Source organism: Arachis hypogaea, chromosome 15, assembly GCF_003086295.3.
Source record: "Arachis hypogaea cultivar Tifrunner chromosome 15, arahy.Tifrunner.gnm2.J5K5, whole genome shotgun sequence".
Taxonomy (NCBI): domain Eukaryota; kingdom Viridiplantae; phylum Streptophyta; class Magnoliopsida; order Fabales; family Fabaceae; genus Arachis; species Arachis hypogaea.
In genome coordinates, this window is record NC_092050.1 from 153,087,353 (window position 1) to 153,159,441 (window position 72,089).

General features: G+C 27.6%; 6 protein-coding genes, 2 long non-coding RNA genes and 1 pseudogene across 8 annotated transcripts in view; 6 read left to right on the forward strand and 3 right to left on the reverse strand.

Moving 5' to 3' along the window:
- Positions 1–1,780: 1,780 nt before the first annotated feature.
- LOC112749287 (toll/interleukin-1 receptor-like protein) lies at positions 1,781–2,600 on the reverse strand (annotated as a pseudogene).
- Positions 2,601–2,952: 352 nt separating this feature from the next.
- On the reverse strand, positions 2,953–10,036 carry LOC112749288 (disease resistance protein RPV1-like). The gene is made up of 4 exons (XM_025797548.1): positions 9,844–10,036; positions 9,023–9,144; positions 3,490–3,821; positions 2,953–3,397 (listed from the first exon to the last, which is right to left on the reverse strand). The coding sequence occupies exons 1-4, from the start codon at positions 10,034–10,036 to the stop codon at positions 2,953–2,955; spliced, it is 1,092 nt and encodes a 363-aa protein (XP_025653333.1).
- Positions 10,037–10,877: 841 nt separating this feature from the next.
- Positions 10,878–11,306, forward strand: LOC140179435 (S-protein homolog 5-like). The gene has a single exon (XM_072218317.1). It carries the CDS (start codon positions 10,878–10,880, stop codon positions 11,304–11,306), a length of 429 nt encoding a protein of 142 aa, XP_072074418.1.
- Positions 11,307–18,141: 6,835 nt separating this feature from the next.
- On the forward strand, positions 18,142–19,383 carry LOC112749289 (S-protein homolog 5-like). The gene is made up of 2 exons (XM_025797549.1): positions 18,142–18,526; positions 19,313–19,383. The coding sequence occupies exons 1-2, from the start codon at positions 18,142–18,144 to the stop codon at positions 19,381–19,383; spliced, it is 456 nt and encodes a 151-aa protein (XP_025653334.1).
- Positions 19,384–21,450: 2,067 nt separating this feature from the next.
- Positions 21,451–21,894, reverse strand: LOC112749290 (S-protein homolog 5). Its single transcript, XM_025797550.1, has one exon. It carries the CDS (start codon positions 21,892–21,894, stop codon positions 21,451–21,453), a length of 444 nt encoding a protein of 147 aa, XP_025653335.1.
- A 28,363-nt stretch (positions 21,895–50,257) lies between these two features.
- On the forward strand, positions 50,258–50,701 carry LOC140179436 (S-protein homolog 5-like). The gene has a single exon (XM_072218318.1). It carries the CDS (start codon positions 50,258–50,260, stop codon positions 50,699–50,701), a length of 444 nt encoding a protein of 147 aa, XP_072074419.1.
- Positions 50,702–59,624: 8,923 nt separating this feature from the next.
- LOC112749291 (S-protein homolog 2) lies at positions 59,625–60,062 on the forward strand. The gene has a single exon (XM_025797551.1). It carries the CDS (start codon positions 59,625–59,627, stop codon positions 60,060–60,062), a length of 438 nt encoding a protein of 145 aa, XP_025653336.1.
- A 1,945-nt stretch (positions 60,063–62,007) lies between these two features.
- Positions 62,008–63,840, forward strand: LOC140179027 (uncharacterized). The gene is made up of 2 exons (XR_011872562.1): positions 62,008–62,132; positions 63,372–63,840. It is a non-coding gene; the product is annotated as an uncharacterized lncRNA (long non-coding RNA).
- A 7,277-nt stretch (positions 63,841–71,117) lies between these two features.
- LOC112751438 (uncharacterized) overlaps positions 71,118–72,089 on the forward strand; it is a 2,988-nt gene continuing 2,016 nt past the window's right edge. The window contains exon 1 of the long non-coding RNA XR_011872561.1: positions 71,118–72,089. This exon is cut by the window's right edge and continues 1,166 nt beyond it. This is a non-coding gene — a long non-coding RNA (uncharacterized lncRNA).

Genomic DNA, 72,089 nt, shown 5'->3' on the forward strand with positions numbered 1-72,089 from the left:
CGGCTAGAGGTAAGGCTTAGGGTAACGTGGTGTTACAGTTGTTCTCTGCATCTATATATCAAATAAGTTGTTGCTGCACATTGTACTAATAAGTGCCAAATTTAACGACAGTATCTACCTCATATTATAAAAATTCAGCAATTTGAACAAAATGAGCAAAGGCCAAGTTAGGATGCATGCTAAAAATAACAACTAAAATCCTCTAAGTTGTTTACGTATAACACAATAATGTAGAGAGAATTCCAACGAATGACATGCATGCTTGCTATCACAACTACTAATATTAAAGATGAATTTTAATTTCAACCTTCCTATCTTGAAATTGGTAGCACATCAAGATCCATTCAAGGGAAGAAAAAAATTTCATTCATGAATGGATTTTATAATAACCAACATCTCAATGACCAGTCCACATCCACATTCTTCACATCAACCATGCTTCTCATACATTTGAAAAGCATAGGTCAGATAAAAAAACCCGGCACATGCCAGGTTCAAAATAATAAGGATGGAGGCACACATCAAGTATCCACTTTCTTTCATTTCAACCAAAAAGAATGGAATATGTTTGCAATTGTCCTTTGTTTTTACTCCTAGTCTTCTGTTAAATTCGGAATGAATCAGTATCATATAAATTGTTGCTTAATGTCCCAAAATGAATGCTCATTCTCTTAGAAATGGGAATGCAACAAGCTTGGCCTATATTGATTGATGCAACATAATGTGTTTCTCTGGTGCCACAAAAATCAGGATTCAAAAACATTCATCTTCTTATCTATAAATCAATGAGTTAAGATAAAGCAAAGAATAAAGTTTCAAATTGACTGTGGGTAATAGGGTTATCTATTTGCTTTGCAATTGCATTATGTTACGAATTCATAATCATTCAATATATAAATGTATGATACAAAATAGTTGCTCAAAGTAGTAAGTAACATATTGAATGGTCATCTCTATTTCATATTGAATCAAACAAGCATAAGCAAGGGAAGCATCACACTTACCTTAATAAAAAACACAAGTGGTGACAACCATATAACTGGGCGAATGCTAATATCAAATCCTCCCTACCCTCCTTCCTAACTGACAGTTATCATCTAGAAAGTGTGTTAGAAACACCAACGTCCACAAACCAATGCATGTTTGGGGGAGCAAGGGCTGGTTCTTATGGTTGGGGAATGCTATTGAGAGCATGATCATCATTATAATTAGTTGTGTAATTTTGTATGGATCAGTGAATCAAATATCTTCCATTATACTACTACTCTCTTACTTCCATACTACTACTCACTTGGGATGATAATCAAAACCAGAGAAAAAAAAGTAGAAAATATATATAAAGAGAGAGAGTGAGAGACAATAATAGTGGGTGTAAGTCCAACTCAGTCAACTTTACAACCATGCAGAAACTAAATGCATTCATTATTCACTATTAAGTTATGTTCAAAAGAATACATAGTTGTAATTACTACTAGTGAATGACCGTGAAATGCACAAAAATGCTCAACACGATAAAAAAATATATTAATCGCACCGAAAATGCACAATAGCTGTCAACTGTTTATGATCATCAACATCATCAAAAACCAAAAGAACTTTTATTTGACTGAGTCTACGTTGTATCTGTGAAATTCCTTGTTTATCACCTATTATCTGGACTCCCTTCTTTCCTAATATCTTATAAAGAAGATTGTTTTGAAGATGCACCAACCCATATTTTTGTGAAATTTCTCTCACGCTTTCAAGAAAACACATACCTTAAAAATTGTTAACAATCAAGTTATAAAGAGCAAGAGCTTATTTTTCCTTTTCCACCAATTCCATGTATCCCTACCATGTGAATTCGATCAGTAGAATCCATTTCCAAAAGGGAAATTATTTTTGACATTGGAAACTCAAGTCCAACAGGGAAGTTAGCCACTGGCAAAGGTAGCCGAACAATCTTTCCTGAAATGTCTTCCATGATGTTTTTAATAAACTCATGTTCATATCGATGCCTGTCCAACAAATATACACATAGATACTTTTACAATTCAAAATTGTAATAATGAGAAAAAATCACAGAAAGAAGTATACGAAGTGAAGTTACCCGTCTTTGAAATGATGACCAGACAAACCAGCTACTTCTTTCAAAGCCTTCTTCCATCTGTCTGCCTTGTTCCTAACATTATTGTATGTGTTCTCAAGCTTAGCCATTGCTTCTCCAAAACTATGTTTCAGATGATACACATCAGAAGGATACACATTAAAGAAAACTGGCAAAACAAACCGATTGTTTCTCTTGATGCAGTGAAGGATATGGACCTTTTCCTCTAAACAAAAAAAGAAGAAGCATAGTTAGAAGAAAGCACAATGATGGCAATCCTGGACTCTTGAATTGCCTTGAGAAGTACAAGTGTGATTTCCTCTCCACATTGAAGCTTGCCATCATCAAAGAAGGTGTGAATTCCTTTGCGATAGAGAGCATTGTAGAGGTTGCTAGCGAAATCGTAGCGAGTATCTTGACCTCTGAAACTAATGAACACATCATATTTCCATGCATATCTGATGGAAGAAGAGGAAAAGGGATGGGCAGAGGAGGAGGGGGATTGGAGAGCCATGAGATAGAAGCAAAATGTTAGGTTGTATATATGTTGGAGTGTTGGATGATCATCAAATTAGAGAAACAAGGTAAAAAAATACATATAAAGAGAGAGAGTGTGTGTGAGAGTGAAAGACAATAATAGTGGGTGTAAGTCTAAGTCAGTCAACTTTGCAACCATGCAGAAATTGCATGCATTCATTATTGATTCCTATGGTCCACCTCTGACCTATGCGTCATCACTATTAAGTTATATTTAAAAGAATCCATAGTTATAATGACTACTAGCGAATGACCGTGCAATGCATAGAAAATACTCAGCACGGTCAAAAAATACATTAATCGCACGAAAAACGCACAATAGCTGTCAACTATTCATGCTCATCAATATCATCCAGAATTAAAAGAACTTTTATTTGACTGAGTCTACGTTGTATCTGTGAAATTCCTTCCTTAACACCTATTATCTTGACTCCCTCCTTTCCTAACATCTTACAAAAAAGATTGTTTTGAAGATGCACCAACCCATATTTTTGTGAAGTTTCTCTCAAGTTTTCAAGAAAACACACACCTTCAAAATTGTCAGCAATCAAGTTATAAAGAGCAAGAGCAAGTGTTATTTTTCCTATGCCACCAATTCCATGTATCCTTTCCATGTGAACTTGATCAGTAGAATCCATTTCTAAAAGGGAAATTACTTTTGACACTGGAAACTCAAGTCCAACAGGGAAGTCAGCCACTGGCAAAGGTAGACGTCCAATCTTTATTGAAATGTCTTCTACGATGTTTTTAATAATCTCATGTTCATATCGATGCCTGTCCAACAAACATACACATAAATACTTTTACAATTCAAAATTGTAATAATGAGAAACAATTACAGAAAGATGTATACGAAGTGAAGTTACCCATCCTTGAAATGATGACCAGACAAACTAGCTACTTCTTTCAGAGCCTTCTTCCATGTGTCCACCTTGTTCATAACATTCTTGTATTTATTCTCAAGCTTAGTCATTACCTCTCCAAAACTATTTTTCAGATGGCGAATATCAGAAGGATCCACATTAAAGGAAACCGGCAAAACAAATCGATTGTTTCTCTTGATGCAGTGAAGAATATGGACCAATTCCTCTAAGAAAAAAGAAAAAGAAGCATAGTTAGGAGCAAGCACAATGATGGCAATCCTGGACTCTTGAATTGCCTTGAAAAGTGCATGTGTGATTTCCTCTCCACTTTGAAGCTAGCCATCATCAAAGAAGTTGTGAATTCCTTTGTGACAGAGAGCATTAGAGAGGTTGCCAGTGAAACTGTAGCGAGTATCTTGGCCTCTAAAACTAATGAACACATCGTATTTTCAGGCATAGCTGACAGAAGAAAACGAAAAGGGATGGGCAGAGGAGGGGGATTGGAGAGCCATGAGATGGAAGCAAGCTGCTATCTGTTAGGTTGTATATATGTTGGAGTGTTAGATGATCATCAAAACTAGAGAAACAAAGTAGAAAATATATATAAAGAGAAAGAGTCAGAGTGAGAGACAATAATAGTGGTTGTAAGTCTAAGTCAGTCAACTTTGTAACCACGCAGAAACTGCATGCATTCATTATTCATTCCTGTGGTCCACCTCTGACCCACGTATAACAATCCGCAATTTTAAAAATATAAATATAAATAAGTTACAAATTATTTTTTAAATTAGAATTCTTTATTTTAGAAAATTATTTTTTAAGTAATTAGATTCATTTTATAAATATTTGAGTTCAATTAAATTTTGATTCTTACATATATTTTTATTATAATGAAATATTTTACATAATTAAAACTATAATTTTATTAATTTATAAATTGAATATATATATATATATATATATATATATATATTTAATTATTTGATATTTTTTAATTTAAAAATAGAATTTAGTTAATAATATTATCGAGCTCAATATCCGCCGGTATAAGTAAATATCGGTATTCTCCGGTGAACTTAGCTTGTTAATGCTTGACCGTATATTTTTTATTGTCATGTTGCTAATGCCATTTATATTAGTAACTCGTATATATTATTACTTGTGTTTTAATATATCCAACTTTTATAGTTATCCATTTAAGATATTTATAACTTGAACCGCTGACTCAGCAACTTGAGGAAGTGACATCCAACCTCTTGTGACACCTAACCATTCATTAATCATCATCACCAATGTCTCATAATCTCTCCTTCACGTTACAAGAAGAAAGAAAAGTGACTGTGAGTGAGAAAGAGAATCCATGGCACCTTTGAGAGCTTCCGACTTCGATTTCTTATGATCTGTAACTCCAATAAAAAATCTAATCCAATAAAAGTATTCGTATCCTCCTCCTCTACACGTTGGCATTACTTTTGATCAGTGAAAGTTGACGGTGACGTAGCTCTCCTACTTCTTGAGTTCGGCCAACTAGTATTCTAGGAGGCACAGACGATTGCTGACGTTTTTCTCTTTAGCAGCTCGGTCAGAAAGCTTCTCTGGAGGTCCCATTGGTTTGATTTCGTACGGAGGTAGGTTTTGGTAATTTATCGTTGGTTAAATTGGTGTTGGATAAGTGAATTAATGTTGTAATTGATTGTTGATTGAATTTGACTGAATTTATGTTGAATTTTTGTGATATATTGATATTTGTGATTAGTTTGGGGTTTGGTCGGTTTAAATGCCGCCAAGAACCGAGTTATTTTGATGAATTCGGGGCTGGAATGTTGTTGGTGATCAAGTAGAATTAGTAAAATTTGAGGATGGCATTGAGATTTAATAAAAAATAAATTGATGAATTGATAATATGATTAAGATATGAAAATGGTTTGATTTTGGAGGCGGTTTGATTTTTAATTGGTTTGATTTTATAAATATTTTGATATTAGAAATGGTTTTGATTTATTGGAAATGATTTGAAAGAGTTTGAGAAATAGTTAGGAGGGACCCAAGAAGGGTGGCAAAGTCCAAATTTTAGAGGAGATATTGCCGAGGTTTTGTTTTAAAATTTAAGACTTTGTTTGAAATGTTATTTAGAAAAAGATTGGATTTGAGAAGCTATATTGTTTGATTTATTAAGAAAATACTTATGTTTCGAGTTTAATTCATTTAAGAAAAGTATATGTTTTGAGTTCGATTTATTTTGAAAAGAATTATTTTACGACTTTAAATTATTTAGAAAAAAGAGTATTATGTTTTAAAGTTAATTTAAATATGAAAAGAGCTTATATTTTGAATTTGACTTAAGAATTTCATTCGGAGGATTTTTAGTGAACTTTAAAAGTAATTGAATTTCAATTGAATGGTTTCGTTTTGCGACGTCTTGGAAAAAGTTAAAGAATTAGTTTTAAGGATGAGATTGGGATTGGTTTTGCTTTTGAAATTGGTTCGGAACTTCTAATTTGTATGATTTGATTTTGAAACTTTATTTGATTAAATTTAGTTTAAGAAAATAATGATTGTTAAGCATTTATAATGAACTCAAGAAAATGAGATTGGTTGCCACTCTCCTAAAGTCTAGAGGCCTTGCTGATGGGTTTAACTAATAAATAATTTTCCTTTGTCTTTTAAAAGAAGAATTGGTTTAAGTGAAATTGTTTTAAAAGGTTTTGGAGAATGTCACAAAGAGCTGATTTTGGTTTTAAAAGAAAGAAAGAACGAAAAGAAAAGGAGAGAAGCAGAGATGATTGTTTACCTGCTGAAAATTATAGTGGTGAGTCCACCAAGATTTGCTTTCCAGAGATACATCGGCCAATCCAGGAGATGGTCGCACCTGTAAGACAGAGGTTGCTTACAGAGGTTATCGCTACATACATTGGCTAGAGAGAGCCTCACCTGTAAGACAGAGGTTGCTTACAGAGGTTATGTTTGCATTCATCGGCTTAATAGAGTCGTACCTGTAAGACAAAGATTGCTTATAGAGGTTATGACACTGGAAACCAAACTCAGACAAAGGTTGCTGAGTTACGTCGGGAGCGGGTCGAAACCGAAAGATGACCTCATTACCTGCACTAGGGATATACATGCATCATACTTGTTTGCGCATATTTGTTTGTGATTGTGTTTTCTATGATTGTGTGTACTTGTGATTGGATTCTATGTTCTATAATTGCTGAGTTGGATTATACTTTGTTGACTATTGTTATTGATTGTGAACATAATGAAACGAACTTAACTTCTAACCTTGACCCTACTAAGAACTCCCCAGTTCTTACCCCCTATCTCCACCCCTTTCAGCTACAGGTGCGAAGGCTTAGTGCGGAACTACAAGAGCATAGAAGATTCTTTTTACAAGTTGAGTTGTTAGATTTTATTTTCCTCTCGTCATTTATTGTTTTAGTTTTTAGAAGGGTAGGAATTGTATTTGAGGGTCTTTGAGTAAGTCTATGTACATCATGCTACGTGGATATATATAATTTTGTGATTAAATGATTTAAAGTACCGACTCTTTGTTTTCTTGGTGAAAGTTTCGGTTCGTATTCGCGAAGACTCAATATTAAATAAAAATAATATAGAATAAAAAGGTTTAGAGGTAAGTAATGCCTGAGTTTTTAGTACGATCATTAGGTGCTAAAAGTTAGGGTGTTACACCATGCATCATCACTATTAAGTTATGTTCAAAAGAACTCCAAGTGTCCACAACTCAATTCCGATGCATATATATATACTTAATTCACACCTATTACACATGTATACCTCAAATTCAGAATTCACATAATAAAACCAAGAATTGGCTAAGGTTTAGGTGATTCTTATCACACCCATGCACATAGCAACTCAAACTCGATAAGCTCTGCAAGCTAAATCGAACCTACAATACCGAATTCGGAAAAATCTCATTACAAGGGCTCAATTTCAAGAATCAGAAAGGGGGTAGAGAATCTGAGATAGGATTGTGGCTTGCCCGTAAAATTGATCCGATAGAAACGTAGAGCTCGACACGCTGGACACGTGGCCGCAAACAGTGCAGCGATCGGAGCTCGAATGGAGAAGTTATGGCAGATGGAAGTAATGGTGAGGGTTTGGAGCTCTTCTCTCCCCCTTGCTGTCTTCAGCGTTTTTTGTTGCTGAGTGGGGAAGGAGATGCTTCTGCCCATTTTAAGTTATGGGCCCGGTTTTGGTTCGATTCAATCGGTTCGGTTTATCCGGTCTAATTTTGGGCCAAATTTTTTGAAATTGATGTCAAAATTTTCGTTTTGAAGAGTTCTATCCTATTTTGATATTAGATTTACATTTTTTATTTTTCTAATTAAAATTCAATTTATTGACTAATTATTTACTAATTTAGCGGAATTTACATGTGACGCATTCTAATACTAGTATGCTTGTCTCTCTTTTCTGCTTTTTTATTTTTGAAAATATTAATTTTAAATAATTATATTTCTTATCATTTAATAATTAATAATAGTAAAATTTGTTAATAATCATTATATTTTATATCATATCTTATTAATATATGATTACGAGAAAAAAAATATTTATATATTATTAAAATTAGAATACGTGTAATAATACCTTAAATCAATTAATGTTAAGAACGGATATGATTATATTATTAGGAAAACGTAATATTATAATTTAATTTATTATTGACTACACTAAATATAAATTATATAAACTACGATTATACATAATTATTTGTTATTAAATTAAAAAATTAATTCATTATATCATTAATTAATAATTTTTTTCTAGTCTTAAAAATATTATAATTAAATGTATAGACCTACCTTATGGAATGAATATGTTAATCTATTAAATAGAATTTTTAAATTAAATTTTGATAATTAAATAATATAGTCTATTTTTTCTTGGTTGAAAATATCGACTATGTGATTAGTTAATTTTACGTTATTTTGAGATTTTATTTCCTAACGTATTGGGTATAATTTTATTTTGATATTTTTTTTTGGCTATCCATGGATGTTTTGGAAGTGTACAATTATTAAGAAAAAAATATTTTTAATAATATTAAATATTTTTAAAATTTATTTTATATAAAATTACAAATAGAATAACTTCTCATTTTGACTATAAATAGTAAAAAAACAAAATAGAATAATCACCGAATAGAATGTATATTAGTTGAATTGTTAAATTAGAATAATTTTTTGTAACACATATAATATATTAAAAATACGATGATGATTCTTATTATTATTATTATTATTATTATTATTATTATTATTATTATTATTATTATTATATAAATGATAAAATTATTTTTTTAAATTAATAACATTATTTTTTTATATTAAATATGTTCATGATATTTTTTTAGAAATATATTTTAAATATAAATATAAGAAAGTAAACATTTCTCGCGTATTACACGGGTAAATATACTAGTGTATATATATATATATATGGAATAGTCTTCATTCTACGAACTGATATTATCATGAACCCATCATTAATTATATTGTGCAAAAATGAGTACATCATTAATATCACCGTCCAAATCCAAAATGACGAGAGTATCATCATCACTTTTTATGATACTGGCAATAGTTCTTTCTTTCAATTTCAATGTCGGTATGAGTGTTGATTCCATTCTCCCTCCTAAAGAAATAACAGTCACCATTAACAACAAACTGAACATGAAACTTGGTCTCCATTGCAAGGACAAGCATTCGGATTTTGGGTTCGTAGAACTTCAAGTTGGTGAGAGTTGGAGCTTCGAGTTTTATAACCCTTTTCGCATTTGGTTCTCGCCATTGTATTGGTGCATGTTTACATGGTATAATGGGCAAGAAGTAGTGCACTACTTTGATATTTATGTTGGTAAACGTGATTGGCCAAATAGATGCTCTTACCTTTGTGTTTGGGATATATTTGAAGCACATCCATGTAGAGTTACCGGTGGAGAACCTGAGTGTTTTCCTTGGAAGAATAATTAATGGACTTGCTATATATATGTTTTCCCTATCAATGTAATAATCATTTCATGTAATAAATAATATAATGTAATATATATATAATTCAAAATATTTTATTTTATGTAGCATTATTATTCTTTTGGTTCAAACTATATATTTGTCGTACTTAATTATTGTCATGAAACTAATTATATCAATCTTCGTGCAAGAGTTTTTTTTTGGATTATTTGAAATGTGAATTTTTGCATGCGTCTTTTTTTTTTTTTTAATTTTATCCTATATATGTTAAAATTCTTTGTTTTGGATAATAATATATAACTGGATTTTTAAAACTTTTTTTTTTCTCGTAAAGATTTTATTACCATGAATCAAGTCATGCTACGGATTGGAGAAGGAACCTGTCTTCCACTGTCTCTTGTCTTGTCCGAATGCCGGCGAGTTTTGGAAGGTGAATCAACTCCCATTCCCTCACCGTCGAGAAGAGCCATGGCGGTGGTGGCTCCAATTGATCGAATCATTTTAGAAAAGTGGAGGAACTCAGCGATCGAAGAGCTTTGGAGGAACAACAACACCATCTCATCTAATTTTCTTCCTTTTGATTGGTTGTAATATATTATATATGTTGGAATTTCCGTTTTTATCCTATGCCAAAATTAAAGCTTAAGTAGTTGTTTGGTAGAGGTTAGGATATATAAACATTTATATAATTTTATCTAAGATTTTTTTTTTTTTGAAATAAATGGTTTTATGAGATATATGATCGATTTTACATGACCAAAAGATATAGAGTTTGATATTTATTGTTTTTAATTTTTTTTAAAGTAAAGAAATAAATAAAGTATAAGACAAATAGAAAATCTTGAGGCTACAGTAGATTTTATTAATTTGATAATATTAAAAAATAAAAAAAATTAGTTAGAATTTATTTTATTTAATATTTATTAATTATTATCATAATTAATAAATATTAACTAAGATAAATTTTAATTATCTTTAATTAATTTATTTTTATTATCAAATATTTTTGTTATTCATTGTTTTGGTCAGTAACTCATTAATACTAACACTAAATTATTTTTAATAAAAAAATTTTATTGATTTTGATAAATATAAATGTAACTTATATTGTGTTGATTTATGTGTATAAATTTTTATAAATATGAGTATAAATTATTAAGGTTTAAGTATTAGTCTAAAATAATAATATTTATTAGATACCTCACATTACTATTAATAATTTATTGTCTATTTTATCATAAGAGCCAAACATGGAAATAATTAAATATTAATATAATTGCCAGCTCATTGATACCAAGGCAGTAAAAAAAAGAAAAAAGAAAGAAGCCTTAGCTTCTTCTATATGTATAGATTGATTGATCTCATCATCAAAATTCATCAACATAGTGCAAAATAAAGATGACGCTCTCATCATCGTCACTCTCTAAGGTTGTAGTAACAATTTCCATGATAATGCTCATACTTGTTTCTTTCAATCTCAACGTTGCTGCTATTCCTTGGACCATTCGTGTGACCATGAACAACAAACTGAACAATATGCAGCTTGGTATTGAATGCAAGGATAAACACTGGGATTCAGGGTTCAAAGTAGTTCCAGTTGGTCAAAGTTGGAGTTTTTATTTCCATCCAAACCCTTTTTGGTTCAGATCATTGTTCTTCTGTACCTTTAATTGGTATGAGGGGGGAGGAGTACATCACTTTGATATTTATGATGCTAAACGTGATGTTAATGTATGCAAAGAATGTATTTGGGACATCTCCAAAACTGGTCCATGTAGGGTTTCGGGTTTTGCTGCTCCTATATGTTATCCCTGGAAAAGTACTTAATTTATAATTATACATAAGGCGTAATAATAATTATTTCGGTACTTTTTATTATCTTTTTTATTAATTTTTACGTATTAATAATGTGAAATACCTTACATAATTCAATTATATTCTATATATTTTTGAATGATTGTTTAAAGAAAAAGTATGAGGAGCTAATGTATATTTACAATGTCTACAATGGGATTAAATTGAAATTAGAATTAAATTAGAGACAATTAATCAATTTTGAGTAGTTTTCAATTTAAAATTTGAATTAAATCATGATTCCTATTAGTTATGGCAATTAATTAATTTTGAGTAGTTTTCCATTTAAAATTTGAATAAAATCATGATTTCTGTCATAATCAAATTAGGATTATCTCCCTCTCTCAATACGGTGTAAACTCTTCTCTCACTTTCTCCTCGAAGCAAAAACTGGTACAGTGCCGCCACGGTTACCAGTCCCGTCGGACATCGCACCGACACTCTTCCGACTGGCACCGTCGTCCGCACAAGCCACCGTACGTAAAGAGGACGCGCATATTGTGCGAGTCGAGCTCGCAGCACCACAGCAACCAGGACGTCCAGCGCCTCCATCACAGCCGGTTTGTACCTTCTTCCTGTCACCGGATGTTCACTTTCTCTGTGAACGTGGATGGTTATTCTTGGGTGCTTAGTTGTAGACGATGATTGCTGGTTATGATTTATACACGTTCACATTAGATGTTCATTTTTGTATTATTTTGGATGTTCACTTTCTCAATTTTCGTGGATGTTTATTCTTCGAGTAATTCAACAAGACCCAGGCAGTAGCGCTGGGATGATGTGAGCGCGGGGTTCGGGGTTGCAACTCACGTCGACGACACTGACAGTTGCAGGTTACAGATGTTCGGCCGTGTGAGAAGTGACGTAGGTTCTTCCAGTGAGAGCGTTGACGTAAGGAGGCGGAGCGCGACAGTTCCGTTCGGCAGGAACGGAAGCTACACGTCACGCAGAAACAAAGCGGTAGAACGCAGGTTGCTGCGTACACGATGGGACAGCGAAGAAAGGGGATTTTTCTGCGGAACAAACAATGGATTTTTTTGGAGGATAGGTAATGGTGGGTGATGAAGGGTTAATGTAAAAGAATTTGGAGTAAATTGAGGGTAAAAATCACAAAAAAGCAACTAAAAATTAGGGATAATAATGTTTAATTTACATTATTAATTTATATTGGAACAAATAAACAGTTCATTATTGTACATATTATATAAATAACTCATTGTGTTCTTAGCGAAACTCTTATTTAAATAGTATACTTTTATCAATATAGTGATACGTAATTGAATGTATCAAAAGTTCGCATGAACCTTAGCATGTGAAATGGGTTTATGGGATCGGAGAGAGATGAAAGAAGAGTATATGTTAAAATGAATATTATTGTGATTGCCTATGATTCAATACACCTTACGCAGTATTGTATATATACTTTAATTAGAGTAGGTTTAACACATTCTGTTGTTTTTTATATAAATAAAAAAAAAATTATTAATTAGTTAAATAAATCGAATTATGCAGATTTACCATTTTAAACATTTAATTTTATTTTTACATGAGTTATGCTAGGTAATTGATGATTTTTTTGAATAATATGAACAATGGACTCTAAAATTGACTTAATTTAAGTAAAATACACTACATCTCCAAATTATTTACTTAAATCTTAATATTAGAATAACCATCCGCATATCTAATGAATTGAACATCTGATAGATTTATTGTTCATATTGTTTAATATTTTCATTGACTACCTATGCTTCTACTTTCTACATTGCATGGCTGCGAAAATATAAATTACAAAGTTTTCGCAGTAAATCTCAGCAAAATTCTCTCTATTTTTACTATTGCTAGCTGCAAAAGCATGATTGCATTTTTGCAATCCCTGACAGCAAAAATAGACAATTAATTTGGCGCCTGTAGCTAGCGAAAATATGGGGAAATTTTCTCTTATTTTCGAAGACCATGGCAGTAAAAACGAGTTTCAGTTTATGGATTTGGTGTCTGTGAAAATAGGAATACTAACTAGAAAAATTAAAGAAAATAATGCAATGTTAACCTGCTCATTTAGATTTTTCGCAATGTGTTTATCTACATTCATTCGATTAATGTCATTACTGTCTTTTTGGTTTTTGCTGTCATGCTCTACGCAAACCGTATAATTATTGTTTTCACATTTTAAGCCTTCGAAAATGGAACCAAATGTTCAAAACAGTAAACTTGTGTAGTTAGATTTATTTGAGTAAATAATAATTTTTTCTTTAAATTAAAAAAGTCCACATACATTTTGTATATAAAAGAATTGGTTGCTTTGCTAACAGCTTTACACACTAACTACTCTTAACTGTTTTTCTCTTTTAGTTTTGGTATTTTTATAAAAATATCTTTATACGAAAATGATATTATGAATTCAACTAAATATATTCAATTAAACATATTAAATTATTTAACAATTCATAATATCATCTTTATATGAAAATATTTTCGTAAAAGTAACCACCTTTAACTTTTGATACTATTATGTTATCTTGTTTCAATATAATTCATGCAAATACATGTGAAACATACATAACTACTATACTTATCTTTTTAGCATTAATCTATGAAGCACGGACACTTCGCTGAGTTGTTGTGTCCGCGTATTGGACACATTTTGAACACGACACTCACCGACACTCGTTCGACACGCGTGTCTGCTGTGTCTAAACCGTGTCTTAATAAAAAATAAAAAATTCTTAACTAGACACGCTTGGATACAGCTAAATACCATCACATGTCAGCGTGTTCAATCTTATTCTTAACATATATTTTTGAAATAAATTTAGATATAGTATATATTATTATTTATTAAAACAAAAAATATTTTAAATATTTTGATATAATTAAAATAAGATATTAAAAATAATTAAAAAATTAATTTATATTTTAGTATCAATAAAATATCAAAATACCATTATGATTTATCTAAAAAATACTTTATATTTTATATGTATACGTGTCCTCGTGTCTTATAAGATTTTAAAATTCGCGTACCGGTGTATCTCGTGTGGTGTCGTGTTCCGTATCGCTGTAAGTGGCTCTGCATCATAGGTATTAATCATATTTTAAGGTATATTTGCGAATAAATGTGGTAACAAAAAATCTGTTGATAAAATCTAGCGATAAATTCGTTAGTAATATAATTTTTTTTCAGTAGTGGACTTTGGTTTACAAGGACAAGGGAGAGAAGAGAAAGCCTTATGAGTTATGACGGAGAATTTGAGATGCTATACATGAATTTTGTTATTCAAAGCTAAAACGTATATTAGAGATGTTTATTATATCTTTAAATATCTTCAATTAAAACTCTATTTTTAAGCTCTTCCAAATTGAAAAGTTGTAGTCAGATTTAATGTAATTTATCGTTTTATTCCTATAAATTATTATAATATTATTATAAATGATATTATTTTATTTTTACTTTTGTAGTATTAAATACTAAAAACAATTTGTTATTATTTCTCTTTAATGAAAACTACTCATGTGAATATTAATTGCATTTTGATACAAATATTTAGCGTTTTACATACATTTCGTCTTATTATTCTTTGGGGGTAGGATCGAATAGAAGCCAAGTTTCTCTCTCTCAACAATTATTTCTCTTATCCAAATCCTTATTTTACTGAAATTGTCAACGCTGCTTTTGAAATTGGAAGGTTGGAAGCATGAGCAAATTTGTCTCGAGGTGATGGAGGTTGATGTTGAAGATGATAAATTTATTGCATGATTTTGTTTGTTTATTACCATGGAGTTATTATACCCTTTATTGAAAATGGTAACTAATTTTTAATTGGTTTGTTGGCACTTCGATATATAATAAGTGGGATAATTGACTTCGGTAGCACTTGAAATCATGTACACAAATATACATGTGTAAATTGCTTTAATTACACACACTATTTATATAAACTAAATTCTAAATTAAAAACTTGAATAAATACCTAAATTAATCTATAAAAAAATTTAGATAAGATATTTTAGTTTTTAATAAATTTTTATTTTTTATAAATTTTTGAGTATTATTTTTGTTGATAATTGTCTTATAATAAAATTTATTAAAAATTATTTACTCAACGTGTATATTATCAAATTTGTTAGCGATTGAGAGATTAATCTATCCTATAAAAATAATTTTCAAAAATTTTTACGGAATAAAAATTTGTTTCAAACCAATTATCTAAAATTATCTAATATAGTCACAAAAAAAAAAAAAAACCAATTATCTAATATGAAAATTTTTGAAAATCAATTTAAGTGTTTACTAACGAACTTAAATAAATGTGTTATACTTTTATAGTGTTATATAAATATAATAATAAAAAATTTATTTTATCAGACACATAATTATACGGTGAACTTTAGTATGATTATGCTAAGGTGGTTACATGATTATATGCAAGTGTTGTTAAAATTAAAATAATATTTTTTAATATTTTGGTAATACTTTTTTAAGTAATATTTTTTGAAAAGCGTTATTTAACAATAAAAGGCGTTATTTTAATTTTAGCAATACTTTTTAAAATATCATAGTCACTGTAGTATAGTTATACTAAAATAATTTTTATATAATATGTATTTTAATATTAGAAATATAATTATTTATATACTTTATAGTCATTTTATCAGGTTAAATTTTTGAAAAAAAATAATTTTATAATATAGTATATATTAAAATTTTTATGACTAAAAAATTTAGAATTTGATTTTTCTTATCTCTACCAGAAGAGGAAAAAAATAGCATGAGATAAATAAAAAAAAATTCTACGTAAAGAATCATATAAATCTAAATTTAGAAGATAATCTTATATAGAAAAATATATTAGAAATATAATCATTAGGTAGTTGATTTTATCAAATTAAACTATTAAAAAAGAATTAAATTTTGATGCATTGATAGTGTAAAATATTTTACATAATCATGCAATCATAACCGTTCTCTCAAATCATCATTTACGCAGTCAATATAAAAGATAATTATTTTTATAATATGAAATTATGTGATTATATTAGATATACGTATAAAACAATTTTATACTGATAATACATTAAAATTAAATTCTTAAAAAAAATTGATTTCGTCACATTTAATTTAACTTTTTCCCATATACACATTTGACTTACCATTCTCAACGTCCTCTTCCTTGTTGAAGCTTTGCAAATACATACATTGACGTAGCGTTATGTGTGTGAACATTTGAGATATTAATTGCAGTTGGATAGAAATATATTTACTCCATCTACTTTTCCTTTTCATCTGCATATTTTTTATCTTTTTTTAAGGCACGTAATCTGTCACTTTTATTTTTTTTATGCAATATTTATTATTGAAATATTGCTTATATATATATATATTAGAATTAATTTTGATTTACTGTATATCAATATAAAATAATTATATATATATATATATTTAATTACATAATATTATATCAGTAAAAATAATTATTTTTTTATTTATCGATAAATGATCATCTCAAATGAATATATTTAGGTGATTCTATAAAACTTTTTATACTATCAGTACATTAAAATTAAATTTATATTTATTTAAGTGTATTCGTACTTCATTAATTAAGTATTTTTTATTAGTAATATTATCACTAGATTATGGTTAATTTTAAGACATGTTTAATAATTATATATTAAAAAAAATGACAAATAAAAAGGAAACGAAAAAGTATAAAATAATCATATATAAATGAACACACATAGAATTTAAATTAAAGTTTTATGAAATAAGTAATGTAAATAATTATTCATGTATCATCTACTACATGTTATCTTACATATATAATGATAATTATTCTCCTTCGTTGGTGTTCAATTTTTTTCTTCGTAAAATAATATCCGTTATTCTCTTAAAGAAAATACCATAAATACATTTTTCCCCGTAAAATTTAACTCAAGGTCACCAATTAAATAGGTACTTGCTATCTTGACGACCAATAATCTCATTAAGCTATTATTATTACACACATTGATAATTTTTAAACAAATAATTTTTTAAGAAAATAAATATATAAACACATTAATTAGTAGCAATTGCGATGCCACGATCAACTACTCCAATTTATGGCGACTCCTCCACTCGTGATGTGTGGTCTCTATAACTTTCTCCTCACAACGCGCCACCGCGAGTCCCCCTCCGTCCACGCAACGCCGTCTAAGACATCGTCGCCGGCCGACTTGCGGCTCTTCTTCCCCTCCTTCTATTTGATTTTGAATAGTTCTTTAATTTTAACTAGTTTTTTATGTTTTTTTTTTCTAAATTTCGGATGATTCTTTTTATTAATTTTGAATGATTCTTTTTCTATATTTTGTATGTTTTTTTTTTTAAATTTGGATGATTCTTTTTATTAATTTTGGACGATTCTTTTCTCTATGTTTTGTATGTTTTTTATTTAGGATTGGATGATTCTTTATCTTATGTTTTGGTGTTTTTATTTTTTATTTTTTATTTTTGAATTTTCAAGATTTTTTTAGAAAGAGGAATTAGGATTTACGTAATAAATAGTAAAAGATAAATTAGAGTAAAAGAGATAATTAATAATCTAATTGTATCTTTTAAATAAAATTAAATAATTATTAATTAATAACAATTAATTAATAAAGAGTGCAAAAATGCTTGTTGGCTGGCTAGACCCTATTATGAATTGATGATTGAATAAAAAGATGACATTTCATTTAAGCCGACTTATATATATATGTATAAAAGAAGAAGAGTCTCTCATCATCAACACATACATTAATATAACAATAATAATATTGTGCAAAAATAATGAGTATATCAGTCTCCAAAGTTGTAGTATCACTTTGTACGATATTGGGCCTACTTATTTGTTTCAAGTTCAATGCTTGTGTGATAGATGATGGAATTTTTCCACCTCTGAAAGTAACAGTCACAATTATTAACAATTTGAGCGGCGGCAAGCAGCTTACGGTTCATTGCAAGGACAAGAAGAATGATTTTGGATTCAAAGAACTTCAAGTTGGTCAGAATTGGAGTTTCATCTTTCCTCCTTGGTTCACATCATTGTACTTCTGCTCCTTTGCATGGTCAACAGGATTTCACTACTTTGATATTTATGTTCATAATCGTGACATATATAGATGCAAACATTGTATTTGGGATATTTATGAATTAGGTCCATGTAGGGAAACAGGTGATGTTCCCATATGTTATCCTTGGAAAAGTTAATAAAAATAATAATCATGGCATGTGAGGTATTAGGAGTGTTTAAAACTGATCTGGACCGAACTAAATCGACTAACTAAACTGAAATAATCGAAAATCGAACAAACTAAAAACCGAAAAAACTTGTTTTGTTGTTTTTCGGTTCGGTTCGATTGTTAATTCTGACCATGAAAACTCCAATCGAACTGAACCGGTTTGACAAAAATTCTAAAAAAACCAACCCCACCCTAGGCCCCCACCCCCGATCCCCAAATGTGATGCGCGTCACCTAACTCAGGAAGGCCCCCCACCCCCAATCGAAACCTAGCCCTCTCTTCTCACAATCTCACCCTCAGCACCGGTGCACCCACCACCCAGCCACTCACGTTCTTGAGTCTCGAGGCCGGCGGCACCCACTTTCCTCCCACCACCTCGAAGCCTTCCTCCCAAGTCCCAACGCCGAAGCCTTCCTCTTCGCGGACAGAGCAGAGATCCTCAGTAGTGCACCACGAACACGAAGCCCCAGCCACGGCAGCCAGACAGCCACAACCAGCTCGCACAAAATCCCTCACAGGCCAGCACCACGCCACCACTCAGCAGCGTTTCTGGTCACAATCAACACAGCACCTCCCAGTCTTCCACCTAGCCACCGATTTAAGTTAATATGGAGCCCGAACAAACGAGTCTGGTAATGTTTACCAATTGCTGTTTATTGATTCATTGTTGTTACTTGCTGTTTGTCATGTAATGTTGGTAACTTGTTGTTTGAAATCAGATTTGAAATTAGACAAACTAGTTCTAGATCTTGATAGGAAGATATTGAAATCAGATTTGAAGCAGATTTAAAGAATTAAAATTGGAGCAGATTTGAAATCAGTGTATTGTTGCTGATTGTTGGTATTGTTGTTAATTGCTGGTTGAATTACTTTTGTTGAATTACTTTATTATTGGTATTGTTGCTGGTTGCTGGTATTGTTGCTGAGACATGTAATTAAGTAATTAGGTAATTTGACGAATCAAGTGAGATATGAAGCCTAAACCTCCGAATCAGGTATGTAATTAAGTAATTTGACTAATTTCTGTCAATAATCATTTGTTAGATGATTTATTATATTTCTATTGATTTTTGAATTGTAGGGCTCATGTTTGGGGACAATTTTACTTATGTTACGAAGGACATAAGCTTGTCATTGAAACAACTTATTTTAGAGATTATGGCATGCCAAGGATGATGACTAGGTTAGTAAATTTTAAGGCTTACAATTTCAGTGAGGGGAGCTAGAATGTTGAATTGATAGAAACATGAACGGTTAATTTATAATTTATGTTATTGAAAAAAAATTTGATTAAAGTTGTACATGAATGTCCCTATGATTTTATTCAATTCTAATACTGTTACCCTGCTATTAATCCATTCATCTCAATGGCTGTTGTACTTACTCCATTCTTCTTCACTCATGATATTTATATATTCAATTCTGATATATTGTTACCCTGCTATTAATCCATTCATCTCAATGGCTGTTGTACTTACTCCATTCCTCTTGACTCATGATATTTATATATTCAATTCTGATATATTGTTAATTACCCTGCTATTAATTCATTCATCTCAAGTCTCTTTATTATTAGAATGTATAACTAGATTAGAATGCTTTTCTATTAGTGCGTGTTATTATTATTATTATTATTATTATTATTATTATTATTATTATTATTATTATTATTATTATTATTATTATTATTATTATTATTATTATGTAACTGCTTTTTTATTTAAGGTAGGTTGGTTTGCGTAAAGAAATTTAGCTGTTCTGTCGGAGAAGACACCATAATTTGGCTATCTTTCGATGGAAATTTATATTTATTTTTAGTTGTGTTGACTATTGAACTTTTAAACTTTTTTAATTGTCCTATTTGAATTCCTTTTATCGTTAAATTTCATTGGATCAAGACTTTGTTAGCTATTGTGTATTTGTGTTTGTCGATTTCAATGTTATGACTTTGTGAAATAGTATGGTAATATTTTTTTTTGAATTGATTGAAAAACTGAACAAACCGAACCAAACCAAACCAAATTTAATTGATTTGGTTTGGTTCGGATGGCTTCAATAAAAAAATTGAACCAAACCAAATCGCACTTTGATTAAACGATTGGATTGGATGATTTTTCTCTCAAAAATCAAACCAAACCGCACCGCGAACATCCCTATGAGATATATACAATTACTAAGGCTTCATCACTCAGTACAATTACCATGGCTTTATTCATTAACAATTGAGTGTAATTTATAAAGATAAATTCTTGGAGAGTTAGTAATTTTTAATATTTTTGTCTTTATTATTTAGTTAGTATAAATATTAAATTATTTTTAATAAATAAAGTTTATTAATTTATGTATACAAATTTTAAAAAATATAAATACAAACTGTATTTATTTATATGTGCAAAATTTTAATAAATATATATGGATACAAATTATTATTAATCAAGTACTAACAAAAAAAATAATATTTATCTTTAAGATAGAATAATTTTTCGTTAATAGCAATATTTATAAAAATGTATCTTTATTAAATTTTACTTATGCCAGTTTTATTTATTGATATCATATTTATTATTGAAGTCAAAATAATATGACCAATATTATTATCTATTAAAATTTAATATTTTATGACATGATTTCTAAATTCTAAATTTATAGATTTATACCATTATAAAATTTATTAAATTGATTAATATTACCTAGTAATATTACAATCGTCAAATATTAATTTACATGAAAAGAAATCATAATAACTTTTGTCATTCAATATATAATTTATTATATTAAAAAATAAATTATTATTCCATAGATAATTTATTATATTAAAAAATAAATTATTATTCCATAGATGAGATACTTTTGTCACCTATACATTTTCCGGTTTCCAAGCATAACATGCAGGAGCCTGATAACCCGAAACCCTACATGGACCTTTTTCGGAGATGTCCCAAGTACACTGTTGGCATACATCATCGTCACGTCCAGCATCATAAATATCAAAGCGACGTACTACGGATATTCCCCCCTCTACCCAACCAAAGCTACAGAAGAACAAATAATTTGCAAAAGGGTTATTACGAAAATGAAAAGTCCAACTTTGACCAATTGGAGCTACTTGGGGATTTGAATCCCAATGTTTATCCTTGCAACGAAAAAAAAGCTGCTTATTGTTCAGTTTGTTGTTAATGGTCACATGAACGGTCCCCCAAGGATTAAGAAGCGTATCAGCACTCATACTCATATTGAGATTGAAAGAAACAAGTATGAGCATTATTACAACCTTAGAGAGTGATTTTGATGAGATCGTCATCTTTAATGTGCACTATGTTGATGAATTTTGATTATGAGATCAATCAATTTGTATATATAGAAGAAGCTAAGGCCTTTTTTTTTTCAATACTGCCTTGGTATTATTGAATTGACAATTATGTCATTATTTAATTTAAAATTATCATTTATACATTAAAATTAGTCGCTAAAATTAGTTATTATATATTTATGTATAAATATAAATAAATATATGTATAATTTAACTTATTTTTAAAGTATATTTTGTATTTTAATTAATATTTTATATTGATAACTTAATTTATTTGCTATTTTAATATACACCTAATATGGTTGTATTTAATTATTACTATTTTTTGTTATTATGGTAATATACACAACAAATTATTAAATCATTTCACGAAATAACTTTTTTTCTATATGCGACTATGTGTTAGGTATACAAATAAATTTAATGTTTGTGATCTAATAGAATAGATACTAATATAATACAAAAGAGGAAGAGAATCCAAAGAATTTATTAATTTGAATGAGTGTGAAATTAAAGAATGAATTCTAATAATACAAGAGGACAAAAGGTTATAAAGAAACGGATTGAATTGAATGCTTGTGATATCAACAAAAGAAAGAAAAAAATAAATAAATCTTAAGAATTGCAATAAGTTGAATGATTGTGATATTATATGATCATTTGAAGAGAGGAAAAGAAATTCAAGAATTAGTGCTCAATACTCTATGTTTTTGTGTAGAGTATGGAATAATACATAAAAATATATGAAGTTTTTCATTAAAAAATTAAATAAAAAATATATATAATAATTATCACTATAAATATTTTATAAAATTATAATTAAAATAAAAATTTAACGATTTTTAATGTTAAAAATATTAAAAATAATTAGTATTTATCTTAATTAATAATTTAGATTTGTTGAGTTATCATTTCATTCGTCTAGTTAAAGTAAATATTAAGGATTTAAATCTTATATTGTGTATATATAACAATTTATTGACTAACAGCAAATATTCTTGCTGAATTGAAAAATACTGTAAAAAAAATAATATTTGCCTTTAAATTAAAGTAGAACAATTTTTTATTGATAACAATATTTATAAAGATTTGTCGTTGTTAAAATTTACTTGTGACAGTTTTATTCGTTGGTATCATATTCATTATTGAAGTTATAACAATATGGCCAATGTTATTACTTATTAAAATTTTATATTTTATGACATGATTTTTAAATTTCAAATCTATAGATTTATGCCATTACAAAAGCTATTAAATTGATTAATACTCCTTAGTAATATTATTAAAACACTATTACTGAGTATTAGTTTGTGTGAAAAAAAATCATAATAACTTTTGTTATTTAATATATAATTTATTCTATTTAAAAATAAATTATTATTTTCTAAATTAATAAATATATTTTTTTTCAATTTTTTATACCAAAATTACTATTAAAAAATAAAAATAGAACACAATTAATTATAGATAATATCTCCGTATATATTCAAAATTAATTGTAAAAAAATATCTCACTACATAATAAAAAAATTATGAATAATTTTTTAAATAATAAAAAAATAAAATTACTATTTTCACATACTACAAAATTTATAAAATATTTTGGATAATAAATCAACCTTCATTAAATTATACATTAACTCTGTCAAAAATATAAATAAATTATATATTAGATATTATTATTTATGTACTATTAATATATATATATATATATATATATATATATATTATTGATTATTAAGTAATAATTAATTTCTAATCGAAGTTATGGTAATTGAAGTTTAAATTATTAAAATTATTAAATGGCAAATATTTTGCACTTAATTAATTTTATTTTTGTTATTGAAATTAAAAAATATGAGTTGTTAATCAATTTTAAATTTAAATTTAAATATGTAAAAAAAATTTTTAAATTTTATCTAACCATAATTAATTTTAAAATAAAAAATTACTTTGTATATTATTTTATAGGATAATGTAGACATATGTTTTCTAATGGCAATTACAGTGAAAGAAATTAGAGAAAATGTATTTATCAATTTAGGGATAATAATTTATTTTTAAATAGAATAAGTTATATATTGAATAATAAATGTTATTATGATTTTTTTTTCACATAAACTAATACTTAATCATGATATTTTGGTAATATTATCAAAGAATATTAATCAATTTAATAATTTTTGTAACAGTAAAAGTTTATAAATTTGGAACTTAAAAATCAAGTCATAAAATGTGATATTTTAATAGGTAATAATGTTGGTCATATTGTTTTGACTTCAAGAATGAATATAATACCAATAAATAAAATTGACACTACTGGTAAATTTTAACAAAAACAAATTTCCATAAATATTGCTATCAATGAAAAATTGTTCTACTTTAAAGACAATTATTATTTTTTTTATGGTATTTTCCAACTTAGCAAGAAGGACCGCCACTAGTCAATGTGTAAGACCTAAAACTTTTGAAAAGCCTTATTATGAGTTAATTTCAATTTATTTATTCATTAAAAATTTTACTTTCAAAAATTAAATTATATTTCAAATTTATACATTATACCCATAATTTTATTAAAATTAACTAAACTACCCAAAAATTTTCAAATTGAACCCACTAGCCCTAAGCTCCTAACCTAACCTAGCCACCGACTTACCCACTGCCACACCCTCCTTTCCTCAAGAATACACACACAAAACAGGACCCACACACCCCAACTAAAAAAAAAAAGAAAAAAAAAAGAGAGAAAAAGAGAGAAGAGGGAGATCGGAGGAAAGGGAAGAGCCGAGAGGAGAAGAGGGGAAGGAGGCGCACCGGCATTGCTGGGCCTCGCCGCCGCCATTGCGTCCTCACCGAGCCTTGGAGGAAGCCCGCGCCACCACATGCAGTCATCACCGCCGCACCATGTCGTTGCTCTGCCGCCGTTCACGCTTCTGTCGCTGTCAGAACCGCATGCCGCCGCTGGAAGCATCTTCATCGTCGCTGTTAATGGAGGTCGGTGAACGGTGGGAAGACGCGCGAGGAAGGAGAAGCCTTCGCCATCGCGCCTTGTGCTGCCAGCTTTGTCGCACCTCATCGTCATCATCGCTGCCGGACCTCCGTGTCGCACCGGCGCCGCGAGTTGCTATCGATCCACCACAAGCAGGACCCGCTGCACGAAACTGTACCGCCACGTGCTGTTATTGTTGCCGAGCTCCCATGGCTGCCGCCGGCAAGATTCGATGAAAGAGAAGCTCGAGGAGAGAGAGAGATTGACGGAGGGGTTACTGTTCATGTGGCCGTGCCTCCACTGCCTTTCACCGCCACAGATCCGCCATCGTCCGCAGCGCCGCACCACGCCACGTCGCTGCCGGAAACTGTCACTGATGTCCCTTTTCCCTTGGTAAGCGTTATCGTCTCTGAAACTTTTGAAATCAGTTTTCCGTCATAGCCTATATATTAGAGTAACTGAGATGATGGTAATGTAAGGCTAAGTTGTGGTTCTTGCATGCTGAGTTCAGTAGCCGTGCATGTGACATCAAGCTGTCGCGTCGTCAACGGAGTCGCCGCCGTTCCATTTTCTCGGATGCTCGTAGGTTCAGTAAGCCTTTCCCTGTTCCAATTTCTTTTAGTCACTATTCTGTGATATGTTCCTAAGGTCCTTGCAATGTTAATGCTTTAGGTTTGAGTTCGGTTCTTACGTGTCGTGATTAAAGTTGCTGTGGTTGAGGTTGTGTAGTTGCGGGCTGTGAGAAAAGAGTTTCTGTCACGTGGTTAAGTCGAAATCGAGGTAGGGGCGTTTTCCTCAAAATCATTTTATTTCTGAGAATTGTTATAAATCGATATTGATACAAAAATATATGTTTGGTAATTATGTGGGTTTTATGGATTGAATTGATTTGCTTTGGACAAGTGAAATTATTTGCTTGATTGGATTATTGATTTTCTTGAGTTGGCATACGGTTATTGAAAATTTATACTGAAAAGTGATTTTATTTTATAAATTTGATTTATATATATTTATTTATATATTACGGAATGATTTGGGTTTGAAATTGTTGAAAAAAATCTGAAAAACTGTTGGTTTGATTTATTGGTAATGGGTTGAGAGTTGGTAATAATTTAATATTAAAGTTGGTTCAATTTTGAAAGTGATTTGACATTGGAATTCTACGATATTGAAGCTGGATGAGAATGGATTGGAAAACATGGTTTTGGTTGGGACCCGAAAAGGGTGACAAAGTCCAAGTTTTAGGGGAGATACTGCTAATTTTTTTATGAAATTTAAGATTTTGTTTTAAGAATGTGATTTAGAAAAGGAATGAATTTGAGAGGTTCTATTACTTTGTTTTTGATTTATTAAGAAATAGATGTTTTTCGAGTTTAATCTGTCTATGGAAAGTGGATGTTTTAAGATTGATTTAAATAAGTAAGAACCTATGTTTTGAAGTTTGATTAAAGAAATACTTTTGGAAGAGTCTTAGTGGATTTTAAAAGAAGTTGAACTTTGATTAATTAGGTTTGTTTTGATTTTGAAGTATTCTTTAAATTTTGATTTAGCAAGACTAAACAACTCTGAGCCTTGGAGAGGTTTCCGATTTACGAACGAAATGAAATTGGCTTTTAAGCATAAATAAGTTGGTTTTGAAAGTGGCTCGGAACTTTTGGCCTACATGCCTTGGTTTTAATTTTAAGTCTCCATTTTAAATGATTTCAATTTGAGTAATTATGATTCCGAGGATTTCTAAAGAATTTAAGAAGTGAGGCAGGTTATTCTTTCCTAGAGTCTTGTGTCTTCTCAAAGAAAGTTCCTTTTTAAGGTGATTATTGAAAGTCTCTTGAAAGTTTTATGAAATGTTATATTAAGTGACTAAGATTTGAAAGAGATTTGATTTTGAGGAAAAGTTGAATTATGAGTTTGAAGAGATTTGAGAAATAAAAAGTGACTTATGGCTTGAATAATGATTGGTTGATATGAATTGTTAATGAAATGCGGAAATGATGATGGATGAATGATTATGAATAAATATATGTGGCTTCCGCACTTTTATCTGAGATACGAGTTTTTTTGGGTAAAGTACCGTGGCTTGCCACCACGTGTTCCAGGTTGAATCTCGATACTTTGTTGACCCTACGTCGTAAGGGTGACCGGGCACGTATAAATTTTCGGGTATGGATTGCCCCCAGTGAGTGATTTGAATGATGTATGAATGTAAAATCTATGCATAAACTCATGGGGATGCGCGACGGGGGACTGTCTAAGGTTTTCGGACTTGTCGGGTTGGCTGGATAACCGACAGATGAGCTCATTAGCTATAGGACAGGCATGCATCATATGCATTTGTATGCTTTGCTTGGGTTTGAATTTGTTTTGTTTTGCCTAATTGTTAAACTGTTCTTAACTATTACCTGAACTATTTGCTGTAACTGCTACCTAAATTTGTGCTTTCCTTGTCTGTTTTGCTTGTATTTGTCCTGGTGTGCTACTTCTGAGAATGAGCTTTGGTGCTGAATTGATGATTATTTTGATTAATTGCGTAGTTGGTTTCTAATTAAGATTTTCTTATAAGAAAAGAAAGGTTTTTGAATTTCAGAAAGATTAAATCTTGTTTCTTTGAAAAGGTTTTTGAATGATTAGCTATTGGTTTGTAAAAGGTTCACAAGGCAATAATAATCATTGAGTTTGAAAATAGTTTTTTTATTAAGTATCTTCTTATGACAATTCTAAAACTGCATGGTGAGACCGTGTGATTAGGTTCTCACCCCCTACAGCTTTACCTTTTCAGGAATCGGATGAAGGAGCATTATGAAAAGTTATACTACGTTTTGGTTTATACGATATTGTATTAATTAGATAATTTTTCTTCCCTCGTCTTGTTGTTACAATTTTGTAAGAGGGGTAGGAGTTGTATGTTTTATATGTATATTATATTATAAGCTATTATGTAAGAAGTCTTGTATATGAATCTATGATTGTTTGTTCTTTTTTAAGTTAAAGTATTTATTTTCAGTTTTCAAAGAAGTTAGCGATGCGGTGTCGAGTCAAAGGCTCCTATTTTAATATTAATTATATAAAATCATCGTAACACTTCTTGCTATCCGAGTAGCGCAGCCAGAAGCGTGACATTCTGATAGTGAGGGTGTTACATTATGGTATCAGAGCAGTTCATCCTAATTAGAGCCTTGGAGATAGACTGACCATGCTTCATTGCATTCTCTAAGTGTCTGTCATGTTGTAGGTCTTGTCTAAGTAACAAAAATACACTATGTGCTAACACTAATGGTATTTTTTTAAAAAATATATTGATAAAAATAGATATAATATAATTACAAATCTAACATAAATAAATAAAATATATAAATAAATACAAAACCAATATGTTTACTATTGTCTTTGTTAAATTTTATAAATTAGAGAATAAATTATGTATTCGGTTGCTTGGTGATCACATAGATGATCAAATAATTGGATTATAAATTGATCTCATAGTGTACATCTTATTTTTTTCTCATTTTTGAATGAAAGCGAGAATTAAGAGAGTAAGTAGTAATACATAAAGAAAAAAAATTTGCACCACAATACATAATTATTACCAAAAAAATATTCATATTAAAATTTTACATACTACAAATTATGAAAATCAATCACAATGTACTGGTCACTTCTCTCTATTTTTAACCAGGATATAAGTTTTTCTTTTCTAGTCAAGAATTCAATAACATCTAATTGAACAAAAAAAATTGAATTAAAAGTACCAAATTAAGGACAAATAAGCGAATAATATAAGAAATTATAACTTCATACGTGTATAAAATAAAGAGAATTTACTGGTTTATTTTATGTTAAACAATAAAACTAACAATAGTATATTAATAAAAGGATATACCTTTAAAAAAAGTCACAATACAATTTCAAATATTTTCATAAATAAAGTGTTAAAATTTTTGTTATCGATAAAATGATGCTATTATACAATTTTTTGGCAAAACTTAAAATCAAAAGGAAAATAATTTTGTGTGGATTAATATAAATTAATTACGTACCAAATAAGTAGAATCGTTCATTTGTTTGTTTCAATATATGAGCATGGGTAAGCAAATTAAAATGATTATCCGGAATTTTACGATCATCGACCGTATGTACTATACGTGACTCCATCTTAAAAGATATTTTGTACGTATGTATAGTCAGAAGATATATTCCACTTGATTTCTTAATCTCAAAATTTGAGAAGACATAGATCTTCCTTTTTACCAATTCATTCTCAAATATTTTTGTCAAATAATTCTTGATTGAACAATGAGTTTTATCATATTGCAAAATAAATTAAATATAAAAGCTATTAGTATTTACAAAGCTATTAAAAAGAATTGTCTTTGACTTATAAAATGATGTACTTATAAAATTAACTTAAAATATGAACTACAAATATTTATAAGAATTTAATTTTGATGCACTAACAGTGTAAAGTAGTTTTACACGTGCATCCCAATTACGAATAACACATCAATAAAAATAAATACATTTTACATTGACCGCGTGAATGGTCATCCAAAAGAACGGATGTGATTGCACGACTGTGTAAAACGTTTTACATTGTCAGCGCATCAAAATTAAACTCTATTTATAAATTGAACTTAGCATTACTTGAAAAAATTTAGTAAATGAATCAACTAATCTTATCATCTATTAGAACTATTTCTATATAAACCGTCTTGCTCTTGTCAAACTTGAATGAGACTTTCTATGACCTTATAATTCTTGTCTTTATTTTCTATACTTTCTCTTCGTATAATCTACTATAGGTGATACTATTGATAGGATCGTAGTCAATATATAGTCATTAGGTATAAAAAAATAGAATAAAGACTATGTGAAAATTATAAATTTTTTAAATGATAAATATGAATGAAAATTTACTATTGCTTATTATATATACTAATAATATGTCAATAATTTTAAAAATTTACTAATAATACTAATAGTTTAAAGATAATTTTACTATCGTTATAATAAATTTAGTTATTACTCTAAATAAATAAAATAAATAATATATTTAAAAGCTAAAGAAAAAAATTAGCGATAATTATGTTTGGAATGTTCCCATATTTTTTTTCTATTTTTTTTATTTGCCATTCTTTTACTGTAATGTTAGATCAAAGAAACTCTAAATTTAAAATATAATAATATGTTATGTGATAGAAAAATAATAAACTAATATATATATATATTATTGCTATATAGAGAGTCAATACACAAATATATGTTATCGTAATAAAATATCACACTATGAATAATTATATTTGTCAAATAAATTTATTTATACTCTATATCTATTATATTATTTTATGTAAAATTAAAATATACTCTTCTAATTTAATATTATATATATTTGCTTTTGACATTGTCCAAAATTAAATTGGAATTATATCTAAAGTCTTAATACGATAAATGGAATATAATTAATATCTAATATTTTAATACCTAAAATAAGTTAATAAATACTAATAATTAATACCTAAAATATCATATATATATATATATATATATATATATATATATATATATATATATTTGTTTTTGATATTGTCCAAAACTAAATTGAAATTATGTTCAAAATTTTAATACCGTAATTGAGGTATTAATACCTAAAATTTTAATAAGTAAATACCTAAAATAAGTTAATTAAATAACAACAATTAATACCTAAAATATTGAAAAAGAATTTTTGATAAATGTGAGAAATAAAAATAAAAAAATTAATAAATAATATTAGTGTTTAAATGAAAGAATTGATAAAAAATAATAATTATAAGTAAAAATAATTTTTTTATTTTGGAAAAAAAACACATGAGAAATTGTTTAATAATCCGTGCCATGCATGTAATAATAAATTGTTCAATAATTCGTACTATGCACGTGATAAGGTTGAAATTATAATTTTAAATTATTTTATTAAAATTAATTTGAATTGTAACAATTTGATTAATAAAAAAGTAACATATTATGCGTTTATTTTTTCTTAATCTAGTGTTATGTGTATCAACTCTAATATAGTTATTAATCGTTTTTGTTAATCTACTTTTTTTTTTCTAAATTTATGATTTAAAATAAAAATTATAAATATTAATAATTAAAAAAATTATTATATTATAATTATTTACGTTTTATTCCCAAAATTAAAAACATACTATTTTTTATTTAATAATTTTTTATTTATACTACCAGTATATATTAATCGATTAGTCAATAGTTTTTTTTATTCGTAGGATATATTTATTTATTTTGTTTAAATAATTTTAAATATTTTCTTATTTAAGTATACATATATATTAAGTCACATATATTAATTTTTTTTTATAATTATAAATATTTTTTTAGCCTATAATTATTCAATGATTTTGTTATTCCATTAATATCATCATACGCATAATAATATTCATAAATCATACTAATTTTCGTATTTATTTATATGTATATATATCAATTGTTTAGTTAATAATTTTTTTTATTTTTAGAATATATTTATTTTGTTAAATAATTTTAAATACTTCTTTATGTAGTTTATATAAATATTTCTTTATGTAGTTTATATATATATATATATATATATATATATATATATATATATATATATATATATATATATATATATTAATTATATGTAAATATATTTAATCGCATATCTTAATTATTTTTTTATCATGATTAATTTTTTTGAGCCTACAATCATTCAATAATTTTTTTATTTTTTATTATTAATATCATCATATGTGTAATTTTCATAAATTATAATAACATCTTTATTTATCTATACATATATATTAATTTTGTTAAATAATTCTAAATATTTGTTTATATATATATATATATATATATAGATGATTATTTTTTATTCTACAATCGAGTAATAATTTTTTATTTTTTATATTCATGCATATTCTCTTATCCCTTTTCATATGCATGATTAACAATTTTTTTTTAAACGGTGATATTTTAATTTTTGTTTTCTTTCATGTATTTTTATATATTAGCAAGAAAGTAAAACCACGTATTGTGACTCTTTTTTCTTTTTCACGCCTTAATCTTAATTAATCAATCTTTTGTTCACACAATATAATTAAACTTTTAATCATTCTAATTTATTGATGAATTAGATTTCTCTTAATAATTGCATTATTAATCTGAAATACAAAAAAAAAAGGTGATACATATATCCAAAAAAGAAAACAAACTTAAAAATTAAAAAAAAATCATATTAAAAAGTTTAAAAATAACATATCCAAAAAGAATAGTCCTAATATATAAATTGATACAATAATTTAAATTTTTTCTAAAATTAATTTAATCAATTATCAATATTAGAACTAAATTATTTAAATAATATTTAATCTATTTTAATCCTTAGATACGTATAGATTAGAATCATTCTCGTAACAACCAACCGAAATAACATCATAAGATTGAACACTTAGAATCCGTAAAAATTCAGACTATCTTCTTGTTAAAATTGTCAAATTAAATTGACTTTTATTCTCCTCAATGGCATTACATTAATGCACCAGAAGGCCGGTAGCTAGTTTCTGAAAAAAATCACAATATGTTATAAAATTATTTTTAATACAAAAAGCTTAAGAGAAGAAAATTTAAATATAGTACCAATTTTTAAATTGCATCTTCAAGGATGGCACGAATTTTTTAAAATTGAACCTAAATTGAGAAAATTCAATCTCATTATATGCTTCACTTCAAATATTTTCGGACAAATATAGAAAACGTGGAGGGGATGTGACTTGAACTTTACCTACAAATCTTCTTAGAAATAATTGCCCAATTAACAGATTAGAAAAAAAGAATGCTTTGATTCTTAGATTTAGACTCACTAACCACAAAGAAACACTATATAGCCTTTAGTAGTATAAAAATAAATATAGAAATTAATTATTACAATATCAATTTATCACTATGAACGTTAGTATCATATTTATAGCAATTAGAATTAAGATATTTTTTAATTTAGTATAATAATGTATTATTCATTAAATGCTAATTGTAATATAATTCTAATAAATATATTTTTTAAAATAAATTTTAGAAGAGAAAATAGTGTTTTTATTTTGAAAAAAAAAATTTATGAGGAAAAATCCAATTTTAGTATATTAAGTAGATTATTTTATATAAGTATAATAAAGATATTTTCCTAAATTAGTATAATCATACATTATTTATTAAATGCTATTGTAATATAATTATAATAAAGATATTTTTCTAAAAATAATTTTAAAAGAGAGAATAGTGCTTTCATTATATGAGAATAGTACTTTCTAAAAATAAAGATATTTTCCTAAATTAGTATAATCATGCATTATTCATTAAATGCTAATTGTAATATAATTATAATAAATATATTTTTCTAAAAATAATTTTAGAAGAGAGAATAGTGCTTTTATTACATGAGAATAGTACTTTCTAAAAATAAAGATATTTTTCTAAATTAGTATAATTATGCATTATTATTTAAATGCTAATTATAGTATAATTATAATTTATAATAAAAATATTTTTATAAAATAAACTTAGAAAAGAAAATAGTGCATTTATTTTTGCAGAAAAATAAATTCATGAGGAATCAACACCTCATTTTCATTAGTGGGAAAAAACTCAATTTTAGTATATTAGGCAGACGAAAACTACTCATGTGAATATTAATTGCATTTTGATACAAATATTTACCGCTTTATTACATACGTTTCGTCTTATTATTCTTTGGGGGTAGGATCGAATAGAAGCCAAGTTTCTCTCTCTCAACAATTATTTCTCTTATCCAAATCCTTATTTTACTGAAATTGTCAACGCTGCTTTTGAAATTGGAAGGTTGGAAGCATGAGCAAATTTGTCTCGAGGTGATGGAGGTTGACGTTGAAGACGATAAATTTATTGCATGATTTTGTATTTGGGATATTTATGAATTAGGTCCATGTAGGGAAACAGGTGGTGTTCCCATATGTTATCCTTGGAAAAGTTAATAAAAATAATAATCATGGCATGTGAGATATATACAATTACTAAGGCTTCATCACTCACTACAATTACTATAGCTTTATTCATTAACAATTGAGTGTAATTTATAAAGATAAATTCTTGGAGAGTTAGTAGTTTTTAATATTTTTTGTTATTATTATTTAGTTAGTATAAATATTAAATTATTTTTAACAAATAAATTTTATTAATTTATATATATATAAATTTTAAAAAATATAAATACAAACGATATTTATTTATATGTGTAAAATTCTAAAATATAAATATAAATTATTATTAATCAAGTAGTAACAAAAAATAATAATATTTACTTATCATATAACATTTTTCATTTACAAACTCAGCGATAAATACTATAACTAAGCATTCTTTGAGATAACATGTTAATTATATTGAGTGACTTTAACCTTTGGATAGGATAATCGAAAATATGATAGAAAAAAAAATAGTATTCATCTTTAAGATAGAATAATTTTTTACTGATAGCAATATTTATAAAAATTTATCTTTATTAAATTTTACTCATGCTAGTTTTATTTATTGATATTATATTTATTCTTAAAATCAAAATAATATGATCAATGTTATTATCTATTAAAATTTAATATTTTATGACATAATTTCTAAATTTATACTATTATAAAAACTATTAAATTGATTAATATTACTTAGTAATATTATCCAAGACATTATCGTCGAATATTAATTTATGTGAAAAAAAAATCATAATAACTTTTGTCATTCAATATATAATTTATTATATTAAAAAATAAATTAGAATAAAGTATCGTTTTTATCCCAACGTTTAGGGTAAGTCATATTTGTGTCTCTAACGTTTAAATCGTCCTATTTGTATCCCTAACGTTTATAAAAGTGATTCAATGTTATCCTATTATCAATTATACTAACAAATCAGATTATATTTTTCAATTATTCTCACTTGGATGTATTCATTCTCAATTAGGCCTCACTTAAATGTGTTCGATTTTAATATTATATCCACTATTTGTGTTTAGATTCAATATTATGTTCTTAGAAAAGTGAATTATGTAAATGTTGTAGGAATTAGTTTCAACTTTTGATGAGCTATTTTTCAGAGTGGATCATCGATTCTATCCCAGGTATTTGTATTCTAACTTCAAGAAGAGATTTTTAAAACTCAAACTAAAGCGTTCATGATGTGTAATTGATGGGAGGATAACATTGAATCACTTTTACAAACGTTAGAGATACAAATAGGACGATTTAAATATTAGAGACACAAATAGAATTTACCCTAAATGTTGGAGACAAAAACGATACTTTACTCAATAAATTATTATTCCATAGATGAGATACTTTTGTCACCTTATACATTTTTCGGTTCCCATTCATAACATTCAGTACCCGGATCACCCGAAATCCTACATGGACCGTCTTCGGAGATGCTCCAAACACAGTCTTGGCATACATCAGTGTCACGTCCAGTCTCATAAATATTAAAGCGACGTACTTCGAATATTCCCCCCTCTACCCAAGCAAAGCTACAGAAGAACAAATAATTTGAAGAAGGGTTATATTGAAAATCAAAAGCCCAACTTTGACCAATTGGAGCTACTTGGGGCTTTGAATCCCAATTATAATCGTGGCAATGAATAACAAGCTGCGTATTGTTCAGTTTGTTGACCATGGTCACATAAACGGTCTCAGCACTCATACTAATATTGAGATTGAAAGAAACAACTATGAGCATTATTACAACCTTAGAGAGTGATAATGATGAGATCGTCATCTTTAATGTGCACTATGTTGCTGAATTTTGATGATGATGATCAGATCAATCAATTTGTATATATAGAAAAAGCTAAGGCTTTTTTTTTTTTTAATACTGTCTTGGTATCATTGACAGGTGTCATTGACTGTTATTACTTATGTCGTTATTTAATTTAAAATTATTATTTATATATTAAAATTCATTATTATATAAAAATAGTCACTATGTATAAATATATATAATATATATAGTTTAATATATTTTTAATATATATTTTATATTAATAATTTAATTTATTTACTGATTTTAGTATATACCTAGAATTATTATATTTAATTATTACTATTTTTTACTCTTATGGTAAGATATAGACAAAAAATTATTAAATCATTTCACAAAATAACTTATTTTATGTATGCGCCCATGTGTTAGGCATACAAATAAATTCAATGATTGTGATTTAGTAGAATGGATGCTAATATAATACAAAAGGAGAAAAGAATATGAAGAATTTATTGATTTGAATAAGTATCAAATTTTAAAATCAATTATAATAATACAAGAGAGGAAAAGGATATAAAGAATCGTATTGAATTGAATGCTTGTGATATTATAGAATCAGCAAAAAAAGAAAAAAAAATTAATCTTAAGAATTGGATTAAGTTGAATGATTGTGATATTATAAGATCAATAGAAAGGAGAAAAAGAAACTCAAGAATTAATGCTCACTAGTGTATATTTTTGTGCACTCCATTGGTTAATACATAAAAGAAACAAGTATGAGCATTATTACAACCTTAGAGAGTGATTTTGATGAGATCGTCATCTTTAATGTGCACTATGTTGATGAATTTTGATTATGAGATCAATCAATTTGTATATATAGAAGAAGCTAAGGCCTTTTTTTTTTAATACTGCCTTGGTATTATTGAATTGACAATTATGTCATTATTATTTAATTTAAAATTATTATTTATATATTAAAATTAGTCACTAAAATTAGTTATTATATATTTATGTATAAATATAAATAAATAAATATATATATATATATATATATATATAATTTAACTTATTTTTAATGTATATTTTGTATTTTAGTTAATATTTTATATTAATAGCTTAATTTATATGCTATTTTAATATACACCTAATATGGTTGTATTTAATTATTACTATTTTTTGTTATTATGATAATATACACAACAAATTATTAAATCATTTCACGAAATAACTTTTTTTCTATATGCCACTATGTGTTAGGTATACAAGTAAATTTAATGTTTGTGATCTAATAGAATAGATGCTAATATAATACAAAAGAGGAAGAGAATCCAAAGAATTTATTAATTTGAATGAGTGTGAAATTAAAGAATGAATTCTAATAATACAAGAGGACAAAAGGTTATAAAGAAACGGATTGAATTGAATGCTTGTGATATCAACAAAAGAAAGAAAAAAATAAATAAATCTTAAGAATTGCAATACGTTGCATGATTGTGGTATTATATGATCATTTGAAGAGAGGAAAAGAAATTCAAGAATTAGTGCTCAATACTCTATGTTTTTGTGTAGAGTATGGAATAATACATAAAAATATATGAAGTTTTTTATTAAAAAATTAAATAAAAAATATATATAATAATTATCACTATAAATATTTTATAAAACTATAATTAAAATTAAAATTTAACGATTTTAATGTTAAAAATATTAAAAATAATTAGTATTTCTCTTAATTAATAATTTAGATTCGTTGAGTTATCATTTTATTCGTCTAGTTAAAGTAAATATTAAGGATTTAAATCTTATATTGTGTATATATAACAACTTATTGACTAACGCAAACATTCTTGCTGAATTGAAAAATACTGTAAAAAAAAAATAATATTTGTCTTTAAATTAAAGTAGAACAATTTGTCGTTATTAAAAATTTACTTGCGACAATTTTATTCGTTGGTATCATATTCATTATTGAAGTCATAACAATATGGCCTGTGTTATTACCTACTAAAATTTTATATTTTATGACATGATTTTTAAATTCCAAATTTATAGATTTATGCCATTACAAAAGCTATTAAATTGATTAATACTCCTTAGTAATATTATTAAAACACTATTGTTGAGTATTAGTTTGTGTGAAAAAAAATCATAATAACTTTTGTTATTTAATATATAATTTATTCTATTTAAAAATGAATTATTATTTTCTAAATTAATAAATATATATTTTTTTCAATTTTTTATACCATAATTACTATTAAAAAAATAAAAATAGAACACAATTAATTATAGATAATATCTCCGTATATATTCAAAATTAATTGTAAAAAAATATCTCACTACATAATAAAAAAGTTATGAATAATTTTTTAAATAATAATAAAAAATAAAATCACTATTTTCACATACTACAAAACTTATAAAATATTTTGGATAATAAATCAACCTTTGATAAATTATACATTAACTCTGTCAAAAATATAAATAAATTATATATTAGATATTATTATTTATTTACTATATATATTATTGATTATTAAGTAATAATTAATTTCTAATCTAAGTTATGGTAATTGAAGTTTAAATTATTAAAATTATTAAATGGCAAATATTTTGCACCTAATTAATTTTATTTTTGTTACTGAAATTAAAAAAGATGAGTTGTTAATCAATTTTAAATTTAAATTTAAATGTGTAAAAAAATGTTTTAAATTTTATCTAACCATAATTAATTTTAAAATAAAAAATTACTTTGTATATTATTTTATAGGATAATGTAGACATATGTTTTCTAATGGCAATTACAGTGAAAGAAATTAGAGAAAATGTATTTATCAATTTAGGGATAATAATTTATTTTTAAATAGAATAAGTTATATATTAAATAATAAATGTTATTATGATTTTTTTTCACCTAAACTAATACTTAACGATGATATTTTGGTAATATTATCAAAGAATATTAATCAATTTAATAATTTTTGTAACGGTATAAGTTTATAAATTTGGAACTTGAAAATCAAGTCATAAAATGTGATATTTTAATAGGTAATAATGTTGGCTATATTGTTTTGACTTCAAGAATGAATATAATACCAATAAATAAAATTGACACTACTGGTAAATTTTAACAAAAATAAATTTCCATAAATATTGCTATCAATGAAAAATTGTTCTACTTTAAAGACAACTATTATTTTTTTTTATGGTATTTTTCAACTTAGCAAGAAGGACCGCCACTAGTCAATGTGTAAGACCCAAAACTTTTGAAAAACCTTATTATGAGTTAATTTCAATTTATTTATTCATTACAAAATTTACTTTCAGAAATTATTATATTAAAAGTAATTAAATCAAGTTTTGATAATTGAATTAAAAATTTTACTTAATCTCATAATTATTGAATAATTTTCTATATTTAAATGATATAAATTAACAGTTATAAAAGAATAAGAAGAGGGAGATCGGAGGAAAGGGGAGAGCCGAGAGGAGAAGAGGGGAAGGAGGCGCACCGGCGTTGCTGGGCCTCACCGCCGCCATCGCGTCCTCACAGAGCCTTGGAGGAAGCACGCGCCACCACATGCAGTCATTACCGCTGCACCGTGTCGTTGCTCCGCCGCCGTTCACGCTTCTGTCGCTGTCAGAACCGCATGCCGCCGCTGGAAGCATCTTCATCATCACCGTTAATGGAGGTCGGTGAACGGTGGGAAGACGCGCGAGGAAGGAGAAGCCTTCGCCGTCGCACCTTGTGCTGCTAGTTTTGTCGCACCTCATCGTCATCATCGCTGCCGGACCTCCGTGTCGCACCGGCGCCGCGAGTTGCTATCGAGCCACTACAAGCAAAACCCACTGCGCGAAACTGCGCCGCCACGTGCTGTTGCCGTTGCCGAGCTCCCATGGATGCCGCCGGCAAGATTCGAAGAGAGAGAAGCTCAAGGAGAGAGATAGATTGACGGAGGGGATTACTATTCATGCGGCCGTGCCTCCACTGCCTTTCACCGCCACAGATCCGCCATCATCCGCCGCGCCGCACCATGCCACGTCGCTGCCGGAAACTGTCACTGAAGTCCCTTTTCCCTTGGTAAGCGTTATTGTCTTTGAAACTTTTGAAATCAGTTTTCCATCATAGCCTATTAGAGTAACTAAGATAATGGTAATGTAGGGCTGAGTTGTAGTTCTTGCATGCTAAGTTCAGTAGCCGTGCATGTGACATCAAGCTGTCGTGTCGTCAACGGAGTCGCCGCTGTTTCGTTTTCTCGGATACTCGTAGGTTCAGTAAGCCTTTTCCTGTTCCGATTTCTTTTAGTCACTATTCTGTGATATGTTCCTAAGGTCTTTGCAACGTTAATGCTTTAGGTTTGAGTTCGGTTCTTACGTGTCGTGATTAAAGTTGCTGTGGTTGAGGTTGTGTAGTTGCGGGCTGTGAGAAAAAGAATTTCTGTCGCGTGGTTAAGTCAAAATTGAGGTAGGGGCGTTTTCCTCAAATTCATTTTATTTGTGAGAATTGTTATAAATCGATATTGATGCAAAAATATATGTTTGGTGATTATGTGGGTTTTATGGATTGAATTGATTTGCTTTGGACAAGTGAAATTATTTGCTTGATTGGTTTTATGTGGGTTTTATGGATTGAAAGTTTATACTGAAAAGTGATTTTATTTTGGAAATTTAATTTATATATATTTATTTATATATTAAAGAATTATTTGGGTTTGAAACTGTTGAAAAGAATCTGAAAAACTGTTAGTTTGATTTATTGGTAATGGGTTGAGAGTTGGTAACGATTTAATATTAAAGTTGGTTCGATTTTGAAAGTGATTTGACATTGAAATTCTACGATATTGAAGCTGGATGAGAATGGATTGGAAAACATGATTTTGGTTGGGACCGAAAAGGGAGGCAAAGTCCAAGTTTTAGGGGAGATACTGCCAAACTTTTTTATGAAATTTAAGATTTTGTTTTAAGAATGTGATTTAAAAAAGGAATGAATTTGAGAGGTTCTATTACTTTGTTTTTGATTTATTAAAAAATAGATGTTTTTCGAGTTTAATCTATCTACGAAAAGTGGATGTTTTAAGATTGATTTAAATAAGTAAGAACCTATGTTTTGAAGTTTGATTAAAGAAGTACTTTTGGAAGAGTTTTAGTGGATTTTAAAAGAAGTTGAACTTTGATTAATTAGGTTGGTTTTGCTTTTGAAGTATTCTTTAAATTTTGATTTAGCAAGACTAAACAACTCCGAACCTTGAAGAGGTTTCTGATTTACGAACGAAATGAAATTGGTTTTTAAGCATAAATAAGTTGGTTTTGAAAGTGGCTCATAACTTTTGGCCTACATGCCTTGATTTTGATTTTAAGTCTCCATTTTAAATGATTTCAATTTGAGTAATTATGATTCCGAGGATTTCTAAAGAAAATTTAAGAAGTGAGGCAGGTTGTTCTTCCCTAGAGTCTTGTGTCTTCTCAAAGAAAGTTCTTTTTTAAGGTGATGATTGAAAGTCTCTTGGAAGTTTTGTGAAATGTTATATTAAGTGACTAAGATTTGAAAGAGAATTGACTTTGAGGAAAAGTTGAATTATGAGTTTAAAGAGATTTGAGAAATAAAAAGTGACTTATGGCTTGAATAATGATTGGTTGATATGAATTGTTAATGAAATGCGGAAATGATGATGGATGAATGATTATGAATAAATATATGTGGCTTCCGCACTTTTATCTGAGATACGAGTTTTCCTGTGTAAAGTACCGTAGCTTGCCACCACGTGTTTCGGGTTGAATCTCGATACTCTGTTGACCCTATGTCGTAAGGGTGACCAGGCACGTATAAATTCCCGGGTATGGATAGCCCCCAGTGAGTGATTTGAATAATGTATGAATGTAAAATCTATGCATAGACTCATGGGGATGTGTAATGGAGGACAGTCTAAGGTTTTCGGACTTGTCGGGTTGGCTGGATAATCGACAGATGAGCTCATTAGCCATAGGACAGGTATGCATCATATGCATTTGTATGCTTTGCTTGGGTTTGAATTTGTTTTATTTTGCCTAATTGTTAAACTGTTCTTAACTGTTACCTGAACTATTTGATGTATCTGTTACCTAAATTTGTGCTTTCCTTGTCTATTTTGCTTGTGTTTGTCCTGGTGTGCTACTTCTGAGAATGAGTTTTGGTGCTGAATTGATGATTGTTTTGATTGATTGCATAGTTGGTTTCTAATTAAGATTTTCTTATAAGAAAAGAAAGGTTTTTGGATTTCAGAAAGATTAAATCTTGTTTCTTTGAAAAGGTTTTTGAATGATTAGCTATTGGTTTGTAAAAGGTTCACAAGGCAATGATAATCATTGAGTTTAAAAACAGTTTTCTTATTAAGTATCTTCTTATGACAATTCTAAAATTGCGTGGTGACACTGTGTGGTTAGGTTCTCACCCCCCTACAGCTTTACCTTTTTAGGAATCGGATGAAGGAGCATTATAAAAAGTTATACTACGTTTTGGTTTATACGATATTGTATTAATTAGATAATTTTTCTTTCCTCGTCTTGTTGTTACAATTTTGTAAGAGGGGTAGGAGTTGTATGTTTTATATGTATATTATATTATAAGTTATTATGTAAGAAGCCTTGTATATGAATCTATGACTGTTTGTTTTTTTTTAAGTTAAAGTATTTATTTCCGGTTTTTAAAGAAGTTAGCAATGCGGTGTCGACTATAAAATCGTCGTAACACTTCTTGATATCCGAGTAGCGCAGCCGGAAGCGTGATATTCTAATAGTGAGGATGTTACACAATGAGTTATTACATATACAATGTAGGATTTAAATCCTTATTACTTACTTTAAATGAATGAGTGAAATGATCACTCAATCAATCTAAATTAATTAAAATAAATACTAATTATTTTTAATATTTTAACATTTAAAATTATTAAATTTTAATTTTAATTATAATTTTATCAAATATTTATAATAATAATTATTATATATATTTTTTGTTTAATTTTCTTTAATAAAAAATTTCATATATTTTTATGTATTATCCTATACAGAAAAACATACACTAATGAGCACTAATTCTTATGTTTTTTTCTCTCTTCAAATGATCCTATAATATCACAATCATTCAATTTAATACAATTTTTAAATTTTTTTCTCTTGTTAATTCTATAATATCACAAGCATTCAATTTAATATGATTCTTTATATCCTTTTTTCATCTTGTATTATTAGAATTTATTATATTATTTCATACTCATTCAAATCATTAAATTCTTCAAATTATTTTTTAATTCTTTTGTATTATATTAGTATCCATTGTCACATGGTTAGATACAGAAGATAAATTGTTTTGTGAAATGATTTAATAATTTGTTGTTTATATCTTTTCAAATACTATATATATTATTAAATTTTATTACATTTAGTATATATAAAAATTAAATATATTTACAAAAGATTTTTCAATTTAAATAAAAAACTTTTTAATTTTTTTTTAATTTTATATATTATTTACTAATACAATAAAAAAGTAAATAACAATAATCTTTCGCATAATTAAAATAGATTATCCTAATATATACATGACGTTATATATATCAAGAATTATTATATATAATAAATAATTTTTTTAATAAAATTTATGTGTAAATCAACTAATTTTTATAACGTATAATTTATTGCATAGTTTTTTTCCTCTTAATATGAGTAAATTAATAAATTTAATATAAAACATATAATTTATATTATTTAATATACAAAATAAGCAACTTAAACCATCATCTAATATAATAAATATAATAATAAAAATACCTACTTATTTATTAGTATTAAAAAAATAAATAAATAGTATAAATTAATTTTTATGTTAGAAAAGCAATAATAAATATTATTAATTAATTTAATTACATAATAAAAATATTATAAATAATTTTTTAAATAATAATAAAAAATAAGATCACTATTTTTAACATACCATAAAATTTATAAAAAAAAATGAACAATAAATTTTCGATAAATTATACATTAATACTGTCAAAAAATAAATAAATTATATGTTAGATATTATTGTTTAGATACTAATATATATTATTGATTATTAATTAATAATTAATTTCTAACCTAATTTATGGTAGTTAAAATTTAAATTATTAAAATTATTAAATGGACAATATTTTGCAGCTAATTAATTTTGTTTTGTTATTAAAATTAAAAAAGAGTGAGTTGTTAATTAACTTTGAATTGAGTACTGCTACACATACAAGTCTTTTTGCCATATAAGTTATACAAGTTAACCCTAACCCAACAAAATTCACTTACATGACGCACGCGTGAAATCACGTTATTCCTCTTTGTATCCCGCGTTCCTCCTCCTCCTCCTCCTCCTCCTCTTCCTTCTTCTTCTTCTTCTTCTTCTTTGCGTTTCTCTTCTTTTTCTTTGCGTGTTTCATCTTCATCATCATTTTTTTAATTACTGTTGTCATTGCTGCATTTTTTTTCTCATCCTTTTTCTATTGATTTTTTAACATTATGTATTTTTCTTCTTTGTTTGTTTTTTTTCCTCCCAAAAAGAATTATGAGAATATGAAATAAGAAGATGAAGAAGAAGAAATAGCAGAAGATGAGGATGAGGAAGAGTTTTGAATTATGCAGAACTTATCAGCACACATATACCGAAAATTCTTAAACAATACACTCAGATATCTTCATGTTACACCGAAATTTGCTGCAAATACAGAAAAATATTTTCCTTAATGCAGAACTTTTACATTACATTCAATTCAAACTATCAACGATGAACAACAATTTTCATAAACAAAACAACATTATTTACCTAAAGAATTATAAATTACTAACAAAAATATTAACTACAATCAAACCACACCTCAGCCACTTGATTGAATTCAAAACAATCATCAATTTCATTCTGGTTCAATTGACAATCTAAACTTGAATTATTCATTATCTTCAATAACGAGATAACTAATGATGGAGGAGAAGGAGAAAAAAAAGGAAGAGAAGAAATTCTAATGAAAAAAGAAGGAGAAAAAAGAGAAGGAGGAAGAGGTGGTGTTGGTGATAATGATAACAAAAGAGAAAAATAACAACGAAAAGAACGTGCAGTAACAGCACGAAAAAGAACATGCGCGCGTGAATATAATTAAATGGCTTGTATAGACTTATATCAAAAAATGAATTGTATGTGGAGAATAATTATTTTAAATTTAAATTTAACTATATAAAAAATAAAATATAATTTAAAATTTATCTCACTAATCATAATTAATTTTAAAATAAAAAATTATTTTATATATCATATTATAGGATAATATAGTTATTTATTTTTTTAACCGACAATTATGGTGTAAGAGATTGGGGGAAATGTATTTGCCAATCTAAAAGATGGTAATTTATTTTTAGATAGAATAAATTAATTATATATGTATTTATTCTATAACAAAAATTATTATAATTTTTTTTACATAAACTAATACTCAACGATGATATTTTGGTAATATTATCAAGGAATATTAATTAATTTAATAGCTTTTGTAGTGGTATAAGTTTATAAATTTGGAACTTGAAAATTATGTCATAAAATATGATATTTTAACACGTAATAATATTGGCCATATTATTTTGACTTCAAGAATAAATATGATACTAATAAATAAATCTGACATAAGTAAATTTTAATAAAGATAAATCTTCATAAATATTGCTATCAATGAGAAATTGTTATACTTTAAAGACAAATATCATTTTTTTATGGTATTTTTTAATTCAATAGAAAAGTATGTCGCTAGTCAATAAGATGTTATATACACAATATAAAATTTGAATCTTCAATACTTATTTTAAGTGGACGAGTGAGTTAAGATGATCACTCAACTAATCTAAATTAGTTAAAATAAATATTAATTATTTTTAATATTTTTAATATTAAAATTATTAAAGTTTGATTTTAATTATAATTTTGTAAAACATTTATAGTGATAATTAATTAATTATTATATATATTTTTTATTTAATTTTTTTAAATAAAATTTTTATGTATTTTTATGTATTATTCTATACATTACACAAAAACATACACATTAGCACTAATTCTTAAGTTTCTTTTTCTCGCTTCAAATGATTCTATACTATCACAATCATTCAACTTAATACAATTCTTAAGATTTAATTTTTTCCTTTCTTTTGTTGATAAGATTTAATTTTTTTCTTTCTTTTGTTGATTCTATAATATCACAAGCATTTAATTCAATAAGTTTCTTTATATTATTTTTCCTCTTGTATTATTAGAATTCATTCTATAATTTCACACTCATTCAAATCAATAAATTTTTCAGACTCTCTACCTCTTTTGTATTATATTAAAATCCGTTGTATTAGATCACAATCATTGAATTTATTTGTATGCCTAACACATGATCGCATACAGAAAATAAATTAGTATTTTTACTCATAATAATATTAGGAGAATATAAATTTTTTAAAATTACGGTCTATATTATTCTGATAGTATAAATTATGCATGATATAAAAATTTTATAAAATTAAACTATTTTTATAAAAAAAATTATAAATTGACAAAAGTGTCTAATTAAGAAAACCAAGGTATTTGTAGATAAAAAATCAAGTAAAAAATTTTTTAGTTATTATTTTTATATAAAAGGGTCTAATTTTTTATTAATAATTAATTTTAATATTCATGATCTAAAATTTAAAATAATTTAACGTATATACTTTTACATTTAATTAGGTGTTAATTGTTAAGTCTGTTATACAAATAAAAAAATTAATTTTTATACTTACTATTTAAAAATAATATTTTTTCTCTCTACGTATATAAAAATATAATTAGATCTTAGCACAAAAAAATTATACAGATAGTTATAAAATTAACTCAAAATATTTTTTTTAAATAATTGAATCTTGATTATAACTTTTAATTATAACATTAATATTCTCTCCAAATTATATGTAACAAATATTTGAAAGAAGAAAAAAATATAGATTAAAAAGATAAGTAGTGAAAATTTAAAACTAAATAAAAACTAAAAAACTATGTATATATAATAATAATATTTTTTATTTGAAATATTTTATTTTATTAATTTTGTTTTCTGTAGAACAGAAAGATAGAAAAAATAGAGAATGAGAGAAAAGAGAGAGAAAGATAAAGATGAAGAATGAGAGTGAGAGCGAGAGTTTGTTAAGTTTGGAAGAAAAAATTTATGTTAATTGTAAAAAAAATCTGATGACATATTTTGATTTGTCAAATTAGTTAAAATAAATATTAATTATTTTTAATATTTTTAATATTAAAATTATTAAAATTTGATTTTAATTATAATTTTGTAAGACATTTATAGTGATAATTAATTAATTATTATATATATATATTTTTGATTTAATTTTTTTAATAAAAATTTCATGTATTTTTATGTATTATTCTATACAGTACACGAAAACATACACATTAGCACTAATTCTTAAGTTTCTTTTTTCTCGCTTCAAATGATTCTATACTATCACAATCATTCAACTTAATACAATTCTTAAGATTTAATTTTTTCCTTTCTTTTGTTGATTCTATAATATCACAAGCATTTAATTTCAATAAGTTTCTTTATATTATTTTTCCTCTTGTATTATTAGAATTCATTCTATAATTTCACACTCATTCAAATCAATAAATTCTTCAGACTCTCTACCTCTTTTGTATTATATTAACATCCGTTGTATTAGATCACAATCATTGAATTTATTTGTATGCCTAACACATGATCGCATACAGAAAATAAACTAGTATTTTTATTCGTAATAATATTATGAGAATATAAATTTTTTAAAATTATAGTCTACTTTATTCTGATAGTATAAATTATGCATGATACAAAAATTTTATAAAATTAAACTATTTTTACAAAAAAAATTATAAATTGACAAAAGTATTTAACTAAGAAAACCAAGGTATCTGTAGATAAAAAATTAAATAAAAAAATTTTTAGTTATTATTTTTATATATAAAAGTCTAATTTTTTATTAATAATTAATTTTAACATTCATTATCTAAAATTTAAAATAATTTAACGTATATACTTTTACATTTAATTAGGTGTTAACTGTTAAGTCTGTTGCACAAATAAAAATAATTAATTTGTATACTTGTTATTTAAAAATAATATTTTTTCTCTCTACGTATATAAAAATATAATTAGATCTTAGCACAAAAAAATTATACAGATAGTTATAAAATTAACTCAAAATATTTTTTTTAAATAATTGAATCTTGATTATAACTTTTAATTATAACATTAGTATTCTCTCCAAATTATATGTAACAAATATTTGAAAGAAGAAAAAAAATATAAATTAAAAAGATAAGTAGTGAAAATTTAAAACTAAAAAACTATGTATATATAATAATAATATTTTTTATTTGAAATATATTATTTTGTTAATTTTATTTTCTGTAGAACAGAAAGATAGAAAAAATAGAGAATGAGAGAAAAGAGAGAGAAAGATAGAGATGAAGAATGAGAGTGAGAGTGAGAGTTTGTTAAGTTTGGAAGAAAAAATTTATTTTAATTGTAAAAAAAATCTGATGACATATTTTGATTTGTCAAATTACTAATATAAAATATAAATTATATTTACAGTAAAAATAGTAGAGAGAAATAGAAAAATGGAGAGTGATAGATGAGAGAATTTAGGAAGGGAGTTTATTAATTTTGAAAAAAATTATTTTCTCTCAATTTTAATAAGAGAGTGTCATGTGACACATTTGATTATTAAATTAGATAGTAATATATGATATATAATATAGGTATATTTCAATTTCAATTTTAATATTTTAATTTTAATTTTAATGCAATTAAAGGATGTCATGTTGTACATTTTGATTGTCAAATTAATAATTAGTCATTGATATTGATAATAATATATATAAAATAGATGGAGTAGTTAAAGAAATGAGAGAAATAGAGAAAGGAAGATGGAGGAGGGGTGAACTCTTTAATTTTGGTGGGAAATATTTGATTTCAATTGCAATCAGGAGAGTGACATGTGGCACATTTTGGTTGTAAAATTAGTAAGGAGGAATTTAGGGGTGTGCATGGGCCGGGTGAAACCGGGTTTGATGTGACCCAGACCCGACCCGAAATATATACCGGGCCTATTTGTTAGACTCGAACTCGACCCTAGACCCGATGAAACCTATACACTTTCGGGCCACGATTATACCGGGTAAAAACCGGATAAAAACCGGGCCGTTAACATTATATTACCTTGATACCTTCTTGTAAGTTAGCATGTAAAAATATCCAAATTTCCAAGACTCCAACCATTATTTGACATGGTAAAATTCACTTAGAAAAATATAATAAGAAGTAACTCTTCTCTAAAATTAAAGTATAACCATAATCAATACTAATATTGCCTAATAACACCAAATATTTAAATCAATACAAATAACACAAAATTATGCATTAGTCTAAAGTCTTATGCATTTTAAACATAAAACATTAACTTATAGTCTTATATATAATGACTAATAACACAAAATATTAAGGTTTACAATACTTAAATTTCACATAATAATAGCCATCATCCATCACTAATAACACAAAATATTAATCGTGTATGATAACCGGGCCACCGGGCCAATTTCGGGTGACCCGAGTTATGGCCCGGACCCGACCCGAAATAATGACCGGGTCTACTTTTGAGACCCATACCCGACCCTAGACCCGATAAAATCGCATCAAATTAGCCCCTAAAGTGTTCGGGACCGGGCCAGGTCTTCGGGCCGGGCCGGGCCATGCACATCCCTAAGGAGGATGATAGAATTCTTTAATTTGGAAGAAAAGATTTAATTTCAATGACAATAGAAAAGTGACATGTGGCACATTTTTGTTATAAAATTAGTAAGGGGGAGAGGAGAATTCCTTAATTTTAAAGAAAAAGATTTGATTCTAATTGCAATAAGAAAGTAATATGTGATATATTTTAGTTGTAAAATTAGAGATATATAATAGATAATAGATTATTTTGTGAAATGATTTAATAATTTGTTGTCTATATCTTATTATAAGAGTAAAAAAATAGTAATAATTATTAAATACAATTATATTAGATGTATATTAAAATTAATAAATAAATTAAGTCATCAATATAAAATATTAATTAAAATATAAAATATATATTAAAAATAAATTAAACTATACCTATATTTATATTTATACATAAATACATAATAATTAATTTTAATGACTGATTTTAACGTACAAATAACAATTTTAAATTAAATAATAACATAATTGTCAATTCAACGATACCAAGACAAAGCTAATGAGTTATAGCTCAAATGGCATAGTCTTCCTCATACTCAATTAAGAAGTTGTGGGTTCGAGTCTCCTATCTTTGGTAAAAAAAAAAAAAACAATACCAAGACATTAAAAAAAAAAAAAAAAAAAAAGAGAAGGCGCCTTAGCTTCTTCTATATATAATTATATACAAATTGATTGATCTCATCATCAAATTAAAATTCTTCAACATAGTGCAAATTAAAGATGACGATCTCATCATCATCACTCTCTAAGGTTGTAATAACAGTTTCCATGATAATGCTCATACTTGTTTCTTCTTTTAATCTCAATGTTGGTACGAGTGTTGATAGAACTATTACTCTTCCTTGGACCGTTCATGTGACCATCAACAACAAACTGAACGGTTTGCGTCTTGCTCTTCATTGCAAGGATAAAAATCATGATTTACAGTTACAAATAGTTCCAGTTGGTCAAAGTTGGACTTTCCTTTTCCATACAACCGATTTTTCCAACTCATTGTACTTCTGTAGATTTTCTTGGTTAAACGGGGGAATACATGCCTTTGATATTTATGTTGATACACGTGATGCTCATTTATGCCAACAGTGTACTTGGGACATCTCCGAAAAAGGTCCATGTAGGGTTTCGGGTAAGGGTGCTCCTGTATGTTATCCCTGGAATAATTAAGGTGTAATAATAATTGGCGTAAAAACTAGGGGAAAATATATTTATCCATCTAGGTGATAATAATTTATTTTTTAATAAAATAATTAAATTATGTATTGAATAATAAAAGTTATTATGGTTTTTTTCACACAAATTAATATTCATCGATCAACGATAGTGTTTTGATAATATTATCAAATAATATTATAGTTTAATAACTTTTGTAATGATATAAGTTTATAAATTTAGAACTTAAAAATTACGTCATAAAATGTGAAATTTTAACAGATGACAACATTGGTCATATTGTTTTGATTTCAAAAAAAATGAAAATGATACTAATAAATAAAACTGTCACGGATAAATTTTAATAAAGATATACAAATCTTCATAAATATTACTATCAATAAAAAATTGTTCTATTTTAAAGATAAATATTATGTTTTTATGGTATTTTTCAACTCAGCAAGAGAATTTATCGCTAGTCAATGAGTTATTATATATATAATGTGAAATTCGAATATTTAATATTTGTTTAAATGGACGTTCTCTTTAATGAAAGCTACTCATGTGAATATTAATTGCATTTGATACAAATATTTATTACCATGTTACGTACATTGCATCTTAATTATTATCCTTTGGGGTAGGATCGAATAGAAGCCATTCTTCTCTCTCCACAATTATTTCTCTTATCTAAATCCTTATTTTACTGAAATTGTCAACGTTGTTTTTGAAACTGGAAGGTTGGAATTAGGAAGGGTGTTTATTAAGGTTTAGTTTGGTAAAAGTTTTATTTTTTAAAAATAGTTTATAAAAGTTAATTTTTAAAAGATAATTTTTTTAAAGTTGTAACATTTATGTTTGATAAATCAAATTAAAAATAACTTTTAATAAACACAAGCAACATTAATTGTGTTTAGTAAAATAGTTTTTAAAATTAAAAATATTATAATAGACATAAATGTAAGTATTAAATTTGAAAATTAGTTAATATATAGGATTATATTAAACTTTTAAATTTTAAAAAGTACAAGCTAATTTTAAAAAGTTCTATTTTAGATGCTTTCAAAAGTATCCCAATCTTTTAAAAGCTACAAGTACAAGCACATGGTTCTTTTGATTTACCAAACACAAAATGAGGAGTTTGAACTTTCAAAAAGTACAAGCACCTCTTCAAAAATTTTTTACCAAATCAAACCTAATTTTAGAAATTTTTTTTTTCTGGTTTTAATAAGAAGTGTTATGTAATATATTTTAGTTGTTAAATTAATAATATAATATCAAAAATATTAATTGTTGTTTAAATTTCAACTTTTAGTCAATTTTTTAATTTAAATAATATTATTTTATTAAAATTTAATTAAATACATTTCTATTTTTTAGATAAACACATTGTTAGTTGAGAATAGTTTAAATTTTATTTGAACATTAAAATTTTATCAAAATACATTCCTATTTTAAATAGTTTAAATTTTTTAGATAAAATATATTCCTATTTTAAACACATTGTTAATACATTCCTGTAGCCGTGTACTATTACATAGGCCAATCGACTGGTCTATATTATTTTTAAATAGCATTATCGAAATACCAATTTTAAGGGTGAACTTATAAGGTAGTAGACCAAAATAATTAAGAACATTCAATACGTTTGGATCCAAAAATTTTAAGTAATTTTACATATTACTTTTTTTAATCCAAAAATTGTCTGAACTAAAATACACTTTTTATCACCATAAATATTTGATAATAATTGATTATTTATTTTGTCAACAACGTTTAAAGTCGGTGCTAGTATTGTTTGATCATTAAAATAATTGATTAACAGTTAACTGTAAATCAAGTGTCATGAAATCACTCATCTCATAAATTTAAATTTTTGGGATGAGTGATTTCATTTAGGATTGATAATAGATAAAATAAAGTAGGATATACTATAAATTCATATCCAGCAAATAGGATAGACAATCTTACCTAAATAAATTAATCCAAATTAGATATTCACAGATAGAATATATATTGTTAATCCTAATTTCATTATACCAAACTCGAAAAGACAAAATTAATTAACTCATCAAATACCTCATCGAAATCTGAAACTATTATATCTATAGGAATCTCAAATTCTCATTGTCCATCTAAGTCATCTTCTAATTATTTCTCTTATTTCAATCCTTGTTTCACTGAATTTAATTCGTCAACGTTACTTTATTACAAATAATTGGTGGGTTGGAAGCTTAATGAAGAGGGAGAAAGAAGAGAAAAGTAACAAGCAAATAACAACAAATTTAATTCAAATAGTAATTCATTTATGTCAAATGTCAATAACTTATTATAGAACTTATTTGTTTTTTTTTTTTTTTTTATTAAAGATAGGAGACTCGAACCCGCAACCTCTTAATTGAGTATGGGGAGACTATGCCATTTGAGCTATTATTCATTGGCTTATAGAACTTATTTGTGAGTTAAGGACACATATTAATGTTATTAATAGTAAACATTTTTATTTTTTTTTATTTTAATAAATAAATAACAAATTTAGTAAAAAATTGAATTTTGTATTTTTTCTATATAAACTTTTTTAATTAATAACACTAATATGTGTCGTTATTAAGACACATAATAGATAAAGTTTTTATTATATTCATTGTCAAAAATTTTACTAATAATACGTTACTATTTTCAAAATTTATTATTAAAATATTATTTTTTAAATAATTTATTCAGGTTTTACTTTTTCTTTCCACGTGCTGACTAATTCAGTAAGCACTTCTAACAAAAAAATGCGATTACGTGAAGCGTTCACATTACAAAGGCATTAAAGAAAAGGAAAAGTATATAGAAGCAAGAAGTAATTAATTAAAAAGTAAATAATTTAACTAATTTATAATTATATTTAATTAATTTTATTTGTTTTTAATTTATAATATTTGATATTAATTGCTTCTTATTCTAAATTAAAATTTTAAATAATACGTTGGAGAAATAGGGGTGGTGATCACGAAACTTTCAACAATTCTAATTTTTAGTATATAAAAAAATTTATAAAATATATAAAAGAACATCTATTTAGTATGAAAAAAAAACATTCTAATACTTAGTAGAAGAAACATCCTAATGCCTAGTATAAACATCATTTACGTAAAAGTTTTGGATTCACCTAGAGTCATTTGGCTAGTTTTTGACTGGTACCCTCTTGATTCCCTAGCATTGTTGAAAAGAAAAACACGAATGTCATGAAGAATCAAAATACTAAAGGCATCTTTAAAAAGATTGTAAATTGTAAATTTAAAGTAAATGAGGTTACTTACAAAACCAAAAGATTTTAAGGTTGTATTGAATTTCAAGAACTATTATCTATTCTTGGGGTTTTAAGTCATAAAGAAATTTGTTAAGCTTACAAGCACATGAGCGGCAGAATTGTGTTCAAAACTGAATCACACTGCATAGTTATTCATAGAAGATTTCAAATTTAAATATCAATATTTATTGATTGAAGTTATATATACTCTGTCTGAGTAATTATTGTTTCTGTTTTTTCCTATCCTTCTTTCTCTGAATTTTTAACTATACTTTTGAAATTGAGGGTTGAAATAAGTGAGCAAATTTGTCCATACTGAAGACTTTTTGTTGTGTGGCGTCACAATATAATATTTACAAAATAACTACTCTGATATCAAGAATAATAAATATAAAACATCAATATTATAAATTGGTTTTTGACAAATAGTTTTACAAGCAATTCTTCTTTTTTTTAGCTCATATATAATTAATAATGTACAAATAACCCCAAATGACAATTATTGTCAACTAGAAAAAGTATTGGTTAAGTTATCTAGTATTTCTGATATGAATAAACTAATATAAAAAACAAAGAAGAAGAAAAAACTAAAGAGAAAAATATAATTAAACCTTTATAAAATAGATATATTTTGAATAATAATTCATATAAATAGTTTATTTTGGAAGAGGTAAAATTGCTAATTGTACTCTCTATTTTTTAAATCTTTAACCCTCATATCTTAAATTTTTTTATGGTTTATATATATTCATTCTAGATGTCAAAATTATTTTTAAAGAAATTATCAAACAAACAAATAAATAACTTCTTTAAAAAAAAAACAAAAACAAACACACATTAGTAATTTGAGAAAGGACATAATTGACAATTTATTTACGCCAAGTACTGCATATAAAAAGAAGTGTATGTCTTCCACAAAATTGGTTGTATCATCATTATCGAAATATATTATATTGTGAAAAAAAAAATGAGTTCATCACATTGCAAAATTGTAGTGTCACTTTCAATAATATTAGGCATACTTGTTTCATTCATGTTCAATGTTGGTGAGAGTCGACGTGGATTGTTCCCTCCTAAATCAATAACCATCATCATTAACAACAAATTGAGGAATAATAAGAATCTGAATACTCATTGCAGGGACAAGAATACAGATTTTGGGATGATAAATATTTTACCTGGTCAGTCTTGGAGTTTCAATTTTTCTCCTAACCCCATTTGGTTCACATCATTGTATTGGTGCTACTTTTCTTGGTTAGGAGAAGGAGAGCATCACTTTGAAATCTTTAATCATGCTCGTGATTATGAAGAATGCACAAATTGTATTTGGGACATTCGTGAAGGAGGTCCATGTAGGGTTTCCGGTTATGACGCCCCCTTATGTTATCCTTGGGATAATTAATAATAAGGTAAAAATTCATATGTAATTGTTTTCATGTGAGATTGATAATTGAAAATTATTAAATGGTAATTTAGTTAAATTTATCAAATTATTTAACGACTTTTAAATGTCAACTTTATATGAAAATAACTGTATTTGAGTTTCTACTTAATAACAATCATGAGGTAGGTGCAATAACTTGCTTTCACTCTCTATATATATTATTTGAATTTCATATAATAAAATAAATAATATTTCAGTATAATTAATCATGTAAGTACATATTCAAGTCATCCCTTCAGTTTATAATACTATTGTTATTTAGATTTTGTAAACTAATTAAAGAACAGCATTATCCTTTTTTAAATATCTGAGCCATGTTGATTGGATTTGGCACACTTGATGTAACTGTGGGCAAAGGGCAATATATCCTTTTTTTTTAGAGTGTCTCTTTTTCAAAATAACATCATTATATTAGGAAAAAATCACTAGTTTAATTATATAAGAGGAGTGTTAGAGGGTCAGCAAGTTTTGTGATTTGTAATCATCAATTAACGATCATTGATATTTTTAATGGTGTGAGATTTTATTCAATGGTGTGACCCTTCTCCCTTTCTCCCGCATCCTTTCTCTTTTCTTTCTCCCCCTAAATACACACGCGTTCTTTTGTTTTATTTTTTATTAAAGTAGAGGTAATTTAGGAATAAAATTAAAAATTTTATGAGAGGCTTTACCGTTATCACAACAAACAAGAAGTCTTTTTCCCTGGCTGAGATTCAACCGTGCAAAGCTCACCGCCGAATGTAGATTGTTGAATAAGGAAAAACGATCAAACTTTGAACTCTGGCATCAAAAGATATATATTAAATGAGTATAAAAATCAATTAGATAAAATCAAGGTTTAACTCCACTTCATATATACTCACTAGAGTTGGGAGATGCAAGTATGCTTCCGCACTGGGAAGAGAGACAGAGATGGACTCATGATCACAATTCAGTATGCAATCAATGTCAGCGGAATCTGCAGCTGCACCAAACATAATAATGCTCCGTCACAGAAAAATTGACATCAAAGCACACATTTGTGAATTTTTCATATCTTGAATAATACTCAATAATTAAGAAATAATATTTAGAGTAACAGATCCACAGTGCAAGATGACATTGAGCTGCATCAATAATGCAAACATTTATATTCTCAATTGATGCATAGAAAATAGAAGTTTATGATTAGGTCATAGTTTACACCTGAATTAGGGGATTTTCAAATGGAACTGAAGTTGGCTTTGAAAAGAGTTTAGTAACAGTCAATAAACGATACCTGGTTCTTGTGAGCTCGATTGAGAGAGAGCGGAGAAGGACCAAGGTAGGAGGAGCGACGGCGGCACGGCAACAGCGGAGCGACAGGCGACACGAACAAGAGGAGAGACATTGGCGCGAATGTGGAGAGCGACAGTGGCACGGCAACAACAGAGCGCGACGACAGCGCGAGCAAACGGAGTGATGGCGGCGCACCCGTGACATCGACAACGGAAAATGAGGGTTGGCGAATTTGGGATAAAATGAGAAATTTTAGCTAAAACTAAGGTTGGTGAATTAGTGAGGAAAAGGGAGATTTGGGCTAATATTGTGTTTCTGAACTTGGAACGGGAAGTGGGCGCGGGGTTGGAGTTTTTAGCAATAAAAATTGACGATATTTTTTGTCGATTTTAATTTGAAAAAAAGCAACATTTTTAGTGTCTATTTTATACATTAAATTTATATCATTTATTTGATTTTAGAAAGCACTCTAGATCATTTAAATTTATCGATGTAAACGTTGTCGATATTTTAAATATAAAAATAGACGCCATGTTCGTCGATTTTAAAATAAAAGTATTTCTGGCCTCTAGTTCGTCGACAATATGACAATAGTTAAAATAAGATTTAATACATCATAAAAAATTGACGACTAGGCCGTTGATTTTATTATTTTATTTTTATTTTTTTTAAATATCAACATCAAGCCGTCAAAAAATATCGACAGGAGAGATAGTCGTCGATTTTTTACGTCGAAAAATACGCTCTTTTTTTTTGTAGGGATATACCAATAAATAAAACTATTATAAGTAAATTTTATCAAAGACAAATTTTCGATCCATAAATATAATATTATTATCAACGAGAAATTGTTCAACTTTAAAAGGCAAATACTTTTATCTTTTTACATTATTTTTCAACTTAGGAGGAAGGTCCATCGCTAGTCAATGAGTTGTTACATACAAAATATAGAATTTGATTCCTTAATACTTATTTCAATTGGATGAGTGATCTGCTAGACCAAAAGTATGCAATGGTGGAACCTATGCTGGCTCCATGTATGTATAATGGGAAGGATTAGGATTACCCCATTGATCATGATGAAACTGTTTTCATGGTTTGTTATTTCTGTTTTAGTGTTAATTATAATCTATCTTTAATATATGATTTGCTCTTATTCATTGTTTGCTCTTATTATTTTAGAGGGTTTATGATGAGAAATAGAAGAAGTGTACAGTAATAAAATAGACCTGACATTGAAGCTGTCACGTTGTGGTGATGAAAAATAAGAAAAAAAGAAGAGGAAAAGAAGAGGAAACTGAAGAAGTCATTATCAGTGATTAAAGATGGACAGTTATATAGTATACATAAATATAAATTTTTTGTATTTTTATGGATTTGTTTCTACCTTCATTTTTTTCAATACATATATATAGTATACATAAATATAAATTTATTTGTATTAGAATCCATTTTCCATTTTATCTCTATACGATTTCACTCTTGTTTCATTTTGATTTTCAATAATTGTTGGCATTTTATCCTAATAAATAATTATTTATTTTTGATTATTTATATATTTTGTTGAATTAGAATTATATTTAAAAATTCAATTTTAATAGTGATGTATGCGAAATTTAGTTAAAATTTGTAATTAGGAAGTAACAGTAGTGACCGATTTTGAAATTAGCTATTAGCGACTAATTTAGCAACTGAAAAATTAGCGATCAATTTAGCAACTAAAATATTGGTCGCCATTTAGCGACTGAATACTTCAGTGATCGAAAGATTGGTTGCTATTTAGCGACCAATCTTGTTAGCGACCGATTTAGCGACCGAAATTATTTAGTATAGCTTAGGTGGCGTTGGTGAAAACCGGTCGCTGAAATTGGTCGCTAAATATTAGCGACCAATCAACATCGGTCGCTATTTTAAATTTAGTGATCAAGGTTTTAACGACCACCAGAATCAGTCGCTATTCTAATACTTTTTTTTGTAGTGTGATGATTACAAAACAATCCAAATTAGTTAAGATAAATACTAATTATTTTTAATATGTTTACTATTAAAAATTATTAAATTTTGATTTTAATTATAATTTTGTAAAATATTTATAATGATAATTATTATATATTTTAATTTTTGTTTAATTCTTTTAATAAAAAAACTTCATATATTTTTATATATTAACCAATGCACAGTGCACAAATTAAAAACATACACTAGTGAACACTAATTTTTGAGTTTCTTTTTCTCCTTTCTATTGATCCTATAATATCACAATCATTCAACTTAATCCAATTCTTAAGATTTAATTTTTTTTTCTTTCTTTTGTTAATTCTATAATATCACAAGCATTCAATTCAATACGATTCTTTATGTCTTTTTCCTCTCTTGTATTATTAGAATTGATTTTAAAATTTGACACTCATTCGAATCAATAAATTCTTTAGATTCTCTTCCCTTTTTGTATTATATTAACATCCATTCTATTAAATCATAATCATTGAATTTATTTGTATGCCTAACACATAGTCACATACATAAAATAAGTTATTTCATGAAATGATTTACTAATTTGTTTCTAACCTTCTATATCTTACATAAGAGTAAAAAATAGTAATAATTAAATATAAATATAATTATTCTAGGTATATATTAAAATCAGCAAACAAATTAAGCCACTAATATAAAATATTAATTTAAATACAAAATATACATTAATATATTAAACTATATATATTTACATATATTTATACATAAAAACATAGTGATTATTTTTATATAATGACTAATTTTAATATACAAATAATAATTTTAAATTAAATAATGACATAAGTAACCGTCAATATGATACCAAGACAGTATTAAAAAAAAAAAAGGCTTGGCTTCTTCTATATATACAAATTGATTGATCTGATCATCATCATCAAAATTCAGCAACATAGTGCACATTAAAGATGACGATCTCATCATTATCACTCTCTAAGGTTGTAATAATGCTCATACTTGTTTCTTTCAATCTCAATGTTAGTATGATTGATGCTCAAGTTGCTCCTCAACCTATTGCGGTTGAGGTGACCATAAACAACAAACTGATCGATTCGGATCTTAAATTTCACTGCAAGGATCAACACAGTGCCCAGGATGATTTAGGGGACCAAACGGTTTCAACTGGTCGAAGTTTTAGTTTCAAATTCCTTGCAAGCCCTTTTTACGTGCCTTTGTACTCCTGTACCTTTTCTTGGCATGGGGCGCCAGATCGTCACTTTGATATTTATGAGGGTGAACGTGATGGTAAAAAATGCAACCAAGATTGTACTTGGGACATCTACGAGATCAATCCATGTAGGGTTTCGGGTTTTGATCAACAATGTTTTCCTTGGAAAGAGGGGTGATAATAATTGGTGTAAATGTATGTCGGGGAAAAATAATGTATTTACCCATCTAGCGATAATAATTTATTTTTTAATATATATTGAATAATAAAAGTTATTATAGTTTCTTTTTATATAATGCAAACTAATACTCAACGATAATGTTTTGATAATATTATCAAAGAATTTAATTAATTTAATAATTTTTATAATAGTATAAGTCTATAAATTTAGAGCTTAAAAATCATGTCATAAAATATAAAATTTTAATGAGTAACAACATTGGCCATATTGTTTTGACTTTAAGAATGAATATAATATCAATAAATAAATTTTTTATAAATAAATTTTAACAAAGACAAATTTCTATAAGTATTGTGTGCTGTCAATGAAAAATTGTTCTACTTTAAAGACATACTATTTTTTTAATATTGTATTTTCCAATTTAGCAGGAGGGTCTGCTATTAGTCAATGAATTATTACATACACAATAGATGAGTGAAATAATTACTCAACTAATCGTCCAAATTAGTTAAGATAAATATTAATTATTTTTAATATTTTTAATTATAACTTTATAAAGTATTTATAATAATAATTATTATATATATTTTATATAATAAAAAAAACTTCATATATTTTTATGTGTTTTTCTATGAAGTGCACAAAAGCATACACTAGTTAGCACTAATTTAATATAATTTTTAAGATTTTTTTTTCTTGATCCTCTCTTCTATTATTAATCCTGAAATATCACAATCATTCAATTTAATATAATTTTTAAGATTTTTTTTCTTGTGTTGATTTTATAGTACGTATCACAAACATTCAATTTAATATAGTTCTTTCTATTCTTTTCCCCTCTTATATTATTAGAATTGATTCTATAATTTTACAAGCATTTAATTCAATATAATTTTTTCCATTCTTTTCCTCTCTTATATTATATTAGCATCAATTCTATTATATCATAGTCATTAAATAATAACTTAATATGCCCTAAAACTTAATGAATGTACAAATAACTAGTGACCAAATATTGCAAATTTTAAGGTTTTAAGGATTCGCAATGGGTAAAATGATATAATTTATTTATTTAGAGTTTTAGGCACGTATTCCTAATTTTTTTGAGGGATACAGATCTTTATAGCTCACATACTAAATATCTTTTTACCTTTGTCACATTATTACAACTTTGATAAAATTCTCCTAATTATACATGCATACGTTTGACAATGATTGAAAATAGAATGTGTGTAGTTGGTTGATTTATCGAGATTTCCCAAGAACTTTAGAATGTGAATATTATATTCCATCTATGTTTCACACTTTATTTCTACAATAATATTGTACCATTAATTTAACTCTCACCTTCCTCTTAGTTATTTTTCATTCCAATGAAATTGGAATATAGATAACAAATTAAAGACTAAATTATTTCTTTTAAACAGAAGATTATTTATCTCTTTTTTTTTTCTCTATTTGAGTTCGTGTTCGCATATGTTTTTCTTCGCCAATTTCTCTTTAAATTTCTCATAAAAAATTGAGTTCTTTTTCATGTCCTCTGCATGCATCATATATACTATTGTATTAATTTTCTATAACAAACTGTTAATTTGATTTTTTTTTTTTTATTTTGCTTAGTTTCTTACGTATTCTCTATATTTATGTTAGATAAAAACAAAGTGTTTGATGTTTTACCTCGTCGAAGAGATTAAGCTTAAAGCAGAAGTTTTAGATTATTTGTTTATTTAATGTTACTTGATTAAACTAGCTTGCTCTAAATTTTTCCGATTTTTAGTTTTAACTTTGGCAAATTCCTTGGTTCATAAAATATTAAAGTATTATTAGAGTTGTTAGTAGTTGGGAGTTAAGTCAGTAATAACTAGTAGTTAGTAGATGGATATTTATGAAGTTAGTTGAAAATATCTTTATAAATAGCATGACTTTTGTATCATGTAAAAACAACTTCAATACAACAACTTCACATGTATTATTATCTCCTTATTCTGCTCTTTCTCCCAGAAATTTAACATAAAGTGTTCAATCCAATTTTTTCATTCATCATCGACCAACTTTTCAACAGGCTAGGTTTGATCTTTTTTCGTTTGTTATATGATAGTTTGATCATTCATTATTATTGTACATATTTCCCATATTCACATTGTTTGTTTGAAATGTGTGGATGATTGGTCAAAATTTTCACACGGGAATTCTTTTTTAGACAAGGATAACTCTATTTTAATGTCCTGTTTTATGGTTAGTTTAATTTTGATTTATTTTTGTCAAGAGAATGTTTAATTACTTGTAGACAAAAATTTCACTGTCATGAATATTAAAAAAGGGTATTGGACAAATTTATGTATATAATTTTGAATCTTCGAAGTTTACATACATAGTTGTTAAATGCTTCAACCAAATAATCGATTGAATAATGTATGTTAAGTAGACAATAATTTAAAATTATTTTATTGTACTTAACATCTATAATTTTATGTATATAATATCTAAAATTATATATTTATTAGATCTAATATTATATATTTATTTTAAAAATAATTAATGAATATAAAATAAAATAATTTTTTATTAATTTTTTATTATCTCTAACATTACCCTGTTATTATTTATAGCTGTGGTAGAAGAAACCAATTTCATATATAGGAAGTGTTGTATTCTACCAAGCTAGACACATGAAAATCATACTTGTTTTCAGTTTGTTAATTAGTTGCCTCTTATATATATATATATATATATATGGTGTAGAGTGTAGAGGGTAAGGATCCAAGAGAAAATAGGTAAAGTCACACTTTGTAATATTCTTGAATTAGAAAATGCTTGAGATAACAATTTGTTGCATGATACTAATTTGATGCCTATATTTGAGAAAACTGAAAGTTCAGCATAATTTATTATTGGTTCTTCTATTGGTCTCTAGAGTTTAGCAAAATTTGTAATTAGGTGTTTATATATTTTTTTTAATTGGATTCCTGTACCAATTATTTTTTTCAATTAATTAGGTCTCTCTTGATAATAATTGGCTTAATTATACAGGAACCTAACATAAAAAAAAATGGTACAGGAATCCAAATAAAAAAAAGCGTAGAAACCTAATTAAAAAAAGAAATTGATGCAAGAACTCAATTAAAAGGATAAAAAATATAGAAACCTAATTAAAAATTTTGTAAAATTATAGAGACCAACAGAATAATTAAACCTTTATTATTTTTAGTTAACACTTTAATCATCAGTCTAAGAAAAGATATATATACAAAGTTACATACCAAGAGATGATGATGATGATAACAATCCTGTTCATGAACCTCGCAGTCACACTCTTTGCATCAATCACGTTTATAGGAATAAATATCAAAGTAGTGTAGTGTTGGGCTTTTCTCTCCTTTGTGAGATCCAAACCCAACATTTTGAAAGTGACTCTTTGTACCCATTGTGCCACAACCTCCTATCCATGAGCCATGTGAAGCTACAAAAGTATAATGATGTAGGCCATAATTGGCTAGGGTGAAATTGAAAACTCCAACTTTCATCAACCCTAAGGCTGCGTTTGTTTGTAGAGACAGGACAGAACATGACACTGAAACGGAGACAATAGGACGGAGACACTAAAAATTATCTTTTGTGTATTGTGTTTGGATACGATGGACAAGACACTAATGTAATGTCTAGTATTATGTTTGGATACACATGGACAAGACTAAAATATTATATGAAATGACTAAAATAGTCATGTGATTCCAAATTTTCTACATCAATACAAATTAATTTAATAAAAAATAAGAGTACGTAGAAGTACAGACGGAACTTGAAAAAAATATTTGAAGAGGCAAAAAATTTTAATAAAAAAATATATTAGTATTTATATTAAAATAAAATTTATAAATATAATTATTTTATTTTAAAATTTATTATTAATATGTAGGAATACATATGGTTAAGATTAACAAAAAAATAAATTTGAGTTTGATTAATAAAAAATTTTGTTTAAGTTAATAAGCCAAATTAATTTTAAATAAAAAATTAATTTTAAAAAAAATCCATTTTTACATGAAAAAACAATTAGTTTTTGCATATAAAAATCTATTTTTATTTAAAAAAAAACTAATTTTTTTTATCTAAAAATTGATTTTTCTTTATAAAAAACTGATTTTCCTTTAAATTATATAAAATCAATTACAATTTATAAATTATTTTTTAGCATTTTAAAAGATTAATTTTACTTTTGCTAATATTTATCTTTCAAAAATTTTAAGATTAATTATTTTTGTTATTATTTTTATTACAAATCAAATAATATAATATAAGGTTAAAATGGTATTGAAGTAAAACGATAAAAAGAAAAGAATTATCTACCCCCAATAAAAAATTCTACAGAAAGGAGAGAGTACCTGGAAAAGAAAGAGATAGAGGAAGAACAGGAAGAAAAAATATCTCTGAACAACACAATAGGAAAAATAAAAAGGGGTAATAGTGGAAAAAAAGGAAAACAAAATTTATAAAATTGTCCGTGTCCACTCTTCCAAATCCCGTGTCCATCATTGTCCTTCGTGAAAGAGTGGACACAAAAGTATAAAAAACTGTCTCGAAGACAATATGTCCACTGTCCATATCTCTGCTTCCAAACACTTTTTAAACAAGTGTTGTCCATGTCTCCGTGTCCTGCCCCCAAAAACAAACGCTACCTAAGTGTTTGAAACCCATAATCCGATTGCTTGTCCTTGCAATGCAAACCAAGTTGCAGATCTTTCAAACGGTTGGTGATTCGAACTGTCACTGTTTTAGGAGGAAAATATAATCCATCTGCACTCTCTCCAACATTCAACTTGAAAGAAATAACAATTGTCAATATTGTATAAAGTGATATTATTAGGGTTTTGGAAACTAACTCCTACTTTGCGCAATGGTGGGTTGCTACACAAAAGACTATGCTGTGTTTATAAATAATAGGGCTTTTTTTCTTATTATTTGAAGTTTCATTTATTCACATATTTTTCTTACGGTAATAAGAGGGAGGCCAAACAAAAAAAAAACAGTTAAAGACTTATTTTATTTAATATTTATTATTTTTAACAATAATTAATATATATAAAATAAGATAAGTTTTTATTATTTTTGATTAATTTTTTTATTATTAAATATTTTTTATTTTTTTATTATTAAAATTTTATTTTTATTTTTAAATCTTTCTAAATTAGTTTGTGCATGAACCATTATTACAACATGATAGCATTTAAGATTAATTATTTCGTATTTTTAATATGACGAGTTGAAAATGAGTCAAGTCAATTTTTAAACTCAATTCGTTAATAATTTAATAAATTAAGCTCATCAACATATGAATCGAGTTTTAGTTTAAATTTGATATCATCCATTAAACGAGTTAAATTTCGTTTTGAATAAGCTTAACGCATTAATAAGTAAGCTAACTCGACTATATTCATATATAATGATTATAACATAATTACGACACGTACTTACACATAATTATAACATTCATATTTACGAAGGTGCATTGTTTTTAATTTTTGTCATATTTATATCATAATATTTTTATTTATTTTAGGTTTAATTACTATATTAGTCTCTATAATTTTATTAATTTTATAAATTAGGTTCTTATATATTTTTTTTAGTTGAGTCCCTAAATATGGAAACCCAAAAACCTCTACGGGTGAGGACCTGTCCAAGTGAAATGGACAGAGACGGAAACATAGGTATCCATCTCATGAGATTCGTTAAATACATACGAATATAAAATTATTGATTTATTGTGTGTCTGTAACTGACTTTCTTGCCTCTCACGTTCATCATTTCGTCACTAAGTCTTGTTTCAAAAAATGATGTTATGTTGAAAGATGTTTTTATATATTTTTCTAAAATATTATTTTTCATCGTGAATATGTTATGAATTATGTTGAATTATATTAAATTGATTATTCTATGTTTATTATACTATGACTTTTTTTGTTAATTTTTTTTCAAAAATTTTCAAAGAATATTTATAGGATACTTCATTCCTTGAGGGAATTATTACATAGGGACTTGAGATGAAGATGGAAATAAGACATAACGTATTTCTAAAACGGGAGTGAGCGATGGGAAAGAGGGTCAGCCGCACCCCACGAGTATTTATTACCATATCTAACTAACAAAGAAAATAAATCCAATCTGAGCCGATTTGAGATGGGGCATGTGAACTTCTTTTGCATTAGGCCTTAAAGTAATGAATCTAAGTCGTATTTGAGATGCTAATAATAGACTTAGTAGGTTGATCTTGCTCTCTTGAGAGTCTTATTGGGCCCAAGTATATCTTAGATTAATGTTTTGAGTCATATCTATAACAAACACTAGATATACTATTAAATTTTATTACATTTGGTATATATAAAAGTTGGATATACTTACAAGAGATTTTTCAATTGAAACTAAAAAAAATCTAATTTTTTTCTCTCTTTTAGTTTTAAATATTATTTACTGATGCAATAAAAAAAAGTGAATAATAATAATCCTTCACATAATTAAAAAAGATCATCCTAATATATACATGACATTACATATATGAAAGATTATTATATATGATAAATATTTTTTTGTAAATATAATTTAAGTATAAACCAACTAATCTTTATAACGTATGATTTATTGCATAATTTTTCTCCTCTTAATATATATGAATAATTTAAAAAATTTAATATAAAAATATAATTTATATTATTTAACATGCGAAATAAGTAATTTAAGCCGCCATCATCTAAGACAATAAATATAACAAATATTCTCCACATACAAGTCATTTTTCGATACAAGTCCATACAAGTATCTTTAACCTAATTCACCTCACGCGCTACTATCTCTAACCAACTTTTCAATCAACGCGCGAATATATAACTGCCTTTTTCGAAATGATTTCATTTCTGTTTTTAAATTTTTTCAGCGTTTTCGATTTACGTTCTTTTCTGAAGATACCAAATCTTAGATGGTGAAGATTGAAAAAAAAAGAAAGACTGAAGAAGAAGAAAGCAGAGGAATGAGAGAAGAGTGGAATGATTGAAGAATGAAAGAATGAAAATCCAATTCAGTACAAGCAGCAGGCCACTACTTCTAGAAAGCAAGAGAAGCTTCTAGCACATGAAGTTCTAGCACATTTTGTTAGTTACTAACTAACTTAACAGAATTGACAGAAAAAGATAATGGAGGAAGGGAGAGACCTGTGGCTTTTGCTAACTTATAACAGAATTAACTGACACTCATGCTAAACACACCACAACACCTATCATCATTTCTAGTTGTCTTCATTCTATTTTTGTTGAACAAAAGCCATAACACCTATCATCATCTCCAGTGATCTTTATTCTTCTTTGTTGGTGGTTGAACAATTCTCATTGCCAGTGAGTTGCTGTTGATCAATTCTATATTGTGATAACTTGAGCGCTTTTTTGCTTGCTGCCAATCCTATCCTCCACTCTAAGTCCAAGCATTTCAAAATATATTTGCATTTTGTCAGGGATCATGTCAACAATAAGCAAATTTGTGTCAGTCATATCCCAGGATCAGTACTGTAACACCCTAATTAGCCTAAGATTTACCTCGCGTCATAAAGCAAAGGTTAATCAGAGATTATGACATTTCTAATTCATACATAATACATATATAGGAAGAATAGTATAATCTAGAAGCCCGATGAAGGATATAGCTCAAAAATAGAATTTCAAAGCGCAAAACGTACTAACGAAACCACTAGCTTAAAGCTCAAGAAACATATAAGATATAACAAAAGATAAGTATATAATATTATAGGAAACTAGTCACGACTTGCGAAGTTTAAGCTGGCTAGCCATATACACGTATACAGAACCATACAGTGAAAACAGCTTATACAAGTTTTGTTCTCTCAAATACATGCCTCTAGGCAAAACAAAATACAAAAGGAGAGATGTATAAACAAAATAAACCAAAAAGACTCCAAAATAATCCAAGATCCTCCGCTTCTGTCACCATCCAAAGCAACTCACCGAGGTGGGTTGCGACCTGCAGCTGAAAAACACAATAACAATATGGTATGAGAACCGGAGGTTCTCAGCATGGTAACAGTGCCCAGTGATGTAGGATTAAGACCCCGGGATGCCAAAGGCAATCCTAAGCTTCATATCCATCATAAGATTCAACTTAAAGCATTCTAAAACATTCAAGCATAATATACCAACTTTGACTTAACTAAACCAGGTTATCTATCTTAGGGAATTTCTATTCTAAACAAACACCACTGTCCCACAGCCTTTACCAGCCGATCCTCCATGCGAACCCATCGCCACCGCCTTCCGAACCTCCTCAATCCCAGTAGAAAACACTGGTAATATACAATGCAAGTAAAGCACAAGTAGAAGCATATAAAGCAAATAATTCAGATAGCAAGTAAGCATGTTATTCAATTAGGCAAGCCATTACAAGTAAACAAAGCATACAAACAGATAGAAAATGCATATGATGAATGCCTGCCCTACAGGCTGTGATATCACATTGTCGGTTCAACTGCCAACCCGACATATCTCCATGGAGACGTCGCCCTTCGGATTTCTCATATGGGAACCCCCGAGATATAGTGCCCGGATCACTGTCTAGGTACCGGTGCCTGCACGCCCTATAGATCCGAAGGGATGCGAGCGGGATCTATTGCCACCGACCTCATATCTAAGCACAAGCGGGACAAACTACCGCCCTTACGCCGCCGCCGCTACCTCGAACAAGCGGGATCCAACCTCAGCCCCTGCCTGGGTGCATAGCATCTCATAATCTCAGAAAATCATTATTTCAGTGGTTTTCAAAAAGCTTTTTTCAGTATACAGAGATCCATCACCTCAATCCGAGTCCCCGACTCATCTCAACCACTGTCCATTCATAACTCAGTTTCCAATTATCAAAAGTTCATCATTCCTCATCTCATATAACAATCATAATTCACCTAACATCAAACCCTTCTCAACACACCAGAAACCTAGGCCTCCATTTTCTAATTTCTCATAAAATCATGTACTAGAACCCTTAAATTATATCCCATGTTCTAATACTCAAAACTAAACCCAAAAGTCTTAAAATGGTGTTAAAGAAGCTTACAACCTTGTTGGGAAGGTAGAATAGTTGAAAACAAATAAAATTTTTAGAAACAAGACGTGTGCGGCCGCACAGGGGTTTGTGCGTGCGCACACCCAGGAAATTTAAAAATGTGTGCGTACGCACAGGAGTGTGTGCGTACGCACAAGTGGTAAAACTTACAGAATCTGTTCACTCGCACAACCCGTGCCAGCGCCCCTAACAGATTGGCCTCCCCAACTTGTGCGTCTGCACAGGTTGAAATTCTTTCTTGGATATGTGGACACACAAGCTATGCTAGTGCTGTGAACAAAACGCATCTCCCTGCCTGTGCGTGCGCACAAATGTGTGCATATGCATAGATCAAAATTTTCACAGGGTGTGCACCCGCACAAGGGTATGCATCCGCACATATCAGAAATCATGAAATTCTGCAACTTTGTAGAATTTCATATTTTTAACACCATTTAACCCAAAACCCTAATGAAATCCGAAATTTTGGAGATCAGAACTGAGAAGATTTCATAGTTACCTCAAGAGTTTTTTGGATGGGTTTTGTAGAGCTCTTCACAAGGAACGCGTAGCCGCAAACGATGTGGCGATCGGAGCTCTCTAGCTCAAGATATGAGCTTTGGAAGTTTGAAGTGAATAGTGTTAATGGAGTCACCCTTCTCATTCTCTTCTCAGATGGTGGTATGTGTTAGTGAGTGTGTTGTGGATGATGGATTCACTTAATGAACCCTTTTATATGTTGAGCTTGGGCCCAACTTGGGCCCGGTCCAACCCGTTAGCGTTTTTAGCTCGTTTGGCCCAACTTCGGGCCAAACCTTTAAAATTAACGCCCGGTTTTTAACTTCTAATATTTTTCTAAGGTTTTCAATGGTTTTCACTTTTCTCGTGCGGTACCGGGCAGACTTGAATCGGTTCAACCGGTTCGACTGCCGGTTCGCGGTTTTTCACGATTTTTCACAGAAAACACATTTTCTGACTCAGAAAAACCTAATGAGTCCAAAAATCACATTTAAATCCCCAAATTTTCATCTCATCCTATCCTTCCGGAATTTAATTTGGGTATTTAAATAATTTTATCCGTGAGAAATCCGATTCTTACAAGTACAATTAGCTGACATCCTCACAAAGACAGTGCCCTTTGAGAGTTTTCTTCATTGCTATAGGTCTGATTACTTGCATTGCTGTATCCTTCATATCCTCCACCTTCATAGTTACCTTCATAGGAATCTTTATTATACCTGTACTAGCAGGTTTTGGTTGTGTGGCCTATTTTGTTACACACTTGACTGTGGTTTCTTATCTTCTATTTCTGTGTTCTCTGCATTTCTCTTCGTTCGTTCTCCGCGTTCTCTTTCTTTATTTTTTGCAATTTTATTCGTTCTCTACTTTTTGAAATCAAACTCTGAAATTAGTTTTGAACAATTATCTCGTTGTTGAAGATAATGAATGATTCAAGTTCACATTCATTACAAGAAAATGAAGCATTTGTAACAAAAAATTTGTGTCAAATTTAAATTTGTTACAAAATAATTATTTTTTTGTAACAAAAATTAGTGATTGTTACATAATAACAATATTTTGTAACAATTTGATTTATTTTTTGTTACAAATTATGTTAGCTTTTGTAATAAATTAGTATTTTGTTGCAAAATTTTATAATATTTTGTGATAAAAGATGAAGTTGTTACAAAAATTCTAAATATTTTGTAACAAAAAATTAATTTGTCACAAAATCTAATATTGTTTGAAACAAATTATTTGTTTGTCACAAAATACAAAGACATTGTTATAACGAAAAAAATTATTTCAAAATATTAAAATTTTTAAAGGTGAAAAAAATTTGTTTTTAAATTTTTTAAAATATTATTTGTATTAATTAATTATTTTTTGTAAAAAAATTTAAAGATTAAATGATTAATTTTATTAATTAGAGATGTTATTTAATATTCTTTTCAAAAATTAATATATAATTTTATTAATAATCAATTTCTAAATATTGACTAAAAACTAATTTTTTAAATTAAAAAAATTAATTATCAAAATTAAATAAAAATAATTAAAACTTAAAAATAAAAATAAGTATGAAAAAGTAAAAACCTAATTCTAAGTTTCTAACCCTCGCTGTTTCATCACTCTCTGTGCTGCGCCTCTCCTCTGATCTCCTCCCACAGTTTCTCAAGTCCTCAACAATGGAGTTCCTGGAGGAAGAGCCTGCGCCGTCAGCAATACCTCGTCTCTGCCTCTCCTTCGCACTCACATCTACCAGCGCCGTCCTCTTCTGCATCGCCGTTCATGTTCGTTATCTCCTCTACGTCGTCGTCGGTTCCTGTTCTATCATCCATGGTGGTGCTCCTCTGCGTCATTGCCGTTCGTGCTCGTCTGCCATCGCATCCTCTGCATCATTGTCGTTCGTGCTCGTCTGCCATCGCATCCTCTGCGTCGCTGTTCCTACTCGTGCTGCTCCTCTGCTTCTGCTACCCTGGTCCCTGGTCCCTAGCTAGTCCTCTATCTCTGCTACACTGGTTCATCTCGGTCGTTCTCCTTCCTCCACGGTAGTGCATCTCTGCTACTCGTCCCTTGGTTGCTGGTTTTTTATCTGCTGGTGATAAAGATTATTTGAATATTGTTGCCTATAATATTGTTCTTTAATATTCTTGTTGTCTATGAATGTATTGTTCTATAATCTGTTTGCTAATCTATTTTTTGGTTTTTTTTTTGTTCTTTGGGAAGTTGATTTTGATTTTGTTTGTTCTATGATTTTGAGTATCTTTTATGATTTTTATTTATTTCTTGTTACTATTGTAATATATAAACTTACTGAGTTTCATATGTGACTGAAAGAAAAGAAAAAGAGGTATGTGAATCTCAACTTAGGGTAACTTTAATCATTATTATTAGAAATTTTAACATTGAGTTATGTTATATTTTAAC

Coding starts and splice junctions, on each gene's coding strand:
- LOC112749288 (XM_025797548.1), bottom strand. CDS start 10,036: ATGGTGTTGTTGTTCCTCCAAAGCTCTTCGATCGCTGAGTTCCTCCAC. Junction 9,145..9,843: donor ACAGGTTCCTTCTCCAATCC/GTAGCATGACTT, acceptor TTATTTCTTTAG/GAGGGAGAATGGAATCAACA. Junction 3,398..3,489: donor GGTCATCATTTCAAGGATGG/GTAACTTCACTT, acceptor TTTGTTGGACAG/GCATCGATATGAACATGAGA.
- LOC140179435 (XM_072218317.1), top strand. CDS start 10,878: ATGACGCTCTCATCATCGTCACTCTCTAAGGTTGTAGTAACAATTTCC.
- LOC112749289 (XM_025797549.1), top strand. CDS start 18,142: ATGAGTATATCAGTCTCCAAAGTTGTAGTATCACTTTGTACGATATTG. Junction 18,527..19,312: donor AGGTCCATGTAGGGAAACAG/GTGATGTTCCCA, acceptor GTTTGAAATCAG/ATTTGAAATTAGACAAACTA.
- LOC112749290 (XM_025797550.1), bottom strand. CDS start 21,894: ATGACGATCTCATCAAAATCACTCTCTAAGGTTGTAATAATGCTCATA.
- LOC140179436 (XM_072218318.1), top strand. CDS start 50,258: ATGACGATCTCATCATCATCACTCTCTAAGGTTGTAATAACAGTTTCC.
- LOC112749291 (XM_025797551.1), top strand. CDS start 59,625: ATGACGATCTCATCATTATCACTCTCTAAGGTTGTAATAATGCTCATA.